Source organism: Adiantum capillus-veneris, chromosome 2, assembly GCF_014529385.1.
Source record: "Adiantum capillus-veneris isolate H3 chromosome 2, ASM1452938v2, whole genome shotgun sequence".
Taxonomy (NCBI): domain Eukaryota; kingdom Viridiplantae; phylum Streptophyta; class Polypodiopsida; order Polypodiales; family Pteridaceae; genus Adiantum; species Adiantum capillus-veneris.
The window spans coordinates 25,342,919-25,415,007 of record NC_140932.1 but is presented as its reverse complement, the minus strand read 5'-3'; the positions used below and the strand labels follow the sequence as shown (position 1 = coordinate 25,415,007).

At 44.6% G+C, this 72,089-nt stretch overlaps 1 protein-coding gene across 2 annotated transcripts; it reads left to right on the top strand.

The window, feature by feature from the left end:
* The first annotated feature begins 14,305 nt into the window (after positions 1 to 14,305).
* On the top strand, positions 14,306 to 66,152 carry LOC147462528 (Cytochrome c oxidase biogenesis protein Cmc1-like protein). Of its 2 annotated transcripts, none has more exons than XM_086526482.1 (3): positions 14,306 to 14,445; positions 14,509 to 14,656; positions 65,774 to 66,152. In XM_086526482.1, exons 1-3 carry the CDS (start codon positions 14,391 to 14,393, stop codon positions 65,844 to 65,846), a joined length of 276 nt encoding a protein of 91 aa, XP_086382608.1. In that variant the 5' UTR covers positions 14,306 to 14,390; the 3' UTR covers positions 65,847 to 66,152. The 2 variants fall into 2 exon arrangements, with proteins under 2 accessions (XP_086382608.1, XP_086382617.1); XM_086526491.1 differs by having other exon boundaries at positions 14,329 to 14,445; positions 14,575 to 14,656.
* Positions 66,153 to 72,089: the final 5,937 nt, after the last annotated feature.

Here is a 72,089-nt window from a genome sequence, read left to right as displayed (position 1 = left end):
CTTTTAGATTTATTTTTGCTATTGGATTTTTAATTATCCTAAGACCTACCTTTGACAACCATATCACTGGAAGAAATTTTACTACTTCTTGTTTATTAACTCTTCAAAAAGAAGACTAACTCGCACTAGCACTACCCAATTCACTTGCAAGCACCAAATCACTTATGGCTATTTTAAATGTGTCCCACTACTCAGGCAAGGTAACAAGCAAGAACATAGCTTTCACACTCTCAACTAAAAAATTATGTTGAGCTCCAAGCTGGCTTAAAATAGTATTGAACTCGTTTAGGTGTGAGTTTAAAGAGGCACCTTCCTTCCTCTCTCTACTCAATAAGCTTCTCCCAAGCTTCTTGATCCAATAACCTGTGAAGTAGTTGAAGCCCCAATATCTTATAGTCATTTAGAATACTTGAAAAGATCAATGACAATAAATCTTGCTTAGGAATTACCTCACATTGTAAAATATATAACTCTTTTCATGTCAATTTATTAAGACCATGCAAGAAACCTATTTGTGAGACTCTAGCCATAGATGACACTGCCCTCCGATTGAGGAAACAATTCTTGAAACAAATCTGATTTATGAAACAATTCTTGATCATGACCTCACCACTACCAACGTGGACAATCACACATATAATATTCAATGAAATAAAAAAATCACTCGTTGAAAGAATATTAATGTATCATAAGCATCACTAATTTCGTACTACCACCACTTGATAATTGCATATTAGGTACTTAGAAACATATTTTTTGGTTTACATAGTGAATCACTTATAGTTCATATTCGTCTATTTAAATTGCATTAGTGAAAATTATCTAGATTAGACAATACGACTAAAATGCAGACTTTTGGGTTTAGGCTACATAAGTATAGATTCATTGGTTTAGCTAGCAGGATCATAGGAGATTCCCCTGTTTAGGGAGCATGCCAATTGGTGTAGATTCATAGTTAAAACAAAACTAATTGCCAAACCATTTTGCCAGTGGCTGGCCATCACTGCCATTAGTTTGGTTTGGTTAACAATTGAGGGTAATTTTCTATTAACCTGGAATAACAAAAAGGATGTTTAAGGATTTGTTAATTGATTATTCGATATATTTTGTTTATGTTAAAATTTGAATTGGTTGATTGATTATAATCGCTCAATTTTGGTGTTGTGTTAGCATATCAATGAGTGGCAGGTGCATGACATTAGTACGATGGTTTCTACATGGAATAATGTCACCACCTTTTGGATGATGTTAGCCAGCATCTTTGATTTATGATTTATGCAATTGTTAACGTAGTAGTTTATGGACATTTATTTATTGCTAGTTTGGGAGCTCATTATGAGAAATGAATATTTTATGCCCGATCTAACAATTGTAATCATTCGGAGCATTGAAAAATATCTAAATAAATAAATACAAAAAGGAAATGCTCACTCTTGCACAAGGGGAGATTTTACACCTATTCCTTTGTGTCATCTTGCTCTTCCTCTTGATCTATGCACCATCACATTACCATGTTCAAGCACATCTCTCTCTCTCTCTCTCTCTCTCTCTCTCTCTCTCTCTCTCTCTCTCTCTCTCTCTCTCTCTCTCTCTCTCTCTCTCTCTCTCTCGCTCGCATGCTTGTGCATTTGAGATATCTTACATGCTTGTGATGAGAGAGAGAGAGAGAGAGAGACATTTATGAAAAATTATTGAGAGAGAGAGAGAGAGATTTATGAAATATTATTGCAATAAAAAGATTTCACTCTCAGTCTCTCTTTCTCTCTACATCAACTTGCATCCAAACCAACGAGGGGAGGGCTCAAAGGAAGGTTCGATTGTGGACTTTTCACATCTGCACAAGATCCTTGTGCTAGCACTAGGTCAGGCCAACCTAGCTCAATGAAATATGTGGTGGCATTTTCTTCTCCACATAACTGGTTGAGTTACGTGGACCACTTGCATGAGCCTTATTCTAAGTGTGATCCATGTCCTTAAATCATGCCCAAAATGGAGCTTATGCAAGTCCACCATATGACAAGTTACGTGGCACATCCATGTGGTATTGAGCCCTCCAACATGGTGGATGCCACGTGAGCCATGTGGCTTAGCCACGTGGCAGCGGGGCCCCCTGCCACATAAATGGTCGATCTATGTTTCCTTTCCAAGTACAGAGCGACCAAGATGGCATGTGACACGTCATGCAACTTGCCAAGTTATGTTTCCTATCATCCAAGTGGGATTCCAAATAGCTAAACAAGTTACGTGGCATATCTTCATTGTCCAACCTGACGTGCCAGCGAGGTTTTTCCATGTAGCTAGGTGAGGTAGGTGGCTCGATGTGAATTTGGATATCACACTTGGCACCCAACTGGTCAAAGTGGGTACACCTGATCTTGCACTTGCCCAAAGGACAATCAAAGAATCCTCCTATGAATCTTTATATACAAATATTCTTCTTTATGTGCATACTCAAGTACCCCTCATGCAGGTCTACTTTGATATATTCATGGTTGTTGCACTCTTCTTCGAGCTCATCGTTGGTGCGCTCAGTACCCACCTATTCAACTAGGCACTTGCCTACTACTTGGCTTGGTCCAGGTCCTGTCGCACGTACTTGGAAGAACACTAAACGTGCTACCAACAATCCGCTCTTCAGCATCAATCTGTGCCACTTATCGAGCTCCAAAATTTAGTGTGAAAGTGCTTGTGCACCACAGTTCAAGATAGTTTGTGTTTACATGTGTGTATGTAAGAGATATAGAGAGAAAATGGGTCTTTTTGGTAATGGGATCATGAATGTTCACAATATGCATCATGGGATCTGGATGCAACCACAGAGGTGTGTGCACTACAAAATAAGAAGAATAACAAGAGAGCGAGCAAGCATGCATATCTATGTGATCCAAGTGCTCTCGCATGTATATGAAAAAGGATATAATAAATGGAGAAGATGACACAAGCAATGTCTACAAACTCCCCCCATGTAGAAATTAGCATCTCCCTTCTGCATGTGTTTAATTTATAGATAAGAAATTGCACTCAAAAAGAGACCATCCGCTTTGGGTAAAAATAAGATTTGTCCATAGACTATTTACACTAGGAGTAAATTTCTCTAATAATAATGGAATAATGATTCATGCATGTCATTTACATAGAATATGTGGCCACAATCCAAAATTGAAGCCACTTGGAGTAAGAATTGTCCATAGAATATTTACACTAGGAAGAAACTGTTCTAATAATAATGGGATAATGATTCATGCACGCCATCTACATAGAAGATGTGTCCACAATCCAAAATTGAAGCCACTACTTCCAACTCACTCATCAGCTATACAACAACACAATACAATGTGATCATAAAATGATATTAATCATCGGTCCACCATCAATATAGTCAAATACAAATAAAAATATATTCAAATATATATCTGCATTACATATACCTAGTGGTTAAACAATAATAGAGCATTTGCAAGGTTGTCATCCATATGAACCTTGACTAGCTCAATGTGCTTGCTAGCCAATATGTCTCGTATCACATGATAACGGACTTTTATGTGTTTTGACTTGGAGTGAAACACAGGGTTCTTTGCTAAAGAAATTGCACTCTGACTATCACAATGCAACATTGGAGTCTAAGTAAATGCAAGATCTCCCACTAGGCAAGCTAGCCATACAGCTTCCTTGCTAGCATAAAAAATTGCCACATACTTTGCTTCTCTGTTGGAAGATGACATACAATTTTGGAGACATAATCTCCATGACACCACTGCTCTAGCAAAAAGGAAAACATAGCCAGATATAAATGTTCAACTATCCATACAACCCACAAAATCCACATCCATGTAACCCACAATGGATGCATCACTATTCCCAAAGCGTAAGCACTTGTTACCATTCAAATATCTCAAAATGTGCTTCACCGCTTCTGTAATTCCAAGGGCAAACCCAAGGGAGGTTAAGGATCGGGCCCCGACTGCCAATGGAAATGGCATTCTAGGGGCAAGGCCTGTAAAGGGAGGTTGAGTGGAGGATCAAGGACAACAATTCTCGGGTTTCTTATTGGTATCAAAGCTCGGTGGAGAAGAGAGCTATGGAGGAAGGGGGAAAGTATTGCATGTTCAATGCATGGCGTTGCATGTGCTCTCTCTCTCTCTCTCTCTCTCTCTCTCTCTCTCTCTCTCTCTCTCTCAACTCTCGAGGCGTGGGCATGGCCCCTTGTATACACAGGAGCTCGAGAAGAATTGGGTGCAGGACACCATGTGCAAGACCTCTTGTGTCGAGAGGGGGAAAAAATCGATCGCATTAGAACAGGGCCACCATGGGACTGCTGGGATCGCGGGGATCGCCATGCGACGCTGACAACTTTTCGTCACTATGTGATGCCAAATTCGGAGCAACCCGTGATCTACGGCTTCCCCTCTCTCTCTCCTGCGTCACCTGTGCCCCACCATAGCCACTCTGTGGTTTCTCTTTCATATGGGAAGGCCCTATTTTGGGGCGCCCTACCCCCATAGGGGTCGTACCCATGGCCAAAGATGATCAACATTGTTTGACAAGATGGTGTCCACCTCCGATAAACATGCTTTGTGATAGGCTTGATATACACGTACAACATCGACGGGACACAATCTGAGGAAATTGCAGAAGTTAAGGGACATAGTCCGTAGTTTTGGTAAGGAATAACAGGATTGGCTTCAACATGCACAGGATTTCAAGGCATGGCCACCTTGGCATGGATTCAAGCATGCAAGTGCAAAGGATCGAAGGAAGGTGGCATGCATTGGTCATGCAAGCATTGATCATGCAACATGTAAGATAATGATAAGAAGGACATCAAGAATACGATGACATGGTTCCACCGCTCGAAGAGGGCTTGTCAGCATTAGCAAGCGAGTTGATGGTAACGTTTTTAATTTTTGAATTCATTGACTTTTGCAGGTCTCTGCATTAAAGGGGATCGGAGAGCACCACAGACGGAGAGTGAGAGAGAGAAGGAGACACACGACACACAGATATGGGTGGGGAGACTCAAAGAGTGAGCAGCCCCCTATACACTTATGCTATGTATAAGGTATACAAGTCAGTGGGCGCCCAGACTCTGGGCGGACGGGCAAGGCACATGCGCCTATACCCCAACAACCTCCCACTTAAAGGCGACTGTGCCTTTAAGCAGGAGAACCTAGTCTAAAGACTACAAAAGGTGAGAGAAAATCGCTCTCAACATATGCCCACTGGCTGGCTGTGATCGTGTGCATCCGGCTGTCCTGCTCCCGTGTAAGTCCATACACCACCAGACGTACCGCACACGTACTGCAAGTATGTACGCAATACCTGCATATCTCCCTCGTGCACTATGTTATCATCAGTCAACAAACAACTGACAACCCTAACTGCAAATGCTCCCACTGCAGCTGCGATATCCGGTCTCAAGATCAGTATCTCATACATGAGACCACCGAATGCCGATGCAATGCCAGCGGGCCCTGCTAGCTCTACGGAGCATACATCAACATATATATCCCTGGCAATAGGCATCTCTGATTGACAAGGCGTGTCAGCCACATGCATCTCCTGACTGTCCGCAAAAGACGCATCAACCTGTCGTGAAACCTCAGAGCAAACCAACTGCTCTAGGTGTCTGCTGGAAGACATATCCTGCACAACTATATCCCCATGCTCACTGTCGAGCATAGAAAGGAATGACTGCATAATCGCTGACATCTCAGCCTCCTCTGCAATCATCCACTACAAACATGACCACTCAATCTGCTGTGACTTACTAGAGCTCTCATGCTCTAACTCCTTATGCATAGACTCTTGCACAACGTCCTCCTATCGTGACTCACTAGAGCAAGACCGCTCTACCTGTCTATCCTGCATAGAAGTATCTTGCACAACTGACTCTCTGCTTTGCTCAATCACTAGCAAAGCATGCATGTCTGACTCTATCACCTCTCTGTGTGACTGCTCAAGTCGTGCCCCAACTGTGTGCACAACGAGCTCACTACTCTGCAATCCATGCAAAGCACCCTGCAACCCATGAGCAAAAGAGATTGTCCGGGTCTCTCGCTCTCTGCATGGTTGTAACAAGATTGAGACTCGACCATCTCGCACCAGTACTACGTGCAATGGGTACCATGTGCCAACTCTAGCACCTCTCGCAATCACTAGCGAACCCAAATGCAACGCAAAAGATCGCTCAAGTAGCGATACCCGACATCCACTATCCCTGAGCTGACCAACGGAGATCAAACTCATTGTCAAATCTGGCACATGACGCACATCTCTGAGCACGTACGATGCACCGCTCGGTAATGACAGTCTCACATCTCTTGAACCAGCAATCTCATGCAGTGACCCATCTGCCAATCGCACACTACCATGCACTCTGCTAGAATAGCTACTGAACCAGTCACGATACGGAGTGACATGAAAAGTAGCATCCCTGTCTAGCACCCACTGCAAAAGAAGTGCACTATCCTCAGACGTCAAAAAATCAAGAGTAATACAGGAAGCAAATGTGACCGCATTGTCACTAGGGTAGACACTATATCTGATCCTGCAACTGTCAAGTCAATAGAGCCTATAGCATCTACTGCATCCTTGAGACTAGCCTGTCTCCTGTGCTGTCTCATACGACGAAAGCATCGCCGTCTAATGTGCCCTAAACGACCACAATGCCAACACATAACCCGTCGACGCATATGTGAATGCCGTTGTCTCACAAGAGTCTCAAATGACTCAGATCTGTCATACATCTCATGCAATCTCTGCCAACATGCTCTCGTAGTCGTCTCATACATAACAAGAGCAAATATAGACTCCGCAAGGTGCAAAAATACCGTAGATAATTCCATCTCATCTAGCTCCTGCCACTGATTGTCAGACAAGCATGAAGGTCTACCTGCATCACCACTCAATGGTCCATGCAACCCTCGCTGTGTCAATGCATCAAGCATACACTCTCTCCATGCTGCAAAGTCTAACCCATCAAACATGCGCATTTCAGAGAGATCATAATCTGAGCGATCACCTGTCTCTGCCATGAGCACAATGTAGCAAACTAGAAAGCAAAATCAATGTCTCAGCACCTGCCAACTGTCCAAGAATATGGCAAAGTCACGATGCAAAATCTGTGAGACAATCTGTGAGCATAAAGCTCCCACAAATGGCAATGATGCAAATCCCAAATGCCAAGTCGCGGTAGAGTAAACCAAGCTCCTGTATGGCTATAAAATATGGTTGCAAATCAGCCCCAAAATTCAGCTATGGAACAGCTGCATAAACAAGTCACAAACATATCCCAGGTCAGCCTACACAACTGAGCCATACATGGACACCTGCAAAGAGGAAACAATGGCTGAAAACTCAGCACCCAAATAAGCCCTCAAACCTACCTGTAAGCTTGTAAACCCGTAGCTCAAAACCTGCTGCAAAAACTCAAGCCATTAGTGCTCGAATCCGGCTACCTAGCTCGTAGCCACACAAGCATCATCACAATATTCACTCTTGTGAGTGTGCCAAGATAACTGTACGCTTGTCAAATCGTGAGCTAATCACCAAGCCCACACTATGCGGTATCGATGCATACACACGCACAAATCTCCCACCTGCAGAGAACACCGCACGCAATTGTGAGTGCAACCTGCAATCTCTACCTAGATCGCATAAATGATGCGCATAAAACTCCTGGGAAAATTTCGCCAGAGTTTCGACGCACAATGGCTATCAACACAAAAGAACCATTGTCCTGCAAGCTCAATACAATGAGCAATCAATACGCATCAAACTACACTCAACATACATGCATAAGATCTGCAAACCTGTGTCTAACACATGCTCACAAAGAGTACCACAGATGACCATACATGTCATCCACAACCAACCTCTGCACTTGCTCACAAGATCTACTGCTCACCACATAAGCATACATAGAGCATTACCCGCTCAAAGACCATGTATGCAAGCCACAACACTACAGAAGAACCACTCAACTTCAACTGGCAACACCTGTGGGAGTACTAGACTCAACCTGTACCTGGGAGTCAAACCCGATCTTATAACACCTCATATGTGCCTGCTACCTGCAGTGTGCACGGGTAAGCTATCTGCAGCAGCAAAGAAAACAACAGAGCCCAAAACTGTCCTGAAAAAAAATCTCTGTGTTTTAATTTCAGACCCATCTGCACTCTGAATTAGAAAACGATACTTCTACAAAGTCGTAGAGCTTGAAGCTAGCTCCGTATTGAACCAAAAAGTTCTGGAATCGGAGTTTTGTAGCTCAAGTTATGAGCAAAACAGTAGACTGCTGTCAAACTGTCAAAAACTGAACGACTTTCTTTTGTGCTTCCTTGAGCTCATAGAAAGGCTCAAACTCACTTCCCACCTTGATGCGTGAGCTGAATGTATCAATCTCACAATGCTTCCATGTCTATGGAAGCTCCAAGCTCCAATCTGTCGCCGATGTAGCCGTTGCAAAGCTTGCCGAGAAGAGGGAAGATGTTGTACACAGTGGGCTGATCTGTAGAGGAACTGCGGACTGCTCTGTGAGCACTAGGAAGCTCCTGAGAGCTCTCCTACAAGCCTCTGTATGGCTGTCCACAAGCCTCCTCTATTTCTTTGCTCAGATCTATGACCTCTCCGCCATAGCCGACGAGTTTATCGCAAAGCCGTCCATCTACGCTCTCACACTTGTCGCTCTAATACCAATTGAAGGGGATCGGAGAGCACCACAAACGGAGAGTGAGAGAGAGAAGGAGACACACGACACACAAATATGGGTGGGGAGACTCAAAGAGTGAGCAGCCCCCTATACACTTATGCTATGTATAAGGTATACAAGTTAGTGGGCGCCCAGACTCTGGGCGGCCGGGCAAGGCACAGGCGCCTATACCCCAACATGCATTACAAGCACGCATTGGGCAATTTGAGCTCAATCACCTGTTGATCATCAAGCTGCTCAAGAATGTTCGGCAAGTCTTGAACGTTTTTCATGCATGGCATGTGATACCTTAAACGGCTACGAGCACAATTGCTGGTTCAATGAATTCTATTATCAATGGTCTGCAATATGGATGTCAATTTCCCACTTTTGACTTGGAACTTTTGCTAGGACATTGCTCCTAGGCAATGTTGGCTCCTCAGTTTCAGGCAAGGCCTGTGGCATGTAAGACAAATGTATTCGACAAGGCCACCATTAATAACCATTTCAAGAAGCTAAAGACCAAGTTTGCTAGGGCATGGCTCCTAGGCTAGTTGTCTGCCATTGATGCAATCAGACAACGACAGGATCTACCCATTGTCGCAAGCGTGATTCGATGAATTTTCTAAGGCATCATGGGAGAAAGGCTCCATCTACAAATCTTCAGGATAACAGTAATCAAGCCAAGCAGGCACGAGTTTGGAATATGCTATTAGCATACGAGCTTGGGGAAACTTGCCAAGATGTCTGCAGGTTTTTACGTCACAAGAGGGCGCATATGGTGCATACGATGATGTTCTCCAGCATAGCAGATATGGTTATGAGCCAAATTCAAGCGATTTTTTATTTCAAAAACTCAAGACAAGTCGCCACAGCAGGGCAACCAGGTTAGACAATTTCAAGCTTTTTTTTTTCTACATTTTAGCTTTTAAGTTGGCAAATATTGCCTATTGTACTACATTAAGTTGGCAAATATTGCCTATTGCCTATTAAGTTGGCAAATATTGCCTATTGCCTAGTGCTTTGACAACATTTATGAGAAGCAAGGCTTCTAACCCATGCTAAGATCCTGCCGTTGACTTCAAATCAATGACATTGGCACACAGTTTTGGGCAGTCGGTAACATGCGGATATAAGCTCACAATTTACGTAAGACAACGGCAAATTGTGATGTATCCATGCCCGATTGTGCAAGGCACTTCTGGTATTGGCTCAATCTGTAGGAGTTGTCCATGTCACCAAGGGTTTACATATCTGCGTGCACGACATGCAAGTGAGGTAGATATACTGTGTCTCATTATTGTTTACGCTTCCGCTATAACACTAGCTACTCTGTCAAGGACAAGGTAAGTTTTTGATGTCTTAAAACATTTTTATTCACATGCAAAGTGCCATACCTCACTCACTCTAGTACAATCACGACCACATACAAGGTAGGTGGATCAAGATGTGACTTATGTTACCTCTCTCTATGAGAGCATTGTACAAGCACATTGTTGTGCGCTTATAGGATAAGTGTTAATTATGGAGCCTGATTTACCCCTTGTAATTTTCTGTGTTAAAAACGCACATTTGTGAGGCCCCCATTATAAGGAGAAGCCATTGTGCATGAAGAAAAATAACTTGCTGGAAAATAAAATCACTCACCGGAAACCAAAAATTTCACACCCAGTCTGGAATATTCCTTTTCGCCGAAATATTATGACCGGACGGCGGTCGAAAAGTGATCAAAAAAACGACCGGTCGGTTGGCCGATTGGGCTGGCGGTCGGAAGTCAATGGCCGGTGGCGGAATTAAAAAACGAACTTGTCTTCTCAAGGGCGGCCACAAAATGGGCGGATTGGAGGGTCCGATTTGGACTTTGTCTACACAAGGGCGGCTACACATGGCTGTCTTTTGGCCTATAAAAGGAGGCCATTCTACACACATTTAAGAGTGTGAAGTTGATGCAACAAGGTGGGTGTGAGGTGGTGAGAGTGAAGCAAGGCGGGAGCTCCAAAAGGGTATAATCCCTTTGTAAACTACTTCTTGTTTTGAAGTACTAAAGCCATTGAGTGGCTGCTTTCCCGTGGACATAGCCCACATTGGGTGAACCACGTATATCGTGTGTACTCTCTCTCTCTCTCTCTCTCTCTCTCTCTCTCTCTCTCTCTCTCTACTCTATAATTTCGTGTGAGAAAATTTGTCTCTCTCCATTAAGTAATCTACTCAATTATCTATTTAGCTACGTCTTATTTCTTAACAATAAGCTACCACACAACCATTGTTTACATAGAGGCATACGCAAGGGGGAATTCAATACAATAGAATAAGGGATTTTCCTCGGTCCCGCATCTCTCTCTCTTTCCAACTTCTCTGCAAGAAAGGTGAAATTAGGCACGATTTTACTAAAATCTTTCTATATTGATATGGTAACACGAAGGGCTAAGAGCCATCCATTTTTGAAGGGGTAAGAGTCCCCTATTTTGGAATGGTTAAGAGCCATCTGTTTGTAATCCATTAGTGATTGCTTTCAAGATTGAACAATTCTATCCAGATGAGTATCCATTGATTTTACTGGACAAGCAAGAGTCTTGCCATTACTAATTTTTTGGGTGTTATTTTAGCACTCTATACTTTAAGTGTGAAGATCAAGTTGAGTTTTTGACAGTCTTAAACTCGTAAAGGCCTCTCTCTACCAAGGTGTATAGATGTGAACAAGCATTTCAGACAGCATGACTATTCACAAAAACCCAAGATTATGGATTTTTGGGTCTAGAGAAGATCCAATTGTGAATACGATTCCAACTTGAGTGGATCTTTTATTTTATCTATAGAACTAAGAGTGTCTATACGAGTACAGTTTTGGGGTAAGATCTAGCTTGTGATTACTAAATTACTTATATAAAGTGTTGATGATCAATTCTTGGAACAATCACACTTGCACTTTCAAGGAAAGAAATCCACCAACTGCCAAGGAATAGTGGAGAATTTTAAGCTTCCGAAGTCATAAGGGCAAACCCAAGGGGATCGCGAACACAGACCAAGGGTCGACTGCTACTTGAGCAGTTTCCTTGCAAAGTCTAACCAAGGGGTTTGATAATGTAGACATTAACCAAGGGGTTTGGATTGCAAAGGCAACACCTAGGGGTTACATGTATAATACTCCTTGACTTTCATTGATTTTCAATTATTGTTCCTAGGCCTTTGCAGGCGGGAAATTTGGGCATGTGCCTTTGACTACAGGTAAGTGAACACTATGTTCAACCTCCAGGTACACATATGATTTGGTTTATTTCCATTTTTGCATATACTTTGCTTGACTTTTTCAAATTGGATGAATAAACTTCTATGTTTTCATCAATTTTTGCTCTTTAGCACCATGACAAGGTCACATAAGAGCCAAGAAATTTGGGATGTAGTGTCCACAATAAATTTCTGCATTCTGTAGTTATGGACCCACTTGTAGGGTTTGATTTGGCACATGTTGTCACATGGGATACAACATGGTCTAGGAACTCAAGGAGTTTGGTTTAGCTAGTGTGGAGCATGTATAATGAGGGTCTCTGTCACACACGTCACATGCGTGTGTACAGTTACCTCCACACCCAAGTACATCTTGTACTTGAAGATGTGGAGAATATGAGTCTCTGGGACTTACACTGGCACTGCTACTTCAATTATGTGTCACGATGATGTCCCTTGGTGTTGATCGAATCCGTTTTCTAGACCAATTTTAACACGTTGTATGAGGAACAGTTTTAGTGGCAAAAAATTGTCAGATACGCAGAACAACTTGTTAAGGTGACAAGCGGCTAAACAACATTAATGGATAGTTTTTTATGCATATAGCAAGGCTATGAGTTGTTAATGAAAATGTTTCATTGTTTATACCTAGAAGTGATTAATGTTTCACCTTCAATTATGGCTCAATTATGGCTCAAACATTTCAGCAAGGCTTGCAAATCATTGCAATAGAAAGTATTTAGTTTCTTTTCAGAACTATTTACACGTCTTTTTCATGTGTGCTAGGAGCATCACATGCGCCATAAGTATTGGCAAGTATGATCATGGATATGCAGGTTCGGATTTGTTTTTGTTAAATGCGTGCACACTAGGTACTATGGGCTCTAGTGTTTGACAAAGGTTGATTTAGAACAACATGCACATTCATCACATTAGTTGCTTATGAAGCATTTTGCACTCTATGTGCAGTATCTCTATGAGATTACTTTTGGATCTACCAAACACCAATAGAGGTCATGGCTCGGTTTGGATACTTGTGGATCTTTCAAGTTAACCAAGATGGTTATTCATAACATTGTTGATTTCTCAGCAATGTTGTAAGGAACGGTGGTCCCTATTTTGCCAGTCATTTTGGAAGACTTCTGTAAACCATGGGGAAACACACCTCAGTACTGTCGATATCCAAGGGGATAAACAACTTACAAAGTGTAATCTTGTGCTAAAGGATATACGAAGTGCGTACATTAGCACCAAGCAATCCAATTAGTGAGCATTTATTGCTCTAGTTGGAGCTTCATGTTTAAGTTAGGTTCTCAACCTTGAACACTGGTCATGGTGGAGTTGTTTACTGATGACAAGTGATAACAAGTCAAGGATTTACATTTTGCTGATAAGTTACGTCACCCAATTATTTTCATGGAAAGAGAAAAGAGGTATTCTTTCAGGTACATCTTAGTTGTGATAACTCGTTTAGCATACTCAAGTGATTTCTAAATGGAGTCTACATGCTATGTTGTATGTGAGAAGGTTACAGAAGATGGTTGTAAAGGGACAACAATGTGGAAAATCAAGATGTTACTCTTGGTTTCATTGAACCTCCTACTGAGCCGTGTTCCGATCAAACGAACAATTGGATCCATGAAGGATGCCACTGTGAAAAACATTAGTGTCACTTATGAAGATATCACCACATTTTGTTTTTGAGGACGAAACCGCTTCTCCAAGGAGTAATGTAATGCCAAGGGCAAACCCAAGGGAGGTCAAGGACCGGGCCAAGGGCCGACTGCCAATGGAGACCGGATCCTAGAGACAAGGTCTATAAAGGGAGGTTGGGCGGAGGATCAAGGATGGCAATTCCCGGGTTTCTTACAGCTTCTAGTGCTTTCTGCCAGGATTTGCCACCATAAAGTGGCTAACCACTCCCAATACAAATGCAATGTCAGATCCCGTGGTACCATGGAATACATAAGGCTGTCAACTACTGAAGAATATAACACCTTTGCCATTTCTGCTTTCTCAACATCAGAGTTGGGGGTATCATTCTTGCTAAGTTTTTCTTATGCCTTCATTAAGGTACTCAATGCTTTCCCCTTCTGCATATTAAAATGTTGCAAGACCTTGTGGATATACGTTTCTTAAGACAACTCCAATATTCCACGTTTTTAATTTCTCTTGATACACATATCAAGAAAGAGCACCCACATCATGGAGATTTTTTTCTGTAGAATCTCCTTCAATGCTTAGTCGAGAATGTTCAAATTGAAGGGAGAAAAGTTTCTATTTTAAAAAATAGAAACCCATAGTAAAGGTAACCGCCCCTTAATTTTTTTTTTCCCTCTCTCTCTCTCTCTCTCTCTCTCTCTCTCTCAAGGATGGTAGGAAGAAGCCCCTTAAAATTTTAACTTTTCTTATGCTTGTTGTCTAATAAGCAGACTGAACATTACGCTTTCAAATAAAGAGGGTGGCATGCGGGAGCATGGGTTTTGCAGACGACGCGAGAGAGACGCGCCTGAAGAAGAAAGTCGAAGAAGGTAACTTTTGCATTTTGTGTGTGAGAGAGAGAGAGAGAGAGCATGTTTTTGTGGGCTTGCCAGCTCTTCGCAGCAAGATGAAGGCCAGGGCTTTGCAGGAGTGTGACGGGTTAGTAGCTAAGTATGCAGAGTGCGCTTCTGGAAGGACCCTTTCGGTAGTATGGGCTTGCCGCTCTCAGTTCAAGCTTCTTAACGAGTGCTTGCATCAATAGTAAGCATTCTTTTGAACTCGCTGAATCATTTAGTAATTAAGATTTGGATGGACCTACGTCACTAGCCTAGCTGGAAGCCTTATTATAGTATTTTAAAGAGCTTATCACTTGATCTCCTTCTGGAGTCTGTCAGTGGTTTGCTAATGAGCAGTCATATAGCCTTGTCTTCTTCAGCCTACTCTGATTACATGGTAATTGCATGTGTATAGACGTGGCCGTGGCAATTGTGCATGGAGGGTGCATTTTTCAAGAGAAGAAAGTGCAATGATATTGATGAGACATGCTTTGTACCCTAATTCAGGGCTTGGAAAACTACGAGATAAATGAAATTGGCCCCAAGGGTTTCTATACTGAAGCAGCTCAATCATAGGAAAAGTGCCATCAACTCGCCATGTAGTGTTATAAACGCTTGATATAAGCTAAGAGCTCCATATAAACTTCGTGGAGAGCCTATGAGCCTTATGGGGTTTATTGTTGAAAAATTGTTTAGGAGGGAGGGGGTCAGATTTTTTCTTATTTGGGGTTAATCTAAGCTTATGAATTGGATCTTGTCGTGAATTTGTGAGCGTAGAAATGGGACTTGCATAAGTAAATTAGTCACGTATACATACACATCTTCACATAAGCTTGCGTGGGAAAATGAGATAAATCCAGCCACATAGAAAATTTGCATTTGCAAAGTCAGATTCAACAAAGTTCATTTGGTTTATGTTTAGGGGCCTTGCTACTTGTGTGTTACTTTTGTGACCTTCATTTGCTTAATCTTAGCGCTATTCAATTACAAGGGTAGAAAAAATTGTTAGAGCCATGGAAGAAACTCTGCACACAGATCTTTGTATTGATATATTGTCAGAAGGGGCAACAAAAGATGGATGGGAACGGTTGTCAACATTGGCACAGGTGCAAGTATGCCTCTTCTTGGCCATGGGGGGCAGCTGATTGCAATCACCCTCTTGAAGAAGGTATGAGGAGACTATGGAAGTGTGTGCTAGAGTTTGGAGGTCATCTTCATCTAGATCTTGTGAGTGAGGGTTTCTTTGGTGTCCATGCAAGAGCAAGGCCAACCCGCCATAGCCATGGAGCTCAAGTTCCCCAAAAGGAGAAGGTTCTTTCTTGTGTGGCTCATGGGAGGGGAGGACCATCTCAAGTGAATAGCCCAATGTGATTCCAATATTTATTTCGGCTTTAGATATTTTTTTCACTTATTTGTCAAAGTTTGGGTGGGGCAATATGCTAAGGTGAGTATATAAGCACCACCTTGCTCCCATTGTAAATCATCAATTCATTGCCAAGTTTGGTTGGTTTAGCAATCTCTCTCTCTCTCTCTCTCTTACTCCCATGCACAAAAGCTTATGGTTGTCCTTGAGAACTTTTGCTTGCATAGTGGGCTGATTGTGAATGAATCCAAAACAAAGGTTGTGTGTGAAAACCAACCGTAAGGAGAAGCCATGCATTGTGTACAACAATGAGACGCTTAAAGTTGTTGAGAGCTTTAAGTACCTTGGCCTTGAGGTTTTGTCCAATCACAAGAGGCATGAATGTGCTATGCGTCGTTTGGAAGCAGGTCAGAGCATATTATGTCTATATAAGCAACCCCTTGCCTCCATTGTATACACATTCAGTTATCCGTTGCAAAGGTTGATTGGTTCAGGAGACTCTCTCTCTCTCTCTCTCTCTCTCCCCTTGGTCTCTATGCTTTCGCATCGTCGACTTTGACATGGTATCAGAGCAAGGTCGTGCTTGAAGAGCCTTGGCGTGGAGGAGCAGTCGCCGTGAAGAGAAGAGAAGACCCACAATCGCCGTCATCCCTTGTAGCCCACAACGTGTTTAAAATGTTGGGAGTTTTGCTCCTTTACTGGCCTCCAACGCCCTTGCTTGACTGCACACAGCGGCGTCGACCCCCCTTTTGTCCAGCGCGTTCTGAAAATGCAACCTATTGATGAGTGCGAAGCGGTGTGTGCAAGTGATAGAGCACGAGGGAATGTGCAGGGCGTGTACCTTGGAGAGGGGCGAGTGCAAACAGAGTAGGGGGCACTATAGATCGAAGAAGGAGAGAGAGAGAGTGCTACACGATAGATGAGGGGAATATTAGAGTGAGTTATTGTCAGGTGACACATCCAACCCTGTGTGTTCGTGGACAAGCTACACCATAACAGGGTTTTCGTCAGTCCAGTCAGTCTAGATTAGAAGTGATCTGGCACTTTTTGTGAGTCTATTCGTAGACCGTGCATGCCCAGTCACTTAGTATAGATGCATATCCTCTGGTTGCACACAGCATGATCATGAGTATTCCCAGCAGAATCCATCAAATTCCATCAGGGGAATTTTCCAGTGCATTTAGCCTATTTTCCCTATTTTTGACATTTTTCACTTATTAATTTAAGTGACTTTCCAACAAAAGTAGGTAGGGCAATTTGGGTAAGAAAATATATAAGCAAACCAAAGTTAGCACTAAATGGCAGATGAGCCAGGAGGACAGCAGGCTTCGGCGACAGGTTCCCTCTCTCTCAGCAAGACTCCCCATGCCTTGGCGTTTTTCAGCCTAGCGTTTCCAACTTTCCACTCCCCAGCAGCCTGGCGTTTTTGGTCCCAAGCATCATTGCCAACAGCTCCAGTCCATAGCGTTTCTGCAACAAGGCCATTATTGCCAACAGATTTACAAGCCTAGCGTTTTTGCAAGTGCTACTGCAGAAGAGTTCCTTGCCTAGCGTTTTTGGTCCATGTCAGCGTAGCTTCAGTTTCAGCTTTTGTGCCATTGCAGAAGGTGATTTTCAGCCCCTTATCATAGCCATTTCAGCCCCGACACATGCTGCAGATTTTCAGCCTTAAAGACAGCAGATACCAGCGTTTTTCCTAACGTTTTCCAGCCAGGCAGAATTCAGCCATCAGCGTTTTTGGACAGCAGATAGAAGATTGCAGATTTCAGCCCTTAGGTCAGTGTCGCCATTCCCGTCGTCGTCACCGACATAGCCTCGAGTTGCATCAGTCCATGCATCATCATTGTACCCATTTGTGCAATCAATCATAGACCACTCTCGCCAACGAGAGTGGGGCCTTTGGAGGAGGGTTTTACAACGTCTTTGGTGTCGTATCTCTCTTCTCTCTATCTCTCAGTCTCATACACTTGCACGCACAGTATCCATTCACTTTGTTTGTGATCATAGCACTCTCTCATTAAGAACGGAAGTCTCTACCTTCCATAAGAACAAAAGGAACCTTGAGCACAGTTCGGAGCACTCATCGTGAGCAAAGCGCAAAAAATCATTCCGCTGCACCTTACATTGGTGTCAGAGCTTTGGCAGTGTTCTATATCACTCAAGGAAAGAACCACAAGAATCACAAGAATTCTTTTTTGCTTGTTGTGGTCGCACGAACCCAAGTTCGCTTGGGCGTGTCGATTCCTAATCGTGTTTTTTGAAGAGTGACGGGAATCCCAAGAAAGAAGGGCTTGTCTAGCCTCCCCTTGTGTCTCTTTTCACTCATTGAGAGCGGACCGTGCACTTAGCGGCCGGCCAATTGACGTGAGGTGGGAAAAAGCAACCTTGGTGTGAGCGCAAGGCCGCCAAGGGGTGCGCTCGCAGATAGGAGTAGAACTCGGGTGAAGAGAAGATCCTTCTCAAACACGGTTTGCAAGCGAAATAAAACCTCAAGAACCTCAAGACCCTCATGCTAGGTGCAGCGGAATGAATGTTTGCGCTTCGCTCAAGATGAGTGCTCCGAACTGTGCTCAAGGTTCCTTTTGTTCTTATGGAAGGGAGAGCCTTTCGTTCTTAATGAGAGAGTGCTATGATCACAAACAAATTGAATGGACATTGTGCGTGCAAGTGTATGAAATTGAGAGATAGAGAGAGAAGAGATACGACACCAGAGACGTTGTAAAACCCTCCTCCGAAGGCCCCACTCTCGTCGGCGAGGGTGGTCTACTTATGATTGCACAATCTGGTACAAATGGTATGCATGAGACTGATGCAAGTCTAGGCTATGTCGACGATGACGACGGTGATGACGAAGTCGACCTAAGGGCTGAATTCTGCAATCTTTCTAATGCTGTCCAAAAACGCTATGGGCTGAAATCTGCGACTGAGCCAAAAACGCTGATTTTGGGGCTGTTTTTAGTGGGTCTTTGACATTGAAAATTTGCAGGTTTAGGGCTGGAAACTGAGATTCTTCAAGGCTGAAAACTGATGGTTTTGTCCGGGCTGAATCTGCTACCTTTTTGGGCCGATCTTGTTGGTCTTTCTAATGCTGAAATTTGCTAACACTGGGACATGCAAAAACGCCAGGCTGAAGGGATCAAAAACGCTAGATGCTGGCTTCTTAAAAAACGCTAGCTGATGGGATCTTCTTCTGGCGATGAAGGCTGATGCAAAAACGCTGGGATGGCTGGGGTCTTCTTCTGGCGATCCTTGTTGGAAACGCTAGGCAATGGGGGTCTACTGCTTGGAGGGAATCCACCAAGGCTTGGTCTTGCTGAGAAGTTGCCTGTTGAGCAAGGTGCTCCTGCTGCCTCTTGTGCCATTTAGTGCTAGCTTTGGTTTGCTTATATATTTTCTTACCCAAATTGCCCTACCTACTTTTGTTGGAAAGTCACTTAAATTAATAAGTGAAAAATGTCAAAATTAGGGAAAATAGGCTAAAATCACTGGAAAATTCCCCTGACTGATTCTGATGAATTTTGATGGGAATGCTTATGATCATGCTGTGTGCAACCAGAGGATATGCATCTACACTAAGTGACTGGGCATGCACGGTCTACGAATAGACTCACAAAAGTGCCAGATCACTTCTAATCTAGACTGACTGGATTGACGGAAACCCTGTTATGGTGTAGCTTGTCCACGGACACATAGGGTTGGATGTGTCACGTGACATCCCCTCCTTTTCAAAGTGAGGTACTGGTACAGAACTGTATGGCGTCGAGGGAGATCGCCAATAGCATCCGGAATCTTGGAAGGGACTCTTCGCCGGCCCACTCTGATGTGTGGGTCGTGCGGTACTTGAACTTCATAAAGGTCTGCAACGCTTGCTTCTTTGGGCCCTGCCGAAAGCGACATAAAGTCTTCTGTGGCTCCTTCGATGCTTCAACTTCATCTAGAGTCATGCTTCTTTCTTCTTCAAGAATCTCTACGACTGAAAATTCTTGAAACCACTTCCAACACAAAAACATGAACATACCCATTCCATGTAAAGTGAATGGAAAAAATCTCGTCTTCCTCAAAGACTGTGCATGCAATGTAGATGAACAAAGAGACGGAGTGCCAAACCGTTCACCACACACACGCAAACAATGAGATCGAATCATGTCTTTCTGATCTAAAGTAATCAACTGTGGCAATTCACAACGGAAATGCCCATGCTTGGTGCTCATACTTTCATGTGCTCTTTCTATAACTGTGTCATGCCAAGGAAGAGACATGGAATGTGACTTCCTTACTTACATACTTTTCAGCTTTTCATGAAAAATCCGCATACATTCGTGCTCATCCATGAGAGAAACGTGCTCAACATACAATATGTCATGCCTAGGAAAAGGGATCACATAAAGATGTTGACTAAAATACAGGAAACGATCACGAATGAAACACTCGAACAATGCGTGTGTATCAATCATGCGAACACAATACTTCGTGTGAGGGTTCTTTGAAGTTTGGACCTAGGCTCGAGAGCCAAGATCGGTTCTTCTTGAATGATCAAATCGTCCTGTGGGGGTTCTTTGGACCTCGACTCGAAAGCCAAGATTGATTCTTCGTGATTGATCGAATCTACAATGAGGTTAGCTTCGCTAGAAAAAGCATCCACTAACACATCATCCTTGTGAACAATCACATCATCGTCATGCAAATCATCATGCTTGTGAGAAATCACATCTTGATCGTGCAAATCATCATGCTTATCATAATCATGCAAGTCCTGTGTGTCATGCTTTGGAGAAGAAGAGACTGAGAGAGTCTCCTTTTCCCGAATCTCTTGCATCTGTGCCTGCATTTGAGAAAAGAGTCGCAACATCTCTTGCATTCTTGCTTTGGTCTCGCGATCAAATTCTGCTTGTCTTGCTTTGTTCTCGCGATCAAATTTGGCTTGACTTTCGTTTTCTTCCAAGTCGTACTTACGTTCTATGGCTGCCACTTCTTCGTAATCATGATCTATGGTTGCCATTTCTTCTTCGTAGGCCTTTCTGTCTGCTTCTCTTTCTTGGTCCAACTCCTCCATAAGAGTTAGCGCAATCCTTGACGTAGATGGGGAAGGGGGAGGGTCGGAAAAACCTCCTGGTGGGGAAAATTCTTCTTCGCCTCTCTCATGCTCATCACCTCCAAGCGAAGTATCCATTCCGCTTCGAGTGATGACCATTCTGCAATCGTGGGTTCTTGTGGGTTCTTGTGGTCTTGGGTTCTTAAGTTCACAAGGAACTTGGGTTCTTGGGGGTCTTGAGGTTCTTGAGGTTTTCTTTCGCTTGCAAACCGTGTTTGAGAAGGATCTTCTCTTCACCCGAGTTCTACTCCTTTCTACGGACGCACCCCTTGGCGGCCTTGCGCTCACACCACGGTTGCTTTTTCCCACCTCACGTCGATTGGCCGGCCGCTAAGTGCACGGTCCGCTCTCAATGAGTGAAAAGAGACACAAGGGGAGGTTGGACAAGCCCTTTTTTCCTGGGATTCTTGTCACTCTTCAAAAACACGATTAGGAATCGACACGCCCAAGAGAACTTGGGTTCGTGCGACCTCAACAAGCAAAAAAATTCTTGTGATTCTTGTGGTTCTTTCCTTGAGTGATACAGAACACTGCCAAAGCTCTGATACCAATGCTAGGTGTAGCGGAATGAATGTTTGTGCTTCGCTCAAGATGAGTGCTCCGAACTGTGCTCAAGGTTCCTTTTGTTTTTATGGAAGGGAGAGCCTTTCGTTCTTAATGAGAGAGTGCTATGATCACAAACAAATTGAATGGACACTGTGCGTGCAAGTGTATGAAATTGAGAGATAGAGAGAGAAGAGAGATATGACACCAGAGACGCTGTAAAACCCTCCTCCGAAGGCCCCACTCTCGTCGGCGAGGGTGGTCTACTTATGATTGCACAATCTGGTACAAATGGTATGCATGAGACTGATGCAAGTCTAGGCTATGTCGACGATGACGACGGTGATGACGAAGTCGACCTAAGGGCTGAAATCTGCAATCTTTCTACTGCTGTCCAAAAACGCTATGGGCTGAAATCTGCGACTGAGCCAAAAATGGTGATTTTGGGGCTGTTTTCAGTGGGTCTTTGACGTTGAAAATCTGCAGGTTTAGGGCTGAAAACTGAGGTTCTTCAAAGCTGAAAACTGATGGTTTTGTTCGGGCTGAATCTGCTACCTTTTTGGGTTGATCTTGTTGGTCTTTCTAATGCTGAAATCTGCTAACGCTGGGACATGCAAAAACGCCAGGCTGAAGGGATCAAAAACGCTAGATGCTGGCTTCTTTAAAAACGCTAGCTGATGGGATCTTCTTCTAGCGATGAAGGCTGATGCAAAACCGCTGGGATGGTTGGGGTCTTTTGCTGGTGATCCTTGTTGGAAACGCTAGGCAATGGGGGTCTGCTGCTTGGAGGGAATCCACCAAGGCTTGGTCTTGCTGAGAAGTTGCCTGTTTGAGCAAGGTGCTCCTGCTGCCTCTTGTGCCATTTAGTGCTAGCTTTGGTTTGCTTATATATTTTCTTACCCAAATTGCCCTACTTACTCTTGTTGGAAAGTCACTTAAATTAATAAGTGAAAAATGCCAACATTAGGGAAAATAGGCTAAAATCACTGGAAAATTCCCCTGACTGATTCTGATGGATTTTGATGAGAATGCTTATGATGGGAATGCTTATGATCATGCTGTGTGCAACCAGAGGATATGCATCTACACTAAGTGAGTGGGCATGCACGGTCTACGAATAGATTCACAAAAGTGTCAGATCACTTCTAATCTAGACTTACTGACTGGCTGAACCCTTGTCGTGCTGTAGCTTGTCCACGAACACATAGGGTTGGATGTGTCACGTGACACTCAAGACTCTCAAGAACCTCAAGACCCTCAAGAACCCAAGGACCCAAGACCCTCAAGAACCCAAGTTCCTCGTGAACGTAAGAACCAAAGATCATAGTGCATGGTCGTCACCCGAAGCGGAATGGATACTTCGCATACAGGTGATGAGCATGAGAGAGGCGACGAAGAGTTCTCCCCACCGAGAGATTTTTTCGACCCTCCCCCTTCGCCATCTACGCCACGAGTTGTACCAACTTCTATGGAGGCGATGGTCAAGTCAATGTTGGATTGATGGCACAACAACAAGAAATGAATCGAGTTGCGTTGGCACAACTAGCAAGCAAAGCAAAACAACAGGAAGCTAAGGACCGCGAGCGCCAGAAAGAAACAAAAGAATTGCCGCACAACAAGAAGCAAATCGCATTGCCTTAGAACGCGAGTGCGACGAACAAAAAGAAAGAAAAGAACTAAGAAAGGAGGAAGCGGCAGCACGAAGCGCGGCCTTGGAGGCCGAGCGTGCCGCTCAAAGAGTGGCCTTGGAGATCGAGCGTGAGGCTCAACAAGAACTACGCACTCAAGAATTGATTCGACCAGTACTTGCCTCGAAGTCCGAACTAGCCAAAGATCGTGGGAGTTCCTTAAGTGGCGCAAGCCACGATGCGGATTCCAACCATCCAGTCACAGAGAAGTTGACTTTCAGTAAGTATGATGGTAAGATGGATGCTACGGTTATTCATTCTTGGTTGCATCAATCTAATGCTTATTTTGCGACAACTAAGAAGACAGGAAATAGCAAAGTTTTGACGGCAGCTATGTACCTTGCCGTTGATGCCATTAATTGGTACCACACATGGCAAGAGGCACAGTTAGCCGCGCACCTAGAGGAAGCCGACGAACTCACGCCCCTTTCCTTCAATTGGGCTGATTTCCAAGACAAGCTCAAGGCGCGGTTTATGTCACCTCAGTACCTCGCACGATTGAAGGACGATTGGCGCGCTCTCAAGCAAAATGGTATGCCGGTAATGTCTTTTTCTAATTGTGTTTTGCAGCTAGGTACCCAATTACGCAAGTCGGATGATGAACCCAAAGAGGCATTCCTTTATGGATTGGACGAGTATATCAAGTACGATGTCGAGGTGCTTGATCCAATCGATCTCAACAAGGCGGTAGCGATTGCTCTCGCACAGGAGATGAAGCACAACAAGGGAAAGCCTAAGGAGAACAAGACGTCCACAAGTACCTCGTAGACTTCTCCGAATCCTCAGAACGGTAAGAACGGTAAGAATGGTAAGAATGGTAACTCTTCTAACCAATCTTCCAACAGTCTCTCAGAAAAGAATTCTTCCAATGAATCTAAGGGTAAGGCTAACACAATTGCTAAACCTAAGCTTACTCCAGATGAAAAGGTAGCACAAGGAATTGTAGGAGGATACATTACGTCGGAAGAGCAAAGCACTTATTTTAAGGAAGGTCGTTGTTTTCATTGTCACATTAAGGGTCACATAAAAAGAACATGTTTTAAGCTTGAATCGAATGAATCTAAAGAATCCACAGAACCCACTTCCTCTGTCCATGCAATTAATGATAACACGAGTGTGTCCCAAGTTGCTCATGACCCTCCCATTGATGATTCTTTCATAAAATGTTATGGTCATATAACGGGGCAGCGTTTTGTCATATTGTTTGCCCCAGGTAGTATGCATGATGTGATCAATCCCTCTCTTGTTGAGAGAGCCCTCCTAGAAGTTAGTCAGAGATCTCCTATCGAGGTCTCTGGCTTTGTTCCCGGTATGGACGCTCTCATCACGGAGGAGTGCCTTGATGTGTTGTTTGCAATTCAACAAGCCGTCTTCACTGGAAGATTTGTTGTCTCTCCTCTCTCAGGATGTGATATGATTTTGGGCATTCGATGGTTTCGTGATGCTAAGCCTCTCATTGATTGGGAGGCTAACACTTTCACTCTCAATGCCAAAAGTGATTCTCCCATTGTCATTCATGGAGAGGACATTGTTCATTCTCCATCTCTCGTTGCTAATATGTAGGACAAGATTGAATGGATTCATGAGAAGGAGGCTCTCTCTGAAACCGGCCTGTACTTTCAAAAAGGGCGGTAGACTTTAGACTTAAACTTTATTTGCTTTCACCCATTTAATTTGTCGCCCACTTTACCTGTACTTTCAAGACACAACAAAGGGGAGAGGGATATAGGCTGCTAAATTGCACCTGTATAAGTAGACCGACACCAGATTGGCCCCTAACTTAGGTGCCCCTTTTGGTATTTCTTTATTGTTCAAAAGAGGGAATAAACGCTGTGGTTCCCTACAAGCTGCCCCGCACAAACTTGGCTGAATTTCAACTGTTCCGGCCTGATTTCGGCAACATAACTGTACTAGGACCCTTCACAGTCAGTATTCCCACGCATTGAATGACTTTCCCGACGCATACGGGCACTTTGCAAAACTTGGCGAGAATCTGCAGCACGCTGAATTCTCTGTTTTCAGCCCCGAAAATGCGCCAGATCACCTGTACAGCGGTCCCCTCGCGTCTCCGAACTTCTTGGGGGTATTAGGGACCGTTTAGGGCCAAAACCCTAAACCTGCAAAAATACACAGCAGGCTGTAATTTACTGTTTCGGGCTCCGTTTCGCGTGCCTGTTGCATCCGTAGCAAGTCCTCGAGCTCCCGCACCTGTAGGGCTACTTGCCCTTTGAATCGGAACATAACTGTACATTGGTCAATTGAAAAGCCAACTAGTGGGGCATAACATACTGCCATAGGGGAGAGAGAGGGCAGTGCGTAGCGTGCAGGGCATCACTCCTGGCAGTGCACTGTACATAGGAGGGAAAGGAAGCACTCCATAGCTCTTAACCTGTGACAAAACTGAAAAATGAGCCTTCTTCCTCCTAAATTCAGCGCCACTTCTTGTTGCATGAGGAAAGTGCTCTAGAAGGTGTCACTTGGCACATTTACAAGCATTTTCCTGTTTCGGGGTTGCCGCCTAAAAATCTCCCAACCGGTTGCCCAATTGACTTCACGGCAGAGTAAGAAAATGTTCCCCTTGTCATTCCGGAGGTAATGACGCAAACACATTTTCAGGTCCCAAAGTAGCAGTTCCCTAAATTTTAGGAGATGTTGCCATTGTATCTTTCTAGGTCATCTGACTCCCTTTGTACACTGCAGCCACACCCAAAACTGAAATGTAGCCTCTGTAGCAAAGGATTCCACTTTGGCTAGTCAATGACCCCACTTTGGCTAACCATAGTCTTTGTCCAACCTTAGTGCTCTCTTGCCCTCAGGCCTGGACTCCCTCTGGACAGTTCCACACTAGCTATGCAATGCAGGGCAGTTAGATTTCTTCCAAAAAGTGAAAGTAAATAAATAATAAGAAAGAAATCAACAAAAAGGATAGATAGTAGTCACACGTTGGTGACATAGCCCCCTCTTGAAATCTCAAACGTCCTCGTTTGCATCTATGTCGTACATGCTCACAGTCAACACTGATGTATTCAACACTTGTCGACACATGTACGACACATACATGCTCATTGTCAACCCTGGTGTATTCAACACCTCGTCAACACATGTATTGCCTGCGTGTGAACCCTGTCCCAATGACATAGTGGTAGCTTCGCACTCTGCCATTGCTTTGAGTCACTAACTTTCCAATGACAAAATGGTAGCTACATATTTTGCCACTGTCTTATAGTACACGTTGGATCCCGTAACACTTTCGAGCATACCCAAACCGACAATTTAAGAATGCAGTTACACATGTACTCTTTAATAGAAGCAATTACTGTATTCTTGACAAACTGACAAGAAATACTCACTTCTATAGCACTAAGCACACTTTTGGACATTCCATAAGAGCAATTGCCAAACTGACAATCTGTACAGCTCTAACATTCATGTAACAGGTATTTCATTTGAGCTTAGTTTAAATACCATGTACATCATTTCTTTCAGAAGCCATTGTCACACTGACCATGTAGCTTTGAAACTCAAGGGGTCAAGGTAAGTTGCAAATCGAAGGCTTCAAGGTAAAGTGATAACACAGTTGGTGACTCTGCAAGTTCACCTTCTTCCATCCACTTAGCACCATTGGTGGATAGTTTCTGAACTTTACCAAGTAACGCCTAGCAACCTTGCCTTTCACTTTCCTTTCTTTGTGTGCCAAAATCTGTTCGGGGACCAAGATCTCGTCAAGTTCCTCGACTTCCGGCTGATCTTCAGTGACATATCTTCTGGCACATCACCCACATAGGGTCTGAGAAGACTCACATGAAACGTATTGTGAATCTTCCAACTGTCAGGCAATTTCAGCCTATATGCAACATCACTGATTATGTTGCATACTTGAAAAGGCCCATAGTAACGCATGCTGAGCTTTGGAAACAGTCTTTCCTTGCCCTTCATCTTCTTTAACCTTGCCTTTTCAAAGCGTAGAAGCACCCAATCACCAAGTGAAAATACCACTTCACGACTGTGACAATCAACTGCTTTCTTTTGCTTTGCCTGAGTCTTTTCTAAGGCCACTTTGACCTTCTCGTACATTTCATCCATGTCTTGAACATACTTATCTGCTTCAAATATCTTGTCCTTTGTATGCAGTATGGGAGGAACTTTCTTGCCACCTTCAACTATCTCAAAAGGTGCCTTGCCAGTTGATGAATGCACTGTATTATTGTATGCATACTCCACCAATGGCAAATACTACTCCCACTTTCCTTTATGCTCGGACACATAGCACTTCAGTAGATCTAGGACAGTAGAATTTGCCTCTTCTGACTGCCCATCTGTTTGAGGATGAAACGACGAAGAGAATTTGAGCGTTGTGCCCATATTCTCAAACAAGCTTCTCCAGAACAAACTTGTCATGCGTGGATCACGGTCGCTAACAATCGATTGTGGCATGCCATGATACTTGAAAATATTGCTCATAAACAAGCGTGCCATCTGATCTGGCTTTATCTTCTTCCTGACAGGAATAAAATGAGCTTGTTTGCTGAATCTGCAAATAAAGGTCCAGATACCATCATTTCCTGTCTGCGTTCTCGGAAGATCAAAGATAAAATCCATAGCAATACTTTCCCATGGTTTATCTGGAATAGGTAGTGGTTGCAATAACCCTGATACCTTTTGCCTGTCAAACTTGACCTTCTGGCAAATCAGGCATTCTCGCACAAAGGCATCCACATCTCTTCTCAATGTAGGCCAGTAGAAGAATGTCTCAACCGCTTTAACTGTAGCATCGATACCACGATGCCCTGCATACGGTGGGACATGACTCTCTTCCATAACTTTGTGTCGCAATGGCTTTGTGACACACAATCTGCCATGCATCATCATGAACCCGTCTTTAAGAAGATAGTGTTCATGATGTTGTCCATCCATTAACTGCTCGAAGACCCTTGCAAAATCTTCATCATTTTCATACTGTTCCCTCATATCATCAAGTGCATGATGATAAGGAATCGACACAGCTGAAATTTGTGGCTTCCTTGACAAGGCATCAGCCACAACATTCTTCTTGCCTTCCATATGCACAATCTGAAAATGGAACATGGACAAGATATTTGCCCATCGCATATGCTTCTCAGATAACTTTGTCTGTGTCAAGAAGTATCGCAAGGTCTGATGGTCCGTTTGGACAACGAAATCTGCACCTAGCAGGTAGTGTTTCCAACTTAAGAGCGCATGAATCACAGCCAGTAGCTCTTTCTCATAGACCTGCATGGTCATCTCTGGCCCTTGCAAAATTCTGCTCTCATATGCTACTACCTTGCCATCTTGCATTAGCACTGCACCAATGCTACTACCACAGGCTTCACACTGGACCACAAATGACTTCCTAAGATCTGGCAACACAATGACTGGATCTGAAGTCATCTTTTCCTTTAAGAGATTAAAAGCTGAAATCTCTTTCTGTGTCCATCTAAAGGTGACTGCCTTCTTTTGAAGAGCATGTAAAGGTGAAGCAATCTCAACGAAATTTCAGATGAACCTTCTGTAATAGGAGCATAGTCCCAAGAAACTTCGGACATCGTGCACCGTCTTCAAATCTGGCCATGACTTGATCGCTTCAACTTTAGCAGGATCCATTCTGACACCATCCTTTGAGACAATGTGTCCGAGAAAATGAATCTCTTCCTGAAAAAATTCACTTTTCTTTGCATTGATGAGCAACCTATGACTGCGTAGCTCTTTGAACACAATGGCCAAGTGATGCCTATGCTCCTCTTCATTCTTTGAGTAGACTATCATGTCATCAAAGAATGTACCAACAAACTGCTGGTGTGGACGGAAAATTCTGTCCATCATCCTATTGAACGTAGTAGGAGCATTTGTGAGACCAAAGGGCATCACTAAAAATTCGTAAAGGCCAAACGTTGTTCTAAAAGCAGTCTTGTGCACATCCTCTGATCTGATGCGGATCTGATGGTACCCACTCTTTAGATCTATCTTGCTAAACATAGCTGCTCCTTCTAATTTGTCCAGAATATTATCAATTCTAGGTATAGGGAACCTATTCTTGATGGTATTCTTGTTCAGTGCACGGTAGTCGATGCACATACGCCATGAGCCATCCTTTTTCTGCACCAACAACATTGAAGAACAGAATGGGGATGAACTGGGCTGAATCAGCCCCTTTTCTAAGAGCTCCTGTACTTGGCCCATTATCTCTTTCTGCTGAGCCGCACTAACCCTGTACGGAGGCTTATTTGGTGGGCTACTGCGTGGCACCAAATCTATCGCATGGTCCTCGGGTCTCTCTGGCGGTAATTGAGATGGTAATGAATCGAAAAAACAGTCACTATACTGTTGTAAAAACATTGACCTTTCTTTATCTAGCACAGATAAATTTGATTCATCACAATTTGACACTTCACGTGCAAAAACCAAGTACGTAGAAAGATGCTTTTTCATTACAGAAGTAATAGCAGAAGCTGATACAGTGGGAATAGACTCCCCTTTAAGCTTTACATCCAGAATGTGAGTCTTTCCCCTGCTCTGTACAATGATCTTTTTGTTGTAGGCATCCATGATTCCCTGTACACGAAACAACCAAGGAATACCTAACAACACATCACATCCGTCCAGTGGCATGATGTAAAATTCTTCAGCATCTACATAGGACTGGATATGTAGGCGCGACTTTCCAATGATGGGTGTCACAGCCTTTGTATGGCCAAGACATGCCAAACCTGCCTCTACTGTATACCGCATCTCTTCAGGTCTGATTCCCAACTTTGAAGCCAATTCTGGGAAAATGAAGTTGGCTTTGGCACCTGGATCAAAGAAGATAAGCTCTGTTTGATCCCTGACCTTTCCCCATGCTCTGCAAAGCTCACTTGTATCTGAATTTGGCTTGTCGCCCACCATATCTGGCACTAGACCAGCCATGGGCTTCTTTTCTTTCTTGTCCTCCTTGTCTTCAGGATCAGCTGGCCTTTTCTTTGTAGGACAATTGTAAGCAATGTGGCCAGGCTGCTCACATATGAAGCATTTGTTCTCTGACCTCAGGACCTTCTTTTGCTCTTCCGACTTGCGAGGAAAACGTCTTTTCCATTTCTTCGCTGGTCCCTTTTTTGATTCAGCCGTAGCTTTGTCTTTCCCTGCGTTGGCTGGCTCCTGAGTCACTTTCGGAGCCTCCTTGGGAACATACTTCGCTGAATTTTTCTTGGTTGATCCTTCCTTGATGCCAGTATTGAATTCACAATCCTCTCCCTTGAGCAAACCATTGCTAGTGTTTGCTACCTCAATGAGCTGGGTCAAAGTAGTGACTTTGGTCGTCGTGCAATATTTTCTCAATCCTTTGGGTAGGCTACAACAGTATTTTTCAATCTGTTCTGTCAATGGCACAAACCTATAGGAAGTTACTGGAAGTAGAGCTTTCCAAAACTTCCGATTGTAATCATCTAGATTCTTGCAAGTGGCAGCATTAAGCTGGTGCCATTCTGTCATGACATCTGCTTCAAAATCATCAGATAACCATGCTGTTGCAAAAATCTGCTTGAAATAAATCCATGTGGACGGAGCTTGCCCTTGGAGTAATAAAGTTGTCCACCATTGTCCCGCATTCCCTGTCAAGAAAGTGGCTGCCTTGCGGACCTTTGAAGCCTCTGTAAAGTTTCCCCCTGCATAGGCCTTGTCTGGAGAAATGAGAGAGCCTTCTTCCTGTCATCAAACCCTGTAAAGGTCGTGAAAGTCACACCTTTGCCACCTTCTTTGTACAAAGTTGGCCTCTCCAGCGGCGTCAAATTGTCATATGGAAGTGACTGAAACATGGGAACACTGTTAGGGTTCATTTGTGTTCTCTGACCGCAATTAAGTTGACCTGGAAATGCCATATTTGGCTGCTGATTTGTAATTCCAGCCATACCAAAATTTGCTTGTGGCATCCCAAATTGGCCTTGAGTGCTTTGAAACCCTGGTAGCATGCCCGTGTCACCATACATGGGATTAGGCATCATCGTTTGAGCACCTCCGAACATTGTTCCTGGCGTGTAAAACTGATTTCTAGGTGCATGGCCAGCCATGCTCTGGAATACCGATCCACCTCCAAAATAGCCAGGGTGTACTAAAGGTGGTGGAAAGACCTGTTGCATAGCCTGTAGGTTGCTTCCCTGCCCATTAGAACCAGCTATAGGTTGCTGAAAGGTGGCGGGCTGAACTGGTACAGCTTGAAAGACTGGCATCTCAGCCACCTGTTCTTGCACCTTAGGCACAGGTTGTGGAGACTGCGTGTTCTCCGTCAAGTGTACAGGTGTTTCCATTGACTATGCAGTATGAATCACCTGTGCTCGAGCCTTAGCAGGCTTTTGAATATGATCCAGTGACCCAACTTGCTGAGACGGAAGAGGAGGTTGCAGAAAGGCTAAAAACCTCGGGTTCTGCATTACTTGTGTGAACATAGCCACAGCAGTAGCCAACTGGGTCCTGAATATATCATCATCCGTCTGTGGTGGTCTTGAAGACTCACCCACTTCATGTGTCTGTTGACCCTGTGAAGAGGAAACCTCTTCAGTCACATTATGTGGTCTGTCAGCCATAATTGCAATTCCGTGTCTGGTCTATGATCCCCTGTGTCTTCAAGCCCAACCTGACCAAGGCTCACTTCTATGGGAAAAAGTGATTTAGTCCCGGGGATGGAACCATGAAACCGGCGTGTACTTTCAAAAAGGACGGTAGACTTTAGACTTAAACCTTATTTGCTTTCACCCATTTAATTTGTCGCCCACCTTTACGTGTACTTTCAAGACACAACAAAGGGGAGAGGGATACAAGCTGCTAGATTGCACGTGTATAAGTAGACCGACACCAGATTGGCCCCTAACTTAGGCTCCCCTTTCAGTATTTCTTTATTGTTCAAAAGAGGGAATAAACGTTGTGGTTCCCTACAAGCTGCCCCGCACAAACTTGGCTGAATTTCAATTGTTCCGGCCCGATTTCGGCAGCATAACTGTACTAGGACCCTTCACAGTCAGTATTCCCACGCATTGAATGACTTTCCCGATGCATACGGGCACTTTGCAAAACCTGGCGAGAATCTGCAGCACGCTGAATTCTCTGTTTTCAGCCCCGAAAATGCGCCAGATCACCTGTACAGCGGTCCCCTCGCGTCCCCGAACCTCCTGGGGGTATTAGGGACCGTTTAGGGCCAAAACCCTAAACCTGCAAAAATACACACCAAGCTGTAATTTACTGTTTCGGGCTCCGTTTCACGTGCCGGTTGCATCCGTAGCAAGTCCTCGAGCTCCCGCACGTGTAGGGCTACTTGCCCTTTGAATCGGACGAGATTTCTGGCGTGAAACCTCTCCGAATTCACCTGTACTTGCGGGGGATTAGCCGCTAGCTAATCCAGTACCTGTGCAAGAGGCTCTTGCCTCGGCAATCGCGCATGAACCCACACAACTGTACATTGGTCAATTGAAAAGCCCACTAGTGGGGCATAACATACTACCATTGGGGAGAGAGAGGGCAGTGCGTAGCGTGCAGGGCATCACTCCTGGCACCGCTCTGTACATAGGAGGGAAAGGAAGCACTCCATAGCTCTTAACCTGTGACAAAACTGAAAAATGAGCCTTCTTCCTCCTAAATTCAGTGCCACTCCTTGTTGCATGAGGAAAGTGCACCAGAAGGTGCCACTTGGCACATTTTCCCGTTTCGGGGTTGCCGCCTAAAAATCTCCCAACCAGTTGCCCAGTTGACTTCACGGCAGAGTAAGAAAATGTTCCCCTTGTCATTCCGGAGGTAATGACGCAAACACATTTTCAGGTCCCAAAATAGCAGTTCCCTAAATTTTAGGAGATGTTGCCATTGTATCTTTCTAGGTCATCTGACTCCCTTTGTACACTGCAGCCACACCCAAAACTGAAATGTAGCCTCTGTAGCAAAGGATTCCACTTTGGCTAGTCAATGACTCCACTTTGGCTAACCATAGTCTTTGTCCAATCTTAGTGCTCTCTTGCCCTCAAGCCTGGACTCCCTCTGGACAGTTCCACACTAGCTATGCAATGCAGGGAAGTTAGATTTTCCGAGGGGTGTTTCCAAAAAGTGAAAGTAAATAAATAATAAGAAAGAAATCAACAAAAGGGATAGATAGTAGTCACACGTTGGTGACACTCTCAGTCCCTTTTTCTCCAAAGCATGACACACAGGATTTGCATGTTTGTGAGCAGCATGATGATTTGATTGACAATGATCAGCATGATGATTTGGATGATAAAGACAAGCATGATGATTTGCATGATCAATATGTGATTTCTCGCAAGCATGATGAGTTGCATGAAGAAGATGCGATTGTTCACAAGGATGATGTGTTAGTTGATGCTTTTTGTAGCGAAGCTAACCTCGTTGTAGATTCGATCAATCACGAAGGATTGATCTTGGCTCTCGAGCCTAGGTCCAAAGAACCCTCATAGGAAGTATTATGTGTTCGCATGATTAGTACGCTCGCATTGTTCGAGTGTTTCATTCGTGATCGTTTCTTGTATTCTCGTCAGCGTCTTTATGTGATCCCTTTTCCTAGGCATGACGTATTGTATGTTGAGCACGTTCCACTCATGGATGAGCACGAATGTATGCGGATTGTTCATGAATCTGCAATGCTTGCTTCTTTGGGCCGCGCCGAAAGCGACACAAAATCTTTTGAATCTCCTTTCTTGCTTCAACTTCGTCGAGAGTCTTGCTTCTTTCGTCTTCGAGAATCTCCATGGCTGAAAATTCTTGAAACCATCTCCAACACAAAACCATGAACATACCCATTCTATGTAAAGTGAAGGAAAAAAATATTGTCTTCTCTAAAGACTGTGTATGCAATGTCGATGAACATAGAGACGGAGTGACAAACCGTTCATCAAACACATGCAAACACATGCAAACAATGAGGTCGAATCTTTTCTGTTTGATCGAAATCAATCAACTGTTGCAAATCACAATGGAAATGCCCATGCTTGGTGCTCATACTATCATGTGCTCGTTCGGAAACTGTGTCATGCCAAGGAAGAGACATGAAATGTGACTTCTTGACATACAAACCTTTCAGCTTTTCATGAACGATCCGCATACATTCGTGCTCATCCATGAGAGAAACGTGCTCAACATACAATATGTCATGCCTAGGAAAAGGGATCACATAACGATGCTGACTAAACTACAAGAAACCTTCACGAATGAAACACTCGAACAATGCGTGCGCATCAATCATGCGAACACACTGCTTCCTGTGATGGTTCTTTGGACCAAGGCTCGAGAGCCAAGATCGGTTCGTCCTGAATGATCGAATCGTCCTGTGGGGGTTCTTTGGACCTCGACTCGAAAGCCAAGATCAGATCTTCGTGATTGATCGAATCTACAACGAGGTTAGCTTCGCTAGGAAAAGCATCCACTAACACATCATCCTTGTGAACAATCACATCATGTTCATGCAATTCATCATGCTTGTCTTTTTCATCCAAATCATCATGCAAATCATTATCATTCAAATCATCATGCTTATCATTGTGCTTCAAATCATCATGCAAGTCATTGTCAATCAAATCATCATCATGCTTCACACAATCATGCAAATCTTGTGGGTCATGCTTTGGAGAAGAAGAGACTGAGAGAGTCTCCTTTCCCCAAATCTCTTGCATCTGTGCCTGAACTTGAGAATAGAGTCGCCAAAACTCTTTGTTGTGGTGGTCGCTCTTTTCTTTGAGGGCTTTGTTCTGGTGATCAAATTCTGCTTGTCTTGCTTTGTTCTCTCGCGCTATGGCTGCCATTCTTTCTTGGTACTTACGCTCGATGGCTGCCATGTCTTCTTTGTAGGCTTTTCTGTCTGCTTCTCTTTCTTGGTCCAACTCCTCCATGGGAGTTAGTGCAATCTTTGTTGTAGATGGGGAAGGATCGGAAAAACCTCTTGGTGGAGAAAATTCTTCTTCGCCTCTCTCATGCTCATCACCTCCAAGCGAAGTATCCATTCCGCTTCGAGTGATGATCATTCTAAAGTCGTGGGTTCTTGTAGGTTCTTGGGTTCTTAAGTTCATGAGGAACTTGGGTTCTTGAGGGTCTTGAGGTCCTTGATTCGTGAGAATCTTGGGTTCTTGAGGTTCGTGAGTCTCGAGGGTCTTGGGTTCTTGGGGTTCTTGAGGTTTTCTTTCGCTTGCAAATCGCGTTGGAGAAGAATCTTCTCTTCACCCGACTTCTACTCCTTTGTGCGGGCGCATCCCTTGGCGGCCTTGCGCTCACACCAAGGTTGCTTTTTCCCACCTCACGTCGATTGGCCGACCGCTAAGTGCACGGTCCGCTCTCAATGAGTGAAAAGACAGAAGGGGAGGCTGGACAAGCCCTTCTTTCTTGGGATTCTTGTCACTCTTCAACAAAACACGATTAGGAATCGCCATGCCTAAGTAAACTTGGGTTCGTGCGATTGCAACAAGCAAAAAAATTCTTGTGGTTCTTGTGGTTCTTTCCTTGAGTAATGCAGAACACTTCCAAACATAGTTACATGGGACGGCGGGTCGGGGTCGGGAACGGGGTCGGGACGGCAAAAGTCAGGAAACGGGGACGGGGTCGGAACGGCAAAAAAAAAGAGAGTTTTTTTGGCATTTTTTGACCTACGCACATGCCACACACATAGAGCATCACTTTGACCATAAATTTACACTAAATAGACCAAAGAACACGAGTCATATAGGTTGAAATGTGCTAATAAATTATTAAACATCGATGATCGATGGATACAAAATGAGAAGTGCATGCCACAAGGGCTCAAGAGTCAAAAAGCCTAAAGGACTTAGGACAAGCTTGAGGCCTCAAGGATAACAAAAAGTACAAAGGGCTATGTAGTAGGTAGAGTCGTAGACTCAAGAGTCTAGACTCGAGAGTCGAGTGATCAATGATCATCAAACTCAAGAAGTGCTCGCCTGCTGAATCTCCACATCGTCGTCGTAGTCGAGGTCGTCAGCGACGTATGAGGGCTCGGGAGGCTCGCATTGAGGCTCGAAATCCTCCTCTAGCTCCTCCAAAAGAGTATCGGCCATAGATGGATTCTCTTGTGCCATCTCCCACTCAATGAAAGGATCTGCCTTGTGTGTGACGCTCTTGGCAAGCATGCGCAAGTTAGCGCTCACAAACACCAAATCATTGGCCCTCTGAACCCCAAGGCGATTCCTCTTCTTAGAGGCAATGTGGCTGTACACACTCCATAATTGCTCCAAGCAACTAGTGGTACATGCTTGGCTAAGGATACGAACAGCCAAGCGCTGCAAATGTGGGCCATCTCCTCCATAGTCCTCCCACCACAAAACCGAGCCAATCTTGTTGCGATCAAGCTGTGCATCTACACATCCATAGGAGCCCTTCTTTTGCATGTAGTTGAGTAGCTCGTCTCTAATCTTGCGCCTAATGTCACTGCTAGGCTCAAGGCGCTCCAATGCAAGCTGCCATCCTTTGCTCACCTCCTTGTCGGTCTCTTGACGCCTTCCTTGAAACTCAGGGTCAAGCACATAAGCTGCTGCATGAAGTGGAGAGTAGTATCCATTCCACCTCGACTCACACAAGCCATGAATCTCCGCATACTGAACAGGGTCAGGCACAAGCTTCTCAAGTGCCTCTATCATCCGATCCATGGCTTCGTAGACTTTGCCAATGCATGGCTGCAAGCCATCCACCACTCGAAGTAGGTGTAGAATAGGCTTGACCATGGCGTCAAGAGTCTTCACCTCCTCCCACCAAGCGGCGTCGTCGGCCCATTCTCGGCATTTCAATCCTACTGCTGATGTAGACTCCGGCATGGCCTGGAACTCATCACTGAGAAAGAGGCCCCTTAAGGCTCCGCCACATGTAGACAAGCGGCCTAGCATAAGCCAATTAAATGCAAATCTTGTCTCTGAATATTTGAGCAAGGACAAGTGGCTCCTCTTTGAGAATTCATGGCGCACTTTTTGATGGTTGAGCACAAAGGAGACAATTCGAGAGGCGTCACCAATGGTGGGTGAAAGCCATGACAAGTTCCCTATGTCCTTGAGGAGGTTATTGAGGCAATGCGCCATGCAAAATGTGACATGGATGCTGGGATACATGCCCTCAATGATAGCTCCGGCTGCCCTATTTGACGCCTCTCCATCTGCAACCATACAAAGGACATTCTCCGGGCCGGTGATCTCTATGGTGCTTGTCCACTCCGCAGCAAGCATCTCGGCGGCCTTGCCACTATCGGATGCATCATGTGACTCCACAAAGTACATCTCCCCCCGAGAGTAGGCCACCACCCCGTGGATGGACCGCTTGCGGGTGTCGCTCCATCCATCTACAAGAAGAGAGACGCCATTGGTCTCCCACAAATCCTTTGTTGCTTGGGCCGCTTGCTCCACGGCAAGCTTTTCTTTGTCAAGGAGGGTGTTGCGAAGCCTCTCCGATGAAGGTGGCACATAAGAGGAGCCATATTCCCCTATTTTCGTAACCATGGTTCGAAAGTATGGAGACCTATCCACACAAAATAGAGCATGTTGTGTTAGTATGGAGAGTCGAGAGTCGAGAAGTTATAACCCATTATGAATACAAAATGGAAGATTGCAATGTGCATATGCCAAGGGAAACTCACCGCGAAGCATGGAAGGCAATGTGGTCGTGGAAGAAGAGTCGGGCAACCGATCTATCCACCTCTTCCTTCAATTTAGGATTCCAATTTTCGTTGAGAGTGGTTTGGCGATGCGGAACGGAAGAGGACGGTGTAGATCCATGGCTCTTGAAGGTTCGAGAGATGTCGTCAAGGTTGGCTTCCCTTTGCTCTCGCGGTGTCGTCGTGGCGGAGGGATCAACGGCAACAAAACGGCCCCTCTTGGCCGCTTCCGCAACCTCATACACCGTGAGCTTCTCAAGAAGATCCAACCTCTTCTCGGGAGCTACATGAGGGCAAAACTTCACCTCGTGACCGGGTTCATGAAGAAGATGGACTCGCACTTTGTTTGAACCACCTGATCTCTTGTATAGCTTGCACGTCCATGGTCTTGCACCGCCACCTTTGCCACGCCAGCTAAAGTCGACTTCATCCCACCACGACCACGTTTGCACGGCGGGCCTCCTTCGAGAAGAAGCGGCTTGAGAAGTGGAGTTGGCTTGAGATGACATGATGGTGGAGAGACTCGAGAGAGTAGAGCTTAGAAGTTAGAAGAGTTAGAGGAGAGCTTGTGTGGAGAGAGAGTAAAGGAGAGCTTCAAAGTGGGTAGAAGAGGGAGAGGAGAGCTTCAAAGTTCAAACTTCAAAGTGGGTAGAAGAGGGAGAGACTTGAGAGTGGAGACTAGAGTGTAGAGTAGTCAATGGTCATGCTTCAAGCTTGAGCAATCATCAATGAGCATTGAGTAGAGAGGAAAGCCTTGATGATTGAGACTTGAGTAGCTTGAGCCTTGAGCTTGAGCCTTGAGCTTGAGGGAAATGGAATGAGCATTGAGACTATGAGTATTAAGAGGCCCAAGGGAGCCTTTTATAGCCTCCCAAGGGCCAAGGCTCCAAAAATATGGCAGTTGGGGTTGCACAGATCCGTTGCAAACGGTCAAAAACGGGCAAAAATTTGAATCTGTTCCGTCCGACCCCGGCCGACCCCTGCCGTCCCCCCGGCGACCCGCCCGTCCGGCCCGATTTCCGTCCGTCCCTCGGCGTTCCCTTCCGTTCCCGGCCCGGTTACGGCTGTCCCCCGGCCCTAGGGCCCGTCCCCCCCGTCCCCTGTAACTATGCTTCCAAAGCTCTGATACCAATGTTAGGTGCAACGGAATGAATGTTGTATTTTCTCAAGATTAGTGATCTTTATTGCTCAAGGTTCCTTTTAGCTCTTAGGGAAAGAGAGAGCTTTCTGTCTTTATGGAGAGTGCTATGATTACGAACAAGTGAGTGGATATTGTGCGTGCAAGTGAATGAGACTGAGAGAAGGAGAGAGAAGAGATACGACACCCGAGAGGTTGTAAAACCCTCCTCCGAAGGCCCCCCTCTCGTTGGCGAGAGTGGTCTAACTTTGATTGCACAAAGGTGTACAATGCGTATGCAATGGACTGATGCAATGGGACTATGCCGATGACAACGACGGTGATGACGACGACGACTTGATGGCTGAAATCTGGGATCTTCTAATCGCTGAATTGGGACTGTTTCGGTGGCTGAAAATGATTGTTTTGGCTGCGTTTTTATGGCTGAAAATGGGGGGAACATCTGCAACCGTCTAGGGGCTGATCTGCTACTGTGTCATCGGCTGAAAACTACGAGAATCCAACTGCTGAATTCTGCGTTTTTGCTACTGCTGAGCTGGCGTTTTTGACAAGGCTGAAAAAACGCTCAATCTGCAAGTGATGCTGCCGTTTTTGTCAAGGCTGAAAAACACTGGTTGGGATGTATCTGTCACAAAGTGATGATGTGGCGGACAGCAGAAACCCTAATTTCTGCCAGAAACCCTAAAATTCTTGCAAACCCTAATTTTTGCCAAAAACCCTAAATTCCGGAAATCGCGGAGGCGGATTATTAATTTTTTTTATTTTTTTTTTGGAAAATGATGAGCGACGCGAATTTTGCTTTTGCTTTTTTTTATAAAAAAAAAGAGAAAAGACTCTCTAAGAGAGAGAGAGAACTGATGCTTTTGATTTTAAAAGCTTTTGGGGCTCTGCTTTTGGGCATCCCTTGTAACCTTTAAATTAGTGGTGAGGGCCTCACTTCTGAGAGCATCTGGACGCAGAGTCTGAGAGTGAAACCCTAACCGCTCTCTTGTACTTTGATGATTGATTAATACAAAAAGAAATACCGAAAGGGGCGCCAGTCTTTGGGGCCAATATCTCTAGGCACGGAACTCCGCCGGGCCAGTGCAAATCTATTGTGATCTGTGAATTGTTTTGAAGTGGTTATTTGGTGCTGTCGCGGTTGATTCTTGACTTGGAGTGTCCAAGTCTGTTACAGTGGTATCAGAGCACGGCTGATTTCTCTTCTACGGGAAATCCGATCTCCGAATTTTTTTTCCGCGGCACCTATGGCTTCAAGCAATGATCAGTCGACTCCCTCTGCATCTAGAGATGCGGGCTGGGATCACAACGAAGATTCAGGCAGAGAGTATGGCCCGCCTTGGCCTACTTGGGCGGAGCGGCGAGAGATAGAGCGTCGCCAGTTGATCAGCGATGCAACAATGATGATGCTCAATTTTGCCAAGGACCCGAAGATGGCAAAATATATGAACCAGACCTCTTTGGAAGAGGTACAGATGGAGTGGCAGAGAACCACAACACCACTCCCGAAACCCGCTCTCAAGAAACCTTCTGCCTCCAAGAAAATATACGGAGCAGGAACTGGAGAACGTGGTTGATGCACGGATTGCTCAGCTTTTTGACACGCAAAAGAAAGCCAAAAAGCACGGCAAAAAGCAGAAGAAAGGCACCGACTTCCCGGGATATTTAGGTCGTCGGTCGACATTTGACAAAGCAAAGAAATTGAAGAAGCGCGTCAAGTTTGAAGACCTACCCAGTTCTTCTTCTTCTTCTTCTGATAGTTCTTCTAGCTCCTCGGATTTGAGCGAAGAAGACAGAAAAGGTAAAAAGCGAAGCAAGAAGCAACGCTTTGGAAAGGGCAAGAGAAAGGCAAAGAAGGCTAAATCTCGCCCAGAGACTCACAGTTCTACTGAGGACTCGTCTACAGACAGCTCAGATTCCGATGACGGAAAGTTTTATGCGAACAAGAAGAATTTTTACAAAGCCAACCAGTATGACTTTCTCGAAGATAAAAGCAAGAAAGTCCGAGAGTTTAAGGAAGGTGGCCACTCAATCAAGTTTGATACTTTTCAGGATACTCAGATGCTTCAAAGGCTTTGTCTTTTATTCAGCAGTTTGACATCGCTTTCGCGAGAGGACGCTATTCAGAGCACTCCAAGATTCAGAGAGCTACCTCTTACCTTAAGGGGAATGCTCGTACTTGGTGGTCCACGCTTCTTTTAACAAGAGTGCGCCAGTTAAATGGCTGAAATTTAAGAAGCTTTTTATTTCTTCTTGGTTGACGCAAGAATATAAACGAGATGTACGAGCTGCTTGGAACCATCTTCGGATGACCAAGAAAGATACAATCAATGCTTATTGTGAAAGATTCTGGAGCTCTTTTCTACCTGCCTCTTCATTCAAGAAGATCTCGTTCAGAGAACAGATTGAGCGGTTTACCTTGGGTCTACCTACAGAGATCCGAGATCACTGCTTGGAACAGAAGTCAGCTTCTATTCAGGAGTTGATGAGTCATGCGAAGCGGGGCTTTGCCATTCACTCTGGCAGTCTGACCTACCGCACAGATAAGGCCATGACACAACGAGCCGAACAGACTTCTGGGAATGAAAGTAGAATGAAAAAGAGCAACCCAGAGAAAAAAAAGGATGCACGACCCAAGCTTACTCCTGAGGAGAGAGCTCGCTTCATCAGAGAGGGGAAGTGCTTTGGATGCGGGGAACATGGACATATTTCCGCGAAGTGCCCTGATACGGCACAGAAAGAACAGCATGATAAAAACGACGACAGGTCTGGGAGTACGAGAGCAGCTGAGGAATGTGGCAGAAAAGGCAGATAGAAAAGCAGAACTGGTACCGCATGGCATGGGACCTGCACCGAATCTAATGAATGAAAGTACAAACTTTGCCGCTTTCCGGGCAAAGCGAAGGATCAGGAAGCTCTTTTGAAGGAGCCAAGGCCAACTTCTTTTCACTTGGAATTGGCGGCTCGATTTGGAACTACGCCCGACAGACTGATGCCACAGGCGGAGGTAGTTCGACTGGCACCCGGATGGGATGTTGCCATTACACCGAGCATTGGCAAACTTCGTTTGGAATGACAGGGGTGTTCAGGGCACATGAGTGACGTTCTACTCGGGATCCCTTGGTACCACAAGAACTACGCCGTGGTTGACTACCGGGCCGAGAAAGCGACTTCGATAAATGAAGGGCTTAGAGATTGTACTTGATGAACTTCAGTTTTCTTACTCATTCTTTTGGGAGAACTGAACGATGGATAAAGGTTGAATATGTTTTGACCTGAAGAAAAGAACGCCAAGATTTTTTTTTCTCCACGCTCATGCCGATTGCTTTTGAGAGGGCTTGAAGATCATACCATTGATCTGATATCTGGAAGCACGCCACCGAATCGGCCACCTTATCGTGTGAGCCGAGTATAGAATGAAAAGATTATGAACCCAGTGAAAGACCTCTTCGAAAAGGGTCTTGTCCAACCTAGTACTTCACCGTATTGCTCTCCAGTGTTGTTGGTTTTGAAGAAAGACGGATCTTGGAGAATGTGCATCGATTATAGCACTCTCAACGAAATCACCATCAAGAACAGATTTCCGATTCCTAGGATCGATGATATACTCGACAGGTTACAGGGATCCTCGTGCTTTAGCAGGATTGACTTGAAGAGTGGATATGATCAGATCAGGATAGCGCCAGGAGATGTCTACAAGACAGCTTTTCGGAGGACTTTTGGGTTATTTGAGTTTTTGGTGATGCCTTTTGGCTTAACCAATGCTCCTGCGACATTTAACCGGATGATAGACAGGATTTTTTGAGAGTACAGGCTTTTTTTTTTTTTGGCACTTTCTTTGACGACATCATTGTTTTCTCCAAGAATGAGGCAGAACTCAAAGATCATCTGCTTCAAGTCTTTTAGGCATTACGAGATCACACGCTAGTGATTAATGCAAAGAAAAGTGAATTTTTCCTACCATGGATACACTTTTTGGGACACATTGTGTCAGCAGGAGGAGTGCAAATGGACCCGGCCAAGATAGAGACTATCCGTGATTGGCCCGATTTGAGGAATGTCCATGAAGTTAGAAGCTTCTTGGGACTGTGTTCGTACTACAGGCGGTTCATACGAAAGTTTGCAGAGGTTGCTTCCCCTTTGCATACCTTGACACAGAAAGGAGTACCTTTTTCGTGGGGACCCACAGAGGTGACTGCCTTTCAGACATTGAAAGAGAAATTCACTACAGGACCAGATTTGACTTTGCCGGACTTGCAGAAGTCATTTGAAGTATTTTGTGATGCTTGTGGTCGTAGTCTGGGTGCGGTCTTGATGCAAGAAGGCCATGTCATAGCTTACGAGAGCTGTTTGTTCTCTAGGTCGGAGATGACAGCACAGATCTATGGGAAAGAGCTTTTGGCGGTTATCCACGCTCTTACTCAGTGGTGGCATTACCTACTCGGAGCGGATTTTACTGTCTTTACAGACCATCAGAGTTTGCGCTACTTCTTGTCACAGAAGCAGCTTTCGGAAAAGCTGATGCGGTGGGTGAACATCTTGTCACAGTTCCACTTCCAGATTGTCCATGTGCAGGGACAGAAGAATGTGGTGGCAGATGCTTTGTCTCGAAAACCGTTGGTTCTGGCTATTTCCGCGATACATCATAGGAGCTTCGAGGATATGGTCGATCAGTATGCCACAGATACAGATTTTGCAGATATTTTCACACGGATACGGGATGGGGAGATAGTAGCGGGATACTCCCTTCGGGAAGGCTACTTGATGAAAAAGACTATGTTGTGCGTTACACAGCCGTTGAGGGAAAAGGTTATGACTGAATGCCATTGTCCACCTTTTACGGGTCACCGCGGCATTGCTACCACCATGAAAGGGATAGAGAGATATTTCTTTTGGCCGAGACTCAAGAAAGATGTGGAAGAGTTTGTGCGCAGTTGCTTGGTATGCCAGAAGGTCAAGTTTAACAGGCATAAGGCACAGGGATTGTTACAGCCTTTACCCATACCCACCCGCCCCTGGGAAAATATTGAAATGGATTTCATTTTTTTTGATCTCCCGAGAATACAGAATGATCACGATGATTTTCTGATTACATGGCACGTCTGAGACGATTCTCTCCGACATAGACCCCAGATTTATGAGTTGGTTTTGGAAGGCAATTTGGGAGAACATTGGCACGTAGTTGCAGTTCTCGTCATCGTTCCACTTGCAGACTGACGGGCAATTTGAGATTGCCAATTCAGTGATTTTAGATTTATTGAAGTCTTGTATCTCGCATCAGAAGACTCAATGGGAAAAGAACTTACCTTTGGTGGAATTTGCCTACAATAACACGATACACTCTTCGACGGGGAAGACGCCATGAGAGATTGTTGAAACTGCTGCGAAGGTTCCATCCTTCGTGAGCACGAAAGATTAGAAATTTGAAGCGGATGAATATTCGCGAGATTTGGATACGGCTTTTGCCAAGGTTCGCGAGACTTTACAGAAGTCTCAAGAACGACAGGAAAAGGCAGCGGATCGCCATCGTCGCGACTGGAAACTGAAGGAGGATGATTGGGTGCTCTTACTTTTGAGAAGGCACGCCTAAGAAAGAAAAAGGGAAAGGAGAGGCTTTTTCCAAAGCTTAGTATGTGATACTACGAACCTTTCCAGATTACTGACAAGATAAATGTTGTCTCCTTCCGATTCTAACTGCCAGATACTTGGAGGATTCATAATGCATTGCATGTGAGTCTCTTGAACCCTGTTAAGGGTGATGTGCCTGATGATGGGGAGCCTGATGAGCAACCCGAAGTGGAAGAAAACGAGGAGATCCTTGTTCCTGAACAGATTTTGGCACATAATGATACGAAGAAAGGTAAAGTCCGAAGGCGGTTCTTGGTTAAGTTCAAGAACTTTCCTGCATTTGATGCGAAGTGGATGGAGGAGGAGGACCTAGCAGATACTCCTCAGATTGTGAAACTTTACCTCGATGTTTTGGTTTAGCATAGTCTACTCCAAACGGAACCCAAAACTCAGCTTGGCCGAAGATCTGGTGCAGTGGGATGCACAAGAGGGGAGTTACTCCGCTCCCTTGTCAACAGATGCCTCGATTTTGATACTAAAGTCACTGATGTCTCTTTGAGCTTCAGGGATACTGAGAGCTGACAGTATTCTGCTGGATGACTTTATGAAATGGAATTCTTGATTATGATATTGATTTGTTCTTGACTTCTTGTGAGTGCAGGAACTGATAGCCGAAATGACTGCAGCATTTTGGTCTGATTGATCTCGAATAGACATGGTTGCAATAGGGGTTAGTCAATCGGACATCGATGAGGTCCCGATTGGACCTAGATGTGATTGCTAGCTACATTGCCGATAAATCATGGTCTAAGATTCGAATGAATGTTGAATGTCATGTGATGTCCTGTGATGTCTGGTGATGTCCTGTGATGTCGTGTGATGTGACTGTCGATTTTGTACATGTGCTAGATGTGTGTTCCTAGTACGTAGGTACTAATAGTCAGTGTCTGCTAAGACGGTTTATGGCTTTTGTCGGTTTTGCAGGCGTAATCGCGGTCGATTACAATGCTTTCAAGAGGGGGGTATGTCACAAAGTGATGACGTGGCGGACAACAGAAACCCTAATTTCTGCCAGAAACCCTAAAATTCTTGCAAACCTTAATTTTTGCCAAAAACCCTAAATTCCGGAAATCACGGAGGCGGATTATTAAATTTTTATTTTTTTTTTGGAAAATGATGAGCGACGCGAATTTTGCTTTTGCTTTTTCTTATAAAAAAAAAGAGAAAAGACTCTCTAAGAGAGAGAGAGAACTGATGCTTTTGATTTTAAAAGCTTTTGGGGCTCTGCTTTTGGGCATCCCTTGTAACCTTTAAATTAGTGGTGAGGGCCTCACTTCTGAGAGCATCTGGACGCAGAGTCTGAGAATGAAACCCTAACCGCTCTCTTGTACTTTGATGATTGATTAATACAAAAAGAAATACCGAAAGGGGCGCCAGTCTTTGGGGCCAATATCTCTAGGCACGGAACTCCGCCGGGCCAGTGCAAATCTATTGTGATTTGTGAATTGTTTTGAAGTGGTTATTTGGTGCTGTCGCGGTTGATTCTTGACTTGGAGTGTCCAAGTCTGTTACAGTATCTGCTAAGGTTGGAAAACGCCAGGCAAGAGGACTTGTAGGCGATGGCTTGCTGGGAGGAAACGCCAAAGGGAAGGAGTGGATGGCGAGGGTCTACTGCTGAGGGGGGGTACTACTGAGAAGTTGCCTGTTGAGCGGGAAGCTCCTGCTGCCTCTTCTGCCATTTAGTGCTAACTTGGGTTTGCTTATATATTAACTTAGCAAAATTGCCCTACCTACTTTTGTTGGAAAGTCACTTAAAAATAATAAGTGAAAATAACCAATAAATAGTAAAATAGGTTAAATGCATTGGAAAATTCCCCTAACTGATGCTAATGGATTCTGATGGGAATTCTGATTATCATGCTGTGTGCAACCGGAGGATATGCATCTATTGCTAAGTGACTGGGCATGCACGGTCTACGAATAGACTCACAAAAAGTGCCAGATCACTTCTAATCTAGACTTGTCTGAACTGACTGAACCTTGCTGTGGTGTAGCTTGTCCATGGACACATAGGGTTGGGATGTGTCACGTGACATTGTCACTTTTTGTGAGTCCATTCGTAGACCGTGCATGCTCAGTCACTTAGTATAGATGCATATCCTCTGGTTGCACACAGCATGATCATGAGTATTTCCATAAGAATCCATCAGATTCCATCAAGGGAATTTTCCAGTGCATTTAGCCTATTTTTCCTATTTTTGACATTTTTCACTTATTAATTTAAGTGACTTTCCAACAAAAGTAGGTAGGGCAATTTGGGTAAGAAAATATATAAGCAAACCAAAGTTAGCATTAAATGGCAGATAAGCCAGGAGAACAGTAGGCTTCGGCGACAGGTTCCCTCTCTCAGCAAGACTCCCCATGCCTTGGCGTTTTTCAGCCTAGCGTTTCCACTCCCCAGCAGCCTGGCGTTTTTGGTCCCAAGCGTCATCGCCAGCAGCTCTAGTCCCTAGCGTTTCTGCAACAAGGCCATTATCGCCAGGCAGATTTACAAGCCTAGCGTTTTTGCAAGTGCTACTGCAGAAGAGTTCTTTGCCTAGCGTTTTTGGTCCATGTCAGTGTAGCTTCAGTTTCAGCTTTTGTGCCTTTGCAGAAGGTGATTTTCAGCCCCTTATCATAGCCATTTCAGCCCGACACATGCTGCAGATTTTCAGCCTTAAAGACAGCAGATACTAGCGTTTTCCCTAACGTTTTCCAGCTGGGCAGAATTCAGCCATCAGCGTTTTTGGACAGTAGATAGAAGATTGCAGATTTCAGCCCTTAGGTCAGTGTCGCCATTCCCGTCGTCGTCACCGACATAGCCTCGAGTTGCATCAGTCCATGCATCATCATTGTACCCATTTGTGCAATCAATCATAGACCACTCTCGCCAACGAGAGTGGGGCCTTCGGAGGAGGGTTTTACAACGTCTTTGGTGTCGTATCTCTCTTCTCTCTATCTCTCAGTCTCATACACTTGCACGCACAGTATCCATTCACTTTGTTTGTGATCATAGCACTCTCTCATTAAGAACGGAAGTCTCTACCTTCCATAAGAACAAAAGGAACCTTGAGCACAGTTCGGAGCACTCATCGTGAGCAAAGCGCAAAAAATCATTCCGCTGCACCTTACAATTATTTTTCTCATCTCTTCCCTTTATTATAAAGTATAGGACCAATTTAAAGTTAGTGGCCAAGTTCACAAAGGTTAGTAACCTTTAAAAATGTACATATAAAGGGGTCATTTGGACCTTTAACCCAACAACCTCCCACTTAAAGGCATAAATGACTCCTTTAAGCTACGTGACTCCCACCATTTGTATGCATAGCTGATGTTGTGCTTTGGGTAAGCACTTAGTGAGAGGATCTGCTTGATTTTGTGATATATGGACCTTAACCAATGTGATAAGGCCATCCTCAAGCACTTCTCGAATGAAGTGATACCGCACATCAATATGCTTTGTGCGTGCATGAAACATGGCATTCTTTGCCAGACATATGGCACTCTGGCTATCACAACCAAGCATAGGTGCCTTGTCAGGCAAACCAAACTCGCTGCATAGACGTGCTAACCAAATGGCTTCTTTGGAAGCCTCAGTGGCTGAAATATATTCAGCCTCTGTAGTAGACAATGCAACGATCTTTTGCAATCAAGAACACCATGAAACAACACCTCCTGCAAGAGTAAACACATAGCCACTTGTGGATTTCCGTGTATCTACATCACCATCCATGTCAGAGTCACAAAATCCCTTCAACTCCAATGGTCCTTTACCATAGCAGAGGCATTTGTTTTTAGTCCTTCTCAAGTACCTCATAATGGACTTCACTGCATCCCAATGCAACTTGCCTGGATTAGCCATAAACCGGCTCACAATTCTCACTGCATGGGCTATGTCAGGCCTAGTAGCAACCATAGCATACATAAGTGAACCACAAGCTGAAACGTAAGGCACACTTTGCATGTCATTGGCTTCTTCCTTTGACTTGGGACAATCATCCTTGGAGATTTTGACATATGGTTGTAATGGCACGCCAAGAGGCTTTGCTTCAGCCATGTTAAATCTATCCAGCACCTTTTCAATGTACTTTTCTTGCGACAAATACAATATGCGCTGGTCCCTTTGCCTTCTAACACGCACTCCAAGTATATGTTCAGCTGCCCCAAGTTCTTTCATCGAAAATGCAGATTTTAGCTGCCCTTTAAGAGCATCAACAGTGCTTCTTTTCTTTGCAGCTATCAACATATCATCTACATAGAGCACAAGAATGATAGGGCTGCCATCCTCATCACGTTTGGTATACAAACAATGGTTTGCATGGCTTCTTTTGTAACCATGTTTAAGCATGAAGTGATCAAACTTCTTGTACCATTGTCTACATGATTGTTTTCAGCCCATACAAGCTTCTATTGAGCATACATACCAAATGTTACTTGCCAGGAATAACAAAACCCTGGGGTTGCTTCATGTAAAGCTCTTCCTCCACATCACCATGCAAGAAAGCGGTATGTACATCCATTTGGTCCATTTCCAAATCAAGAGCAGCCACTATGGCAAACAGTACACGCAAAGTGGTCATCTTCACAACAGGAGAGAACACTTCTTGAAAGTCTATGTCCTTGGTTTGAACATATCCCTTTGCAACTAGCCTTGCCTTATACTTGGGTTTTGCATCAACTGTCTTGATTTTATACACCCATTTGTTAGGAATAGCCTTCCTGTCTTTGGGCAATTCCACCAAATCCCAAGTATGATTAGCATGCAAAGCTTTAATCTCTTCTTGCATAGCAAGCTCCCACTTGTCGCTGTGCTTACATGTCTTTGCCTCTTTATACGTAAGAGGCTCTGCCTCATCTGTCAACATAATGTAATGCAAAGAGGGATCATATCTGCTCATAGGCCGTCTTTGACAAGTAGACCGCCTCACCCAATGATCCACATTATCCGGCAATGGGTTTACATAAGGTGGCATTATAAAATCATCAACAACGGGCTGCTGTACATCATTTTCAGCATTGTTTCGTGGCTGCAAATGCCCTTCATGAGCCTCAATTTGCTGCCCAACATCATCTGGCTCAAACACCACTGGATCATCGCTTTGAAGCACAATTGTTTTGAAGCAACCTTGCCTCATTAAAAACAACATCCCGGCTGCATATAACCCTTTTGAGCTGAGGTAACCAAATCCTGTAACCCATTTTGCCTTCTTCACCATATCCCATGAAAAGGCCTTTAATGGATTTGGCATCTAGTTTACTCCTCAACTCAAGTCTAACATGCACAAAAGCCTCGCAACCGAAAATGCGTAAGTGATCATATGAAGCAGGCTTGCCAGACCAAACCTCTTCAGGGATGTCACCTTTCAAAGACATGAGAGGGGATCGATTGCATATATGGACTGCAGTTTTCAAAGCTTCTTCCCAAAATCCATGAGAGAGATTAGCTGTGGACAGTATGCATCTCATCCTCTCACAAAGTGTCCTATTGAATCTTTCAGCCACACCATTAGAAGAGGGGCTGTATGGCACAGTAAGCTCTCTCTTAATGCCCAAATTTTCACAAATTTGTTAAATTCAGCACTTGTGAACTCCCCCCCATTGTCTGTACGCAAGCATTTTAGTTTTCTACCTGTTTAGGTGGTCACAAATGCATGAAATTTCTTAAACGTAGCAAAGGCTTCATCCTTAGACTTGAGCAAAAATAAACCCAAATTTTCCTAGAATGATCATCAACAAAGGAGACAAAATAGCATGCATCTCCCATAGACTTAGTAGGCATGTACATACATCAGAATGTACAAGATCAAGCACACAAGATTTACGAGAGACACCAGAGTAATAAGAACGCTTTACTTGCTTGCCATATTGACATTCATTACAAAAGTCAAGCTTGTTCAAAGTACAAAGCTTAGAAAGGCCCTTTTGGCTCATATGGCCAAGCCTCTTGTGCCACAACTCCATGTGAGAGTTAATTTTAGCCAATGCAATAAACTTGCCCAACACGGCCTTTCCATGCATGCAGTAAAGTGTCCCTTTCTTTGCGCCCTTTACAATCAGCCTTGAGCCTTTAGTCATTTTCCATGATCCTCTCTCAAACAAGATGCTGTAACCATGCATATCCATCTGACCAATAGAAAGCAGACTCTTCTTGATTCCCGGCACATATCTGACATACTCTTCTTGATTCCTGGCATATATCTGACATCATGCAAGACAAGCTCATTTGTGCCATCTATGGAGAGATGCACAGTGCCAATACCCTCAATGGAACATCATGATTGTTTCCAAGGTATACATGGCCATGCTTGCCTGCATCAAAAAAGTAGAGAAACACTCCTTGATAGGAGTCACATGAAATGAAGCACCGGAATCAACAATCCAAGTCTGGGATAATGCATCATTGACAGTCAACAAAGCATCAATAAGATCACTCTTGGTGATCTGCATGTCCTGTGAATGAACATTAAGAGAGGCATCAAGGTCATAAGCATCATCATCTGACAAAGTGGCACACAAGGTGTCCTCTACATCTGACAGCTCCTCAATCACAACACTAGAAGCCACATTGGCCTTCTCTTTGTCCTTTGAGCTATCCTGTGCATCTGTCTTGACTTCCTTCTTCTCTTTCTTTTTGTCTCCGCCATTTTTTTTTCGTTCTAACTCAGTTTTATAGTACCTGCAATCGGGTTTCTTGTGACCTTTTCTGCCACACTGATAGCAAGTCACATCACCCTTGCCTTTGGTGGCATTTCCCCTTTCCTTACTCTTACTCTTACTCATTTGTGCATAGACATTCTTCTTCTCTGTCCTGCCTCTAACCATGTTGGCAGAGTTGCCTCCCTCTCCACTTGCTTTCCTCCTGATTTCCTCATTCAAGATAGAACCCCTAACACCATCAAAGGTTAGATTGGGGTTATTCGACAATGAAACCACCAATGTTTCCCATGAATCAGGTAAGGTCATAAGCAAGAAGATAGCTTATCATCAAAAGGAGGTAAACTTGAAACCTGTAACTGCGACAAAGTAACTGTGAACAACGAGAAGTGCTCTGCAGCGGTCTTGGACTCATCAAGTTGCATACCAACGAGTTTTCGCATCAAATGCACTTGGTTGACAGGCGTTGTATTCTCATACATCCCCTTTAACTTCTCCCACACATCAAAAGCAGTTGTGAGACCTTTCAAATCAATGACTGTCTCATCGGTCATGGCCATTTTAATGTATGCAACTGCCTTCCTGTTCAGACTAACCCATGCTTCATCTGTCATATTCTGTGGCTTTACTTGTTCAAGTGGCCCTTCACAATCCTTACGAAATAGGATTCCCTGGATGCTGTCTTTTCAAAGGTCGAAACCTGTTCCATCGAACCTCCTAATCTCGAAGAGATTCTTCACATCCGAAGAAGATGAGGCCATAGTTGCACGAATAAGAGGGCTAATACGCTGAATTTTTGGGCAAAATGCACAAAAACCGGAGTACAGCCTCGCAGAGGTGTACACTACAGCTCCAAATGGTCATAAGAGCAACTTGGGGCAAAATAGGTCGATTTAGGCACAAAAAACAATTTCTGAAATTTATGCGCAGGAAATTTCAGCTAGCGAATTTGTGCTCAAAAACAACAATTTTAGTTGTTTTTAGCCTCACAGAACATACATAAGGCTAATGCATAGCCTTTAGAAGCATGTATGAGCAAAAGCCCCAATTTGTAGCATCAAATTGCACAAAAATGAGCCACAAATGGTCATACATAGCCAAAACTGATCAAATGTGTGTAGATTGCATCAATTTGCACTTTCCCCAATGTAGTCGCATCATAAAAACACTTGCAAAAACCTACGTAAATCTGAAATTTGTTGAAAACACCTGTTTTGGGACCTGTTTTTCAGCAATTTCATTGTTTTCCGGTTTTCGGGGACCTAGCAAAGATGTTCCCACACCTTAATGCATGATTTGCAAAACCTGTATTTTGCTGTCATAACCTGTAATTTGCTGATTTTGACCTAATTTCAGCCTGTTTTAGGTCAATTTGACTTGCCGGGAGCTCTCTAGTGTCCGGGGACGAGTCCTTTGGCGATGAAATTGCAAAATCTCGTGTGAAAGTTGACCTCCTTGGCTGAAAATCAGCGTTTGCAGGTTTGGGAGCAAACCCTAATTTGGCTCTGATACCAATTGATGAGTGCGAAGCGGTGTGTGCAAGTGATAGAGCACGAGGGAATGTGTAGGGCGTGTACCTTGGAGAGGGGCGAGTGCAACAGAGTGGGGGCGCTACAGATTGAAGAAGAAGAGAGAGAGAGCGCTACACGATAGATGAGGGGAATATTAGAGTGAGTTATTTTTCTCATCTCTTCCCTTTATTATAAAGTATAGGACCAATTTAAAGTTAGTGGCTAAGTTCAGTGTGAACTTGGCCAAAGGTTAGTAACCTTTAAAAATGTACATAAAAAGGGGTCATTTGGGCCTTTAACCCAACACCTATCCCTTTGCCTGTCAGGCAGCCGACGGCGTTTTGAAACGCTTGCTGCGACGACACTGTCCCTTCCCCAACCTGCGCGCGTTCTGAAACGCCGGCACCGGTGCCACATCCCCTCTATCTTCAGCGTATTGAAACGTTGCAAGGCAACGACCTCAAAGACCTCATTGAGATAGCGTTTTAAAACGTTGTTTTCAACAGAACCCTTGGCGATGGCATAGATCTTCCCCTCTTCCTTTTTCTCCCCACTCCACCTTGGCCACTACCAGCGTTTTGAAACGTTGTGGCAAGCTTGCCTTGGTGACTTGGAGCCACAGAGGGGTTAAGGACGAGTTTTTCTGGAAGTTTGGAGCGAGGTTGATTGGATTCAAGGGGAAGGAAAAGTCTCTTGCGGAGCAGCTTGGGAGGAGTTCAAAGCTCAAGCTTTTGAGCGAAGCTCCTTGGTTTGGCTTGGGAGACGAAAAGGCGGATTTTTGGAGCGGAATTGTGCGGCGAGCATTGTATGCTGGAGCGGCTTTATGCCAATCTTGCAGCTTGGGAGAGACGACCAATTTGGAGTTTCGGACTCCAGAGAGGGATAGCGGATATTGCGGAGCGGTTTGGGAACAACAGAGGAGTGGAACTGCGTGTAGATTTTGCGGCTTGGTTCGTGTGGCCACCCTTGGAGTGCGAGAACGTTTCCCAGAATTCCAGATCTTGCAACTTCATCATGGCCCCCACTTGCTCAACGTAAGCGACAAATTGAACGGCAATAACTACGCTCACTTGAATCTGATCATGCGACTCTGGTTCTCACGGAAAGGCTTATGGGATGTTGTCGACGGCTCGAAGCCCCATCCCACGAGGGATCCCCACAACAGATACACCCGCCTTCAAGATGACGAATATCTCAAATCATGTGTCGATTGGGATGGGGCTATGCGAAGGCAATGTCGGCCATTGCTGAATCTCTTACAAAGGACCTTTCTCCAGCTATTGAGACCTTAACGACTGCCAAAGATATGTGGTTCAAGCTCGTTGGAATGTTTGATCGTGATTCTACGATGCGAGCAGTCACCCTTCTTGGATAGTTATTTGCTATTGAGTTTCCACAAGAAGTTCCATGCAATCATTTCTTATGAAGGCTAAAGTTATTCATGATCAACTATCGGCTATGAAAAGTGCACCGACGAGTACTCAACTAGTTGCTTTGATTCTCACGAAGTTGCCCAAAGAGTATGAAATGTTGTCTAGGACACTTCGCCTACAAGTCACGAAGGAAAAGCTGGAATTTGATGATCTCAACACTTTTCGCATTGAGGAGGAAGCCGTGTTGATAACTCAAGTCAAAATTCAGATTTCTGAGATGGATGTGGAAGCACGTGGGGAGGCCCTTGCTGCTTCGGATTCCAGAAAGAGGACGAAGAATTGTTGTTACAAATGTGGAAAGCGTGGTCATTTGGCCAAGGATTGCAGATCCAAATGCAAAGACAAAGATCTACAAAGAACAAAGGTAAAAGCAAGCAACAGGAGGAAAGCAGTGATAGTGAGTCAAGGAAGGACAACAAAGAGGCCGCCGGTGTGGTGGTGACTACACTAGCACGGACTCCCGTCTTCTAGTCACATGGATATCAGTGTCACCACTAGCTTCAGCTAGAGAGAGGCTTGTGAGTGGCAAGAGAGGGGCAAATAGTGCTCCGTATAATTAATTAAGACCCTTGTGTTGGAGTTCAAGTTATCGGTGTTTGGACCCGTAGCGCAGAGTTCAATGCACATGCATCTGGCATGGAAACAATCAGACGTATCTAAAACACTATGGATGAGTGCACCAATCCATTGTTGTTGGTCGGATCATGGACATGTTGTGTTCCACAATTCATTATGTAAGGTGCAGCGGAAGTGAATGTTGAACTTTGCTCAAGATGAGTGCTCCGAACTGTGCTCATGGTTTCCTTTTACTAACGGAAGGGAGAGCCTTTCGTTCTTTGAATGAGAGAGTGCAAATGATCACAAACTAAGTGAATGACATTGTGAATGAAGGTGCTGAGAGAGAGAGAGAGAGAGAGAGAGAGAGAGAGAGAGAGAGAGAGAGAGAGAGAGAGAGAGAGATGATGATGATGATGATGATGTATTTACGTCCTCGGGGGGCCAAAATGACCCATGGGACCCAAAATCTCATATATGAGACTCCCCCCTTCCCATGTGAAGGAGGGGACGTGTCATGATTCTGTGGTAATTTTGTTTGTGAGTGTGGTGTGATGTTCTAGCACTTTGGCAAGATAGATGCCTAGTGCTACTGGAGAGGGAGAGAGAGAGAAGAATACGACACCAGAATGTTATCAAACCCTCCTCCAAGGGCCCCACTCTCTATGGCGAGAGAGGTCTATCCTATTGATTGCACAAATCTGGTACAATGGTCTAGATGCAATGGACTTGCTGATGATGTCGACGACAATGATGACGGCGACGAGACGGGCTGAAAATTGAAAACGCTAGGGGTTGAATTCTGAAAATCTGCTAACTGCTGAATTCTGACTCTATGTCGGCGAGGATGGCGATGATGACGACGCGACGACGATGCGCTGAAAACGTAGATGCTGAAATCTGCGACCAGCAGGCTGAAACTGAAAACGCTGGCTGATCTTACTGTGCGGCGAAGATCTGCTGTGGGAAGGTGAGATTTGCGAGGTTTGGGGCTGTACTTGCGGAGTCTGAGTGATGAAAACTGAAAACGCTGAAGTGCTTGGGCTGACTTGTCGCCAGGAACTGCAAACTCTAGGTAATGCTGCAAACTAGAAACGCTAGTTGGTATGTAGCAAAAACTCTATGCTGATCTGCAATCTGCAAACGCTAGCTGCTGTAGTCTGAAAAGGCTGGCTGATCTGGGAACTCCGCAAACGCCAGATGTCTTGATGGCTCAAAAACACTAGGTAATCCTGATGTCTTGATGGCTCAAAAACACTAGGTAATCCTGTCCGTCTTGTTGAGAAGGTGCACTGCACGTGTAGGTACTTCTTCTGCCTCTTTTGCCAGAAAGTGCTAGCGCTAGGTTTTTTTTACAGAGATGAGCAAATTTGCCCTACCCAGTCTCCCAACAAAGTCACTTACTAATAATAAGTGAAAAATGGATAAAATAGGGAAAATGGGTTCTGTGCACTGTTAAACGCTCATGATGGTACTGACTGTGATCATGCTGTGTGCAACCAGAGGATATGCAACTACTGTAAGTGCCTGGACATGCACGGCCTGCGCAAGAACACTTCCTAAGCTGATCTGAACCCTGGACCTGAAGTAGCTTGTCCACATGCACATAGGGTTAGATGTGCATGTGACATCCCCTCCTTTTTAAAGTGAGGTATCGGTACCGATCTGCATGGCTTCCTTGTAGGTTGTCAACAATTCGGGATAATCTTTGAAAAACTCTTCATCGACCCACACTGCCTCGTGGGTTCCTCCATCCTTGAACTTCAAAAAGTACTGTTTGACTTGCTTCTCTGAACCATGGCGAAACCGATGCAACAACACTTACTCCGGCTCCATGACTTCTGCTTCATCGATGATCTCGGCTCTCCTTCGGAAATGTCCCTCGGAGGTGTTCCCTGAAACACTTTCAACCAAGAAACATGGAAAACGTTGTGCATTGACCATGAGTTAGGTAATTGCAATTTCATTGAAACCTCATTTATCTTTTTAATGACAGGAAATGGACCATACATTTTGAAAGACAACTTAGGACATTTCTTTCCAACTTGCTTAAGACGTTGCTTCATGATTCTTAAATAAACCCAATCCCCTTCCTTGATCGAAACATCCCAACAATGCTTGTTAGCTTGTCGTGAGTAAGACTTTTGAGCCTTGCTTGGCCGAAGCTTCACTCTCTCAGAAATCTCATCCAACGATTGACTTTCAGCATTGGCATCAGGCATTTGACTGACCGAGCGAGTCAAGAGTGACTTGGATAGATGGCCAAAAGCTGCCTCATACGGAGTTCGACCAATGGCAGAGGAAAAAGAGTCATTCAAAATAGCATGAACTAATGGGAGATAGAGCTTTTAATGAGACTGCTGATCATGCAAATAAGACTTCAAAACATCAAAAGCAAACTGATTGTAAATCTCTGTCTGACCATCTGACTGTGGATGAAAAGCCGATGAAAAATTAAACTTAGTGCCAAAATTTTCAAAGAGTGCGCGCCAAAAATTGAACGTGAACTTAACATCCCTATCTGAAACAATCGATTTTGGCAAACCACAGAGGAGGTACCAATGCTTTATGAACAACCGCGCTACACCTTCTGCGGTGACTATGGCCTTGCAAGGAATTAATATGCAAAACTTACTGAAACGATCAACAATTGTCAAACATTGAGTGTTCCTTGAATGCAAACAGGTGGAAGGTTAGTCACAAAATCCATGGAAATATTTTGAAAAGGTCCATTGGGAATAGGCAGCAGAAGCAAGAGACTTTGCTGCTTACCTCGAGGATTTCTTACCTTTTGACAAATAGTGCACTGTGTGACATAACGAAACACATCCTTTCACATTTTAAGCCAATAAAAGAATCCTTCTATTTTTTCGAGAATCGTGAGAGAGTCATGTGCATCGTGCAATATGGTTGTCCTGAGAGAGGGCAACACACATAGACGGTGACGAAAATACAACAAACCATCACGAATGAGATAGTTGCTAGGTCCTTGGGTCCTTGGGAAGCAAGAGCTTGCAACCATTGCTTACCAAACTCGGAATCTGCGTACTGGTTCTTCATGCCGTCAAAAGACACACCCTGAAGAGAAACTGTGGATCTTGACTCAAGACCAAAATCTGTCCTTTGCGACTTAGCGCATCTACAATAGGGTTAGCTTTTCCACGCACATACTCAATCAAACCTCCAAATTGCTCAAGAAATTGTGACCACCGTGCTTGGCGATCACTCCAATGTACACTAGACATAGATTGGAGCTACTTGAGGGCCTGGTGATCTTGTGCGAACTGTGAACTCGCTACCATTGCATTTAGACCATTGTACGAGGATTGTGCAATCAATAGCATAGACCTCTCTCGCCATAGAGGGTGGGGCCCTTGGAGGAGGGTTTGACAACTTTTCTGGTGTCGTATTCTTCTCTCTCTATCTCTCAGTCTGAGTACCTTCATTCATAGTGTTTACCACTTTGTTTGTGATCATTTGCACTCTCTCACTAAAGGCACGGAAGGCTCTCTCTTCCGTAAGTAAAAGGAACCCTTAAGCACAGTTTGGAGCACTCATCTTGAGCAAAGTTCAACATCACTTCCGCTGCACCTTACAATATTTCTTAGCATGGGAGCGGAGTTGCACGATACCTTCACATGACTATAACACTTAAAGAGAGACTCATCAATGTGTGTGTCAGAAACGTGCGCAGATTCAGATTGGTTCATTAAAGTGCTTGTGGTAGCTGTTGGTGCTCTGGGTTCTTTAGGTAGGGTTGTCTTAGGACAAGCCGCTTTAATGTGACCCTTGACGTGACATTGATAACAACGACCTTCCTTAGCATAAATGACTTGTTCTTCTGCCGTTATGTATCCTTTTATAATTCCTTTTGCGGCTTTTTCATCCGAGGTTAGCTTAGGTTTAGCAGGTGTTTTAGCCTTACCCTTAGATTCATTTTGTGAGTTCTTTTCCGAAGGATTAGAGGAAGATTGGCTAGAAGAGTTACCGTTCTTACCATTCTTACTGTTCTTACCGTTCTAAGGAGTCTGAGAGGTACTTTGAGAAGATTTGTTCTCCTTAGGCTTTCCCTTATTGTGCTTTATCTCCTGTGCAACAGCAATCGCTACCGCTACCGCTTTGTTGAGATCTATTGGATCGAGTACCTCGACATCATACTTGATTGTCACGTGACACATCCAACCCTATGTGTCCGTGGACAAGCTACAGCATGACGAGGGTTCAGTCAGTCAAGTCAGTCCAGAATAGGAGGTGATCGAGCACTTTTGTGAGTCTGTTCGCAGACCGTGTATGTCTAGACACTTAGATTAGATGCATATCCTCTGGTTGCACACAACATAACCATTAGATTCCAGTCAGAAACCATCAATAGCATTTTTACAGTGCATAGACCTATTTTCCCTATTTTTGACATTTTTCACTTATTATTTTTAAGTGACTTTTGTTGGAGAATAGGTAGGGCAATTTTGCTAAGTTTGTATATAAGCAAACCTAGCGCTAGCACTTTCTGGCAGAAGAGGCAGCAGGAGGACTCGCTCAACAGGCAACTTCTCAGCAGAACCCCCAGATGCCCTAGCGTTTTTGCTTCACAGCAGGAAGCTAGTGTTTTTGGACCAGATCAGCCAACGTTTTTGCTCTTGCAGATCCCTGGCGACAGTAGACCAAGCAGAAGCCCCAGCGTTAGCAGATTCTCCACAGCAAGACCATTTTCAGTCCTAGCGTTTTTGCATCAACATCACACTTCAGCATTTTGCAGATTCACCGCAACGGAACATCAAGAAACACCAGAGTTTTCAGTTTTCAGCAGTCAGATAACGCAGTAGAGTCCCCGAACCTCGCGGCACGGTCAGATCCTTGGAAGTTTGCAATTTCAGCCTGGATAACGCAGATTTCAGCATCTGCGTTTTCAGCGCGTCGTCGTCGCATCGTCCTCATCGACATCGTCAGCGACAGAGAGTCAAAACTCAACAGATAAAGATTTGCAGATTTCAGCCCTTAGCATTTTCAGATTTCAGCCCGTCTCGTCGTCGCCCTCATCGTCAGCAAGTCGAAACATTATAGAGATTTGTGCAATCATAAGTAGACCGCTCTCGCCATAGAGAGTGGGGCCTTCAAAGGAGGGTTTGACAACTTTCCGGTGTCGTATTCTCTTCTCTCTCTATCTCTCAATCTTAGCACCTTCACGCACAGTGTCTATTCACTTTGTTTGTGATCATTTGCACTCTCTCATTAAAGCACAAAAGGCTCTCCCTTCCCTAAGAACAAGGAACCTTGAGCACAGTTCCGAGCACTCATCTTGAGCAAAGCTCAACATTCACTTCCGCTGCACCTTACATTGGTATTAGAGCTTTGACAGTGTTCTGTATCACTCAAGGAAAGAACCACATCAATTTTTTTTTTGCTTGTTGCGGTCGCTCCTATCTTCTCAATTGGCGAACACTGGAATGTGCATGGTGGGGACCCGTCACCCACCATCTCAAAAAACTCCCCAGTAACTCTGTCGCCCACTTGGGTCTAGTGAGATGCCTGTCAGTGGTAGGCAAACTCATGACGTCACTCCTTAATGGTGATCAGCTCCTGTCGAGCCTGTTGCATCTGTTCCTCCATCCAAGGACTACCTGGGTGCCGCTCCTGCATCCTTTGTAAAGAGGCAATGCCCCGACGTAGCCGCTTCTCCTCCTCTCGGGCCGTAGCCAGTCATGTTGTTGACTCTTGGAGAAGAAGCGACTAAGCTCCCTGATGTATCTAGCAAAATCCTCTCAGGGATGTGTAACTTAACACTACCACTCCTCTGCGTGTCGGCCATAGTAAGGATCACTAGGGCGTGATCAGAGAAAGTAGTCCCTGCCAAAATGCATACTGAACCACCCAAGTCACATAAGTAATCACTAACATAGAATCGATCTATCCTAGATAGATTCACTCTGCCTACTCTACGGTCAGATTGGGAAAAGAGAGGCTGTATGAGGGCCGTCCAAAGTCAACATGCAACCATACATCCAAGATCCTCAAAGTCATGCATAGCGATTTCGAAGCAGGTAACTCAGACCCATGTACAGTAGCATGACTACTCCCAATCCTATCCAATGGGTTCTCAAGCATGTTGAAATCCCCTTAAATGTACCACTGTCCCTGGATGAGGTAGGGACTCCACCAAATATGACCAAAACTTGACCCATGCAATCGCATGGTGGGATGCTATGTTCAGAAAACCCACAAGGAAGCCATGTCTCTGCATAGTGACCCACTGGGCCCTGCTTGACACACTAATGCCTCTGCCCACAATGGCCTGCTGCCATGAATTTGCAATAGTCATACATACATCTCCTTGAATGCCACTAGACCCAAAAGCAGCTGACCAAAAGGTCTCATAGCGACTGCACAAGATCTGTCCACAGCGCTTGATAAGGCTCTCACAGAAGTGATGCTTCTGGAGCATAAGCATATCAATCGCTCCACCGATAAGGCATCTCTAGAGCTCTTGTTTGAGTCGACCTCTCTGACGTAGAAATTGGGGTTCACCTAGCCCCTGCATATTCCATGAGACTATCCTCATAGGGTCAGTGAGAGAAAGCCGATGCTGCCATCACAACCAATCTTGCAATCTTCAAGACAAGCTTGGATGGGGAGTTATCTGCATCCGAGCAACCTTGAAAAAGCTGTCTGGAGTATCTGTCGGACCAATACCCAAGCAGGACGTGCAATCCGTAGAGCTACATCCTCTATCGAAGAGTCCTCATGAACATATACATAGCAGGGTACACTCTGAGTGTTTGCAAAAAAGTGTACCCCAATGTGTCTACATCTTGTTGTATCTGGTGGTGTCATAGAGAACTTAGCCAACGGCCATCGAGTTTGTATCAAGTCTGCAACCCCTTGTGGTGAGAGAACTCGAGAACCTGAACATGGAGCTAGTCCTTCTTTGTATGCATAGTCCACTCAATGTGATCCCTGCCACACAATGGGGAGGAGAAACCAACCACTGTGTCCAGGGCCTCCGCCTCTCTGGCTGCTAGAAACAGTACATGGACTCTGGAGTCTAAAGCAAGCCGCCTCAAGGTCGAGAGAAGAATCGCCGAGATAACGTGTAAAGTCATAGTCGAAGAAGTCTCAACAACGACGGATGTCAAAAGTGGTCAGCCCACAACGGGCTGGTGCAATAGGTGATGCTTGCATCAACAGGGGCGTCCACAAGTAGGGCTGCTTCTCTCGGGCCGAGCTGCTCGTGGCAAATGCATTGCCAAGAGACCTCCGAGCTGCCAAAGAGTGACCTACCTCCTAGGCCAATGGCGGGGAGGGATGAGAGAGGCGGAGGACCTTAGTAGGCTGGGTCTGTGTCGCGGATCAGAGCCTCCTCTGGGACTGGCCTTCGCAAGATGGCCCATCTATCTGTAAATGTAGCATTGATTCGAGAGCCCTGAATATTCCACGCTCTGATGGAGCCAACCACCACTCACCAGAGGTAGTAGAACGACCTTCAAGAGGTCTCTACAACACGATCCCAATTTCGGAACCTATCCTCGTGGGAGGTACTCTCTGCAGTCCAGGGAAGCAGACCAAAATAGGTAGGTCTGCCTCCTCGACAAGAACATCGGTAGCCCGATCGAAGTCAAGGCGCCATTGTCGTAAATGAGCTCTGATTGTTCGGATGGCCAGGGGGCTCATCGCTATGACCCTAGACGCCATCTCGGATGTGGTAGTAGCAACGCCCAAGAAGCTGAACATTGATGATCTTTCCCACCTCTGCTAAAAGGCTGGCTTGGAGGGGGTCGCGCACCTCTCCTCTGCTAGGTCAGGTGCAGATTACCTTGCAGATAACAGAGGTGGCCTGAAGGTGCTTCACCTCTGCTTCTAAGCTCGCTTGCTCTATCGGGCGTGGGGGCTTCAGTCGAGTCCCTCTGGGGACCGGAGCAGGATCTTTGATCTGTGTTTGCTGTTGTGACGGCGTAAGAGGACGGAATGAGTGTGAAGGAGGTGGGTCGGAAGGGAAGAGAGAGCAGCAAACTGTGGGTTTTTTTTTTTTTTTTTGGGGGGGGGGGGGAGGGTGTGTTTTCGGCTGGTAGCTGGCAGGGGGGCTAGGGGGAGGAGCAGTGTGAGGTGGGTGATGGCAAGCAGCAGCAGCAAGCGTGCTTTTTTGACTACCTGGTTTTATGTGGCAAGCCTGTGCTTGCTTCATAACTTCTAAGATTACTTGCTGGAGGCGACCCAAGTTGGGGAAGTTAACACAATCGGCGTTGAGCCACCAGGCCGAGCTGTTTGAGATGTTAACTAAGAGAGTCTTGCGAGTTGTTGGCACTCTTTTCATAAGCCCCCCAAGAGGACTAAGTGGCTTTAAGCTAGGCTCAAGAGACCAGAGTGTGATCAAGAGAAGCAGCAAGCAGAGTGATTCCTCTTCAGAAGATAGGGCATGGAGGGAGTTTGTAGAGTGCGGCAAGAGGGCACAAGTGGAAACAAAGAGGAGCAAGAGGAAGGCTTTCAAATGTTTCATGCTTAAGAGTGTCCAGCTGGAAAAACGCAAAGAGTAGGCATATGAAAGCCAATCTAAGGAGGAGCAGAAGAGGAGGGACTGCTCAGCCCCTATGAGACTAGAACAGTGAGCTGCAAGCGCATGAAGAAAGATTTATGATCTATGGAAGCATCATGCTTTTTGTGTCTTTGACACCTGGCTCCAAGCACAAGGACCCATAGTATTGGATCAATCATGCTGTGCGACTTGGTCAAGACTAGAGAACATTAACGATCCAGTTTCTTCGGCCAAAGTTAGGGAGCTGTGCAGCAAGATTAAGCTACACAAAGCAGCTGGGATAGACAGCATTCCCTCTGAGCTCTTTAAGATCCCGATGAAGAACAAGGGAACGAGGATGGATCGTAATGAAGTAGGATTGGAAATGGGAAGAGCAGTCTGTAGGCTGCTGCGAACGTGGATTGACTCAGGGAAGTTGCATGAGGCATCACCTACCTCGGTAGTGGTATACATCCCGAAGAAGGGTGGTCTTTCGAATTGGGATAACTGGGATATCCCTTATTCCGATCTCTCTGAACTTTAAAGCTCTCAATCTCATCGGTTATCAAGAGGATCTCAATGAACTGGAGGAAAGGAGTTTCTTATTATGTTTTCAAGCTGAATTCCTGAATTAGGAGAAATGTGTTGCACAATGACACAACCCCACACAAGGCGCTCTTTCTCAAGGTGGGAGTCGTAGGGATGATGGATTGGAGGCCGTGCCTTTTTTTCAGGCACTGTACCAATCCTCCAATGTCAAATTGCAGGTCGGTGCGAAATGAGGAAGTTCGAACTGCCCTAGGTGTGCGTCAAGGGTGTGTCCCACCTCACCAATTCTTTTCAGCATATGCATTAGTGACCTCGTGGATAAGAGTCCGAATGACCTTGGGGTGGCTATTCCAAGCATCCTCCGTACGATTCAGGCCGAGCTTTTTGCAGATGATTTAGTTTTACTCTCCGAGTCAAAGAAAGAGCCCCAGGCTAGCTTAGATAGATTGCGTAGTTGGTCGGTGCATTGGGGGATGAAGTTCGGCAGAAAGAAATGCTAGGCGACCGCAGGAGTTTATACATCAGGCTTGATGATGTTTAGGTGACCTTCGAGAACAGATACTTCGGTATTTTAGTGGACAATGAATTGTCCATTGATACTATCCTTAAGGATAGAATCACGCTTCTAAGGCACTATAATTCCATAAACACCTACTCTGTGCCAAGGAAATCCCAACGTGGTGTCAGTTGGCCTTCCTCAAGGAGTGCATCTTCCCGGTGGTGACATATGGAGCAGATTATGGGATCACATGACATGTAATTGGACTGAGCTGGTAAGGCCACAAAGTCAAGTGCTGTGGCAGCACCAGCTATTCTGTGCAGGGAGTTGGGCTCCACCCCCGTACCAAATTATTACACAGGGCAGAGGATACGAGCATTTACAAAATATAGCGGCTAAAGACCCGAGTATCCGACCTGGTCAATAACAATCGAATTCAATTCAAGTAGACTTGGTGTAAACAGATTTTGATTGGGGGAGAGAGGTCCATCGACAGTGCTCCTGCTGAGACCGCAAGGGAGGAGAGTTGGAAGCTCTGGGAGAACTCACACCAATGTATCTCCCTGGATTCTTATATGGAGAGGACACGTGGTATTACCTCTTTAGGCAGAGGTCCATCAACAGTGCTCTCGCTGAGACCGCAAGGGAGGAGAGTTGGAAGCTCTGGGAGAACTGACACCAATGGATTCTTATATGGAGGGGACATGCGTTATTACCTCTTTGGGGAGAGGTCCATCAACAGTGCTCCTGCTGAGACCTCAAGGGAGGAGAGTTGGAAGCTCTGGGAGAACTCACACCAATGTATCTCCCTGGATTCTTATACGAAGGGGAAGTATGAGGACACACGTTATTACCTCTTTAGGCAGAGCCTTGGAGAGAACCCCGGTGGCTTGGAAGAAAGTTTTAATTGGCTAGGGTGAATAGCTTAATGCAGAAAGATAAGACCGAATGGGCAGAGTCTTGGCCATGCACCTCTGTAGGCTGGATGAAGGAGAGAGATCACTGACCACTTGTTGGTACAGGGTCTGGAGCTTAACAACTGTAGAGAGTCTATGGAACCCATATTTGAGCACATTTGTGGGCTGATTCCTGTCCCTTTGGGTACCCAGACGTGGTGCTGCTCCCAACCTTCCAGAATGGCTCTCCGTCTTATAGTCACTCGCCATCCTATAGGCAGCTGCGGGGTGCCTATGCGATCATCGCCCGTGAGAATTATTGAGCGATGTACATCTTTGAAATAAGTATGTGGTCATGGTTATGCCACCTCTTTGGAAGTATTCCTTAGGAAAAGTTGGAACTAGGGGCCGCAGTGTATTTTGGGATATCATGATGTATATACATGAACAAAATACAAACTCTATCCAAGTATTTTCAAAACAAATTTCACTGTGGTTGATGCATCGGATGGCTTGGTTTCTTTTTTTCTAGTGGAAAATAAATGCTCAAATCTGGATGTCTCAAATGTTCTAATACCGTTAACTTCTTTCTTAGCACTTCCGTTTTATGGTCGCTTCTATGAACTGTAGCACTCTAAACGGGGCTCTTGTTGCACTTTTTGCAGTACAAGTGATGAGGTTTTAGAGGAATACAAGAGAAAATATGCTTTGGAGCAAGAAACTCAACCGAAGATTTGAGGGCAGTCTCTTCTTTCTGTGGTAATCTCAGTCAACTCTTTGTACAAACATTGTGCCTAGTGCAATCAGAAACGGCATTGATGTGTCACGAAGGTTCAAATTGCCTTTAGTCGAAGAATTTTGAAGGATAAAAAATTCAAACTTCAGCAGAAGAAAAATCTGCATCTTTATTAATGATGCCTTCCCTTAAGAATATCCATGGTTATGAAGGTCCTAATGCAAGAGATGATTGTATCTATTCTTATGGCGTACACATTCAAGACTAATGCTGGTAAATGGTTTCCCAATTCAAAATGGCTTTGAACAGCTTTGTTTGTTAATAGGTGGCTGGTATGTAAGCTCTACTCGTTCGTATGTGTACCAGTATCTTCTTTTGATCTGTTCAATGTTTTGATTGCTTTTCAGCTGCTGTTTGATTAGCTTGTAATGTCACGTTTCTTGTGAAACTTTCACATGCAGAGAGCTTTGAAAACTTGCTAGTCTTTCTGATATGCAAATAGCGTTTTTACAGAGGCATGAAAAATTGTGCCCTGTGAAAGAAGTTTCTCCGTCCCATTTACTTTCGGTGCATGTGCATAATATAATTGACATTACTAGGAGCGGTTGATTCGGCTGTTAATGATGAATGACATGTAACAACCGAGATCTATGAACAAGAAGGCGCTGGTATCCCAAGCAGATGATGCCCAATGATGTGCTTCTTAAATATGATTGCTTGCAATTGCAAGCATGGAGCTGAATGATGATTGTTACATAAGATAATTGCTCATATGAGAAGTGGTAGATTCGTTCCTTCATCCAAGGATAGTGTATGGAACTTTTGTAAGAGGCAATCGAGATCCATGTACAAAGAGGCTAGGCATAGCATGCCAGTTTTGCTATTCCAAGCAGGTGATATCATTGCATGGAGTTCTCAGGGACCATTCCCTGGAATGCAGGTGATCAAGTTGACGACTAGCGGAGGCTGGGAGCTAACCTTGGGAGCCTGATTCCAGGGGAGGGTCACTGAGGGACATTCCCATCCTTCAAGTTTGGGGGTCGGAGTGCTGGATCCTTTTCAGCAATACTCGGAATGAATGCGTATCTCAATACGGCGTATTGTCCTCTGCCTAGGTTACATTTTTTATAAGTATAGTCTCAAGCAAGTAAGTTCTTTTGGGTAAATTTGCAGATGAGGTGGTTTTTCCATGGTTTGTTATCAGGTCGAACAGGCATGTAGTAATCCACATGGTCATAATTATGACAGTATGTGAGTGGCGTTTTCCATCTTGTGGGTAGTTTACAAAACTGTCTTTTGGTCCTTGGGGCTGAGTTTAAGTGGGCAACTATATGGCATAGCATTACCTTCAAACTCCTCATTTGAAGTTTGCATAATTCACATCAGGTTTAACTCCACACACCTCATTTGGTACCTCGGAAAGGAGGAAATCCACCTTGAGCTTATATAAGACCATTTATCGAAAGCTCTCTCTCTCTCTCTCTCTCTCTCTCTCTCTCTCTCTCTCTCTCTCTCGTGCGCGTGCGCGCGCACGCTCAATTTCTACAATCAATCAAACAAGTTTCATTCCTAGATGGTGTATTAAGCTCTCTCTCTAATCGACCTAATTATCTATTTCTATGGTGCAACCACAACCATGAATGTTACATTGGTTCACCCATCATAGCACTCACACTCAACATGTTCCAATCTCCTAAAAAGCAAATAAATGTCATCACTTTCAAAATGACCACAATGATTGTGCTTGATGAGAAGTAACAATTCTTAGACCATGGTATGTAAAAAACAAGTCCCCCTCCCCGTGCGGCATGTCCCAAATATTGCTTCATCTCGAAAAAAATATTGTTTTCTAATGTAAGGCTAGTAGATTGTTACTCATCTTCGAAACATGTGACAAATCAAGGTTGTGACATTGTAGATCCTTCTTATGACTAACTACAAGTAATTGTGTAATTAAAACCTACGTAGGTGGTTGGAATTAGTGTTGCAGGAAAACACAACTTGGAGAAGACGCAAGAAGCTCAAGGCACACAACAGAGAGTGTATTACTTGGTGTGCAATGGAAAGATGGATAGCTCTAAAGTGATAGAATATATACAATGCACGGAAGGAAAAAACCTCCTAGTGAGGAAAAAAATACCCCGTCAGTCCTAAGTGTGTCCACACACATCGCTACCACATGTATATGGTAACAAATCCTCCCTGGGAGTGATGCGGTGAACGAGAGCTGGCACATAAAGTATAGGGAAGTGCCATGCCCCGAGGACATGATCAATCCACAGAGGGGAGTAAACCCAAAGCTTTGCGAAAAGCTTCTCACTTCTCACGAGACAATGTCTTTGTGAAAAGATCTGTAAGGTTGTTTTGTGTTGGCACATAAGCCAAGTTGATCTCTACTGAGAGCCTCTCCCTGACATAGTGGTAATGCACCTCAATGTGCTTTGTGCGAGCATGAAAAATTGGGTTCCTCGCAACTGCCAAATGCGCTCTAACTATCAGTGTAGATAGTGTTGGTAGTGTCTTTTCCAACACCAAATCAGCCATAAGACATCTGAGCCATACACACTTAATCGTAGCTGTGAAGACTGCTATGTACTTGGCCGCACAACTGGAAGTGGCCACAGTAGGTTGCTTCTTGCTCAACCATGATATGCATAAAAGTATGTAAATTTGGCGGCAATGATCTCCCTTTGGGATAAAACAAGCCAAGATGTAAAGTGCAACTTAAGTAGTAAAAAACCCTTCCGATAGCTTGTCAATGCTTAGACCTTGGGCTATGCATCAATATGCTGACCTGTGAGACTACAAACTAATTATCCGGTTTCGTGTTGCATACATAAACAAGGTAGCCAACAACAGTTCGGTTAAGAGTGACATCAGTAGGATCACCGACATCATGAAGAATCAATTTTAAACCTATTTCCTGGGAGTGGAAATATGTTTGCAATCCTCTTTGTACCAATGGCCTTTTTGCCAGGAGACAAATCACATAAATTTTTGTCATAAAATCTAATATCTAACCAACCCAAATGATTTTCTCATATTAAACTGATGATTTAATGTGGGAGAATAAATGAAAACAAGGGTTAGAATATAGACATGTGCTTATGCATCTGTCTCAACACGGGGCCAAGGTTAAAGGGATCCAAATAAGAGATGGTATGTCAAAGAGCAGTACTACTTAATGGAGATTAAAGACCTTAGGGTTAGCTTCATTAAAGACCTCCAAAGGTTAGTGTTAAAAGTCCTTTGACCTTAGGCAAGCTAGGGTTGTGCTTGTGGTGGGAACTCGGCCCAAGCTTGAGGTGCTTGTCGTGCTTAATGACTAAGGTGCTTGAGGTGCTCCATGACTAAGGTGCTTGAGGTGTTCCACAAAGTCAAAACATATCCGTACTCATGAGGGGACGAGCCCTCATTGTAGGAGCATGAGAGAGAACACACACACCCTCACACAAGGCAAGCTTGGTCTAAAGAAGCAACTAGGACACTTGTCAAGTTCCTCTTCATGTTGCCCTCATGCTATGCCTAAAGCCTATTGGTTGGTCTCTCAAGGGGTCCAGTGGATAATTTAGCTAATTTATTTAATTGATTATGCATTTATCAAGTCCTCTCTCTCAAAGGGGAGAGGGGAACACTTATCCCAAGGCTAGCATGGTTGCTTGATATGCACCGTGCATGTGATTGGCTAGGCTTGTAGGGGTCCACTCATCTTCTAGCATGAGCTACAAGGGGGGTCGACCAAGGAAGCTAGGGGCTAGCTTGGGGGGTATACTCCCCCCCCCCCCCCCCCCCCCCCCCCCACACACACACACACACACACACACACACTCACTCTCATTGTGTGAAGTGCAAAGTGCAAGAGCTCCATCTTCTTCTCCAATCTTGTTGAGAAGTTGAGAGCTTACACTAACACTCTTGGCTATGGATCCAACCAAGAGCCATGCTTCAATGCTTAAGCTTGCCATATTCTTCATCTTCATTACTATGCTATTATGCTATGCTAAGCAAGAAGAGTGATGATAAGTGAGAAACTATTTCTTTTTCCTATGAATGCTTCTTCTTCCTCTTCCCTACCCTCATTCCCCACTAGCTCTCTCCACCTTTGAAGATGATTGAGGCCTTGGAACTGAGGCCGGAGGGAATGGTTAATGCTTTTTACAAAGATTATGTTTTGCTCGTGATGCATGAAGTTTTCCATCTTCATTGCATCACCTAGGTCACAAGGAACACAAAGATTGTATTGTACCAAGTCTCTCTTGATGGGAGAATATAGAATACAAAAGCCTATTGGAGAGGGGACTGGCTCCACATAAATCTGGTCCTCAATTGTTGTCAAGTTCTCTAACTCTCTTTCTTGGAAAAGTATTGTTCATGCTAACTTAATTAAGTATTATGGTTATGTTGCTACCGTTAATTAAGTTCACCCTCTATGTTCTCAAAGTAATCTCACAAAAATGCTCACTCTAATTCTTTTAATTCCGCTATTCTCGAAGTTCATAGGCCATTTCCATTACATTGGTATCAGAGCATTTGGTTTCTCTTTTCTTACTTAAAAAGAGAGGTCCTTAATTTGTCCATGAAGGTTGGACTTGTTCATTGCAATAGGGTAAGTGGGACAGGGATCTATTATCTTGGTTGAGAAGGACTTAGTTTGAGGTACACCGTTGGGAACTATGATCTTAATAATGGAGTCTCTCGGGGCTTGCCTTTGGCTTAACCATTATTGAGCTACGAGCAAGCTCAATAGGAATCATAATCAACCGAGCAATGTTAGACCCTCTTTACTGGTCTTTGCAATCAACGATGTATAAATCACGGTGTGGCTGCTTGAGAACTAATTTTCAAAGGTAAAGAAGAGTAGCAACTAAGGTATTCAACAACTTCGTGATTATGGGATTTCCCTTACTCTCTAAGAGGAGAGAGAGCTTAGGTGGCCTCTTGATGAGACTCCCAAAAGAAGACTCTCTCCCATAAGAGAGGAGCAATCCAAAGAACGAGAAAGAAGCGAATCCCTAAGTTCCTCTAAAGATGTGGCTCCACGAAGATGACGGTCTAGACAGTCGCCAATTCCTCCCAAGAGGAAATGGTCAACCCATAGTTCTTCTCCTCGTCACTCCAAAAGGAAAGAGATGAAACAAGGAAAGAAAAGTCAAGAAAGAGGTCACCCTCTTCTCCTTCTTCTTCACCTTCCTCCTCTTCTGACGAAAGCAATAGCTATTCTCCTAGAGAATACAAGAGGAGAGCACATCGCAAATCTCCTGCATAGCGAAGGTCCCAAAAGCTCAAGAAGTTCAAAGAGGGAGGAAAGAGTATCTCTTTTCTCACCTACGATGGCACCTTTGGTGCTAACAACAAAGTATTGGCCTTCATCCAGCAATTTGATGCGGCCTTTGGAGACGAGGGCTTCACAGAGTCCTCTAAGCTACGTCATGTAGCTATGCACTTTCAAAAGTCTGCTCGTCAATGATGGGCTAGCCTTCATGGCAACGGCGAGGCCCCAAAGACATGGAAAACTCTACGAGTTTCCATCACGAAGCAATTCCTTGTAAGCGATGCAAAGGACAAAGTGCTTACCAAATGGCGGAGCTTGAAACTGCTCTTAACGAGTCTATCCACAAATACGTGGACAAGTTTTGGGATTTACGTCTTAAGGCTAGTGTCTTTCAAAAGATAGACTTCACCGAGCAAAAGAAACAATTCTGTGCAGGATTACCTGAAGAGATGGCCGAGTACGTCAACTCCCAATGGCTTGGTTCTATCGCCAAAGTAATCCACCATACTATGGTTGCTTCGTGTATCAACTTCCAACAAGGGGCTAGAAGGAATGCCAAGCCCATGGAAAGCAAAGAAAAAAGTGATGCAAAGGGGAAAACCAATGCCCAAGATTCTTCCCAAGGAAATTCCAACAACAACAACAATTGGTCCAAGGAGAAGGGAGTTTACAAAGGTAAAAACAAACTCTCTCCTGAAGAGCTTGAACCTTTTCGTAAGGACCACAAATGTTTTAAGTGTGGGGAGCAACGACATGGCTATAGTTCTTGCCCCAAGAGAAATGCCCGCAATGAGACTCCTAGAGCTTCCACGATCGAAGATCCAAAAGAGGATGCTCATTGCAAAGGATCCCCTCTCTCCTATGCTTGGGAAAAAGTAAGGGAGCATGATGCCTTCATCTTGTTTGACCTTGGATTTACTCACAACTTCATATCAACGGAGTTGGCCACTAAGTTGGGCATTCAAGCTTTTGA

Excerpts from the sequence above, each read along its gene's own strand:
- LOC147462528 (XM_086526482.1), top strand. The coding sequence starts at position 14,391 with ATGGGTTTTGCAGACGACGCGAGAGAGACGCGCCTGAAGAAGAAAGTC. Across the intron at positions 14,446-14,508 it reads GAAGAAGAAAGTCGAAGAAG|CTCTTCGCAGCAAGATGAAG; the intron begins GTAACTTTTGCA and ends TGGGCTTGCCAG. Across the intron at positions 14,657-65,773 it reads AACGAGTGCTTGCATCAATA|TACAAGTGATGAGGTTTTAG; the intron begins GTAAGCATTCTT and ends CACTTTTTGCAG.